This window comes from Rattus norvegicus, chromosome 4, assembly GCF_021556685.1.
Source record: "Rattus norvegicus strain SHRSP/BbbUtx chromosome 4, alternate assembly SHRSP_T2T, whole genome shotgun sequence".
Lineage (NCBI taxonomy): Eukaryota > Metazoa > Chordata > Mammalia > Rodentia > Muridae > Rattus > Rattus norvegicus.
The window spans coordinates 101,571,192-101,643,280 of NC_141537.1; the positions used below are offsets into that span (position 1 = coordinate 101,571,192).

At 38.5% G+C, this 72,089-nt stretch overlaps 1 gene segment (V, D, J or C); it reads right to left on the reverse strand.

The window, feature by feature from the left end:
• Positions 1 to 53,093: 53,093 nt before the first annotated feature.
• Positions 53,094 to 54,452, reverse strand: LOC134478837 (immunoglobulin kappa chain variable 12-41-like). The segment is given in 2 exon segments: positions 53,094 to 54,252; positions 54,376 to 54,452. Coding segments are annotated over 2 exon segments (372 nt in total).
• Positions 54,453 to 72,089: the final 17,637 nt, after the last annotated feature.

A 72,089-nucleotide genomic window follows, 5' to 3' on the forward strand; every position in this document is an offset into this window, starting at 1 on the left:
GTAAATTAAGACAAGTTAAAAATATTAACATTAATATGACTGGTTTAGCACCTTTCTGTTCATGCTAATGCCCTAACCACAACTTTTTTATCCTAGACAACATGTGACTTGGAGGTTTTTCTGAGAGTAAAAAGTTAATATAGCTTACTTTTATATGACTTTATGTGTGCATTCTGCTTTCCGGTGCCATACCTAACATGAGATTTTTAGGAAAAATAATGGGCTTGAGGAAAATAATGAAAAAGCATTTGATTACATATTATTGTATAGCAGGAAGTATGTGACAAATAAAAGACAAAGGTGAACAGCAATCCAACTCCATAGTTGAGACCCTCGAAACATCTCATGAAGGTTCTCAGCAGTCAGATTTCTCAATGTTAGTGACTCTGAACTGTGAGAATCCCTAAATCCAATCTCCAAGTCTCAAATAATTAAAGAGGAAATGGTTCAACTTCTGCTGATAATTGTGGTCTGTTTGTTCTTTCTGTAAATTTTATCTGCTTTTTCTTCAGGTGTTTTGACGTTGTTCTATAAATACCTTCTTGATCCCATAGTTTTTTCTCTATGCAAATATATTTTTAGTATCTTCATTATAGTGTTTTTATTCTATTATTTTTAAGACAGAGATTTATTTAACATGTGGTAGTTTATTCAACATTATAAAGTAAAGAATGACTTTGAACTTTCAATGAGTTGCTAAGAAGTTAATTTTTGGTGTATGGCTGAAATAGCCTGCTAAAATCTCCTTGGTTCATTTCCTATATCACATTATTTAATTCCTCATTTATCTATGAATGATGACTTGTGTATTGACAAATATGAAACACTGAAGCCACCCATTATCATTAAGTGAAAGGTAATATGTGATTTTAGCTCTAGCAGTAATTCATTTATGAAAGTTAGTGTTTTTATGTGTATTACATTAGTAAGAATCTAACATCACTTCCTGTCTCCATATGTGCCCAAAACTAAGGGTGCCCTACACTTCTCCACATCCAAACTCTACCCAGAAGTGCTCTCACTCCTAAGCCCACAGATGAGACCACAACTTTTGCTCCAATAACTGTTCAAAGAGGGATCCACCAGCAGCACACAGGAGACAGAAACCATGGAGCAGCTTGGGACAGGATGCTTCCGTTCTTAATCTGTGCTCAGAATTAAGGCTGTCCCACAACCGTCCATACCCAAATCCTGCCCAGAGAGAGAGAGAGAGATGTTCTCTTAGGAGTGCTCTCACTCCTTAGATCACAGGCTCATAGACAAAGATGAGGGACAAGCTCCAATCAGAAAAAGCAACACTGACTAACATCAGAGATAACCAGATGGCAAAAGGGAAGCAGAACAATCTAAGCAACAGAAATCAAGGCTACTTGGCCTCATCAGAACTCAGTTCTCCCCACGCAACAAGTCCTAGATATTGCACCCTAAAAGCAAGATTGGGATTTAAAATCACATCTCATGATGATGATAGAGGACTTTAGCTAAGATATTTATATCTTTATTAAGATATAAATAATTCCCTTAAAGAAATGTGGGACAGCACAGTTAAACAAGTAGAAGCCCTGAAAAGGGAAACACACACACACACACACACACACACACACACACACAATCTATTAAAGAATTCTAGAAAAACACAAACAAGTGAATGAATAGAACAAAAATCTCCAGAAGGTAAACAACGCTGAAGATAGAAAACCTAAGAAAGAGATCAGGAATCATATATGGAAGCATCCCTAAGAGAATACAAGAGAAGAGAGAATCCCTGCAGCAGAAGATAACATAGAAAACATTGACACAGTAGTCAACGAATATGTGAAACGCAAAAAGCTCCTAAGGCAAAACATCCAGGAAATCCAGGACACAATGTGAAGATTAAATGTGACATTAATAGAAATAGAAGACAGCAATTTTCAACTTAAATGGCCAGTAAATATCTTCAACATAATTATAAAAGAAAACATCTTAACCTAAAGGTAGAGATGCTCATAAACATAAAAGAAGCCTACAGAACTCCAAATAGTTTGGAACATGAAAGGAATTCGTCCCCTCACATGATAGTCAAAACACCAAATGCACAAAACAAAGAAAGAATATTAAAAGCAGTATGGGAAAAGGTCAAGTAACATATAAAGGCAGACCTATCCAAATTACTCCAGACTTCTCCACAGAGAATATGAAAGCTAGATGATCCTGGGCAGATGTCATACAGAACCTAGGGGAACAGAAATGCCAGCCAAAGGTACTATACCCATGAAAACTCTCCATTAACATAGATAGAGAAACCAAGATTTTCCATTACAAAAAAAATACTTTACATAGTAACTTTACACAAATCCAGCCCTACAAAGTATAATAGATGAAAAACTCCAACAAAGAAGGGAAACTACAACATAAAAACAGAAAGAAAGTAATAGTTTTTCAACAAACCCAAAATAAGGTAGCCACAGAAACACAATTCTACCTCCAATTACAAAAATGACAGGAATAAACAATAACTACTCCTTAATTACTCTTAATAGCAATGGGCTCAATTGCCCCAATAAACTACACATAGGCTAAAAGATTGGAAAGGTAAATAGGACCAAGGATTTTGCTGAATAAAAGAAACTCACCTTAGTGACAAAGACAGATACTACCTCAGAGTAAAAGAATGGAAACATTTTTCCATGCAAATGGTCACAAGAAACAACCCAGAATATCTGTTCTAATATTGAATAAAATTGACTTTCAACCAAATGTTGTGCAAATAAATGAAGAAGGACACTTCATACACATCAAAGAAAAATTCGACCAGCATGAACTCTCAATTGTGCATACCTATGCTCCAAATGCAAGGGCGCCCACATTTATAAAAGGAACCTTACTAAAGAACAAAGCCTACATTGTACTGTACACAATAATAATGCGTGATTTAATCACTCCGCTCTCATGAATAGACAGATCATAAAAAAAAAAACTAAACAGAGACACAATGAAACTAACAGAAGTTATGAAATAAATGGTTTTAACAGATATCTATAGAACATTTAATCTAAAAAAAAGAATATACCTTTCTCAGCACCTCAGCATACCTTCTACAAAAATGACCACATAATTGTTCAAAATAAAGCCCTCAACAGATACAAGAAGATTAAAATATTCTCATTAATCCTATCAGATCGTCATGGACTAAAGCTGGTCTTCAATGAGAACAGAAGTAACAGAAAGCCCACATACATATGGAAGATGAATAGTGCTCTTCCCAATGATAACACGGTAAAAGAAGAAATAAAGCAATTAAATATTTTTTTAGAATTTAATGAAAATAAAGGCACAACACACCCAAACTTATAGGATACAATGAATGCAGTGCTAAGAGGAAAACTCACATCTCTAGGTGCCTCAAAATATAAGTGGAGATTCCAAACACTAACAGCTTGAAAGCACACCCAAATTCTCGAGAACAAAAGGAAGTAAATTCACCTAAGAGGAGTAGACAGCAAGAAATAATTAAACTCAGAGCTCAAACCACCCAACCAGAAACAAACAAACAAACAAACAAACAAACAAAATTATACAAAGAATCAAGAAACCAGGAACTGGTTCTTTGAGAAAATGAACAAGTTAGATAGAATAAATAGATGGCACTGAGACCATATCCAATTTAACAAAATCAAAAATGAAAAGGCAGACATAACAAGAGAAATGGGGAAATCCCAAAAATCATCAAATCTAACTACCAGAACAATAGAAAAAAATTCAGTTGTATTATGTTTCAGGATTTTCTATGATTATTTCTTAGATATTTCTAAATATATTGTTACCTAGTTTAAAGAGTGCTTTTAAATTTTAATCAAAATTCTTCTGAATTTTAAAAATTCTGAATCTTTAGTTTTTAAAGTCATCATGCCTTTAAAGATAATCAATCTTCAAGAAAAGTTTAAGAAATAAGCCATCTAGTGGTGACACAACACTTGAATCCCAGCACTTGGAAGCAGAAGCAGGTCAATCTCTGACTTTGAGGAAAGCCTGTACTAGAGAGAGAGTTTTAGGACAACTATGCTTTCATAGTAAAACCCTGTCTCAAACAATGAAAAAAAAACTTATTTCATAGTGAACCCCTCTAGATTGTTTATACACCTGCATAGAGTTGCTTATAAAATATACATAAAAACATTGCCTTGTAGTGTACTTCTTCTTTTAATCACACATATTGGAGCCTAGGTGATAAAGCACTTATCTAGCCTTCATGAAGCACTAGATTCCATACTCAGTGCTACATAAAGCTAGATATGATATTGGAATCTCAGTGCTTGAGAAGTTGAAGCAGGAGGATCAAATCACAAAGTCATCTTTAGGTACATAGTTTTAGAGTCCATCCTGAGATACCTTAAGACCCTGCCTTACAGGAACAATAAATGTAATGGCCATCTTTCTGTTCTGATACCGTTCCTGAAAATATGGTGAAAGTTTCTAAGAGCTGCCAACCTTTCTGTGAGAAATAGGGTAAGCGCCAACACAATAAAGTAAAACAGTGCATGAATTGCAAGGACCTTCGCCCAGGATAAGTGACCTTCTGACAGGCAACAGAGTGGGTATGATGGCAGCCTAAGTCTATTTTTGTGAAAAGGCTAAAACTGCAGAGAAGACTATGCTCAAGCATGAGTGTGTCAAACACAACAAGAGAGCAAAGAGAATGCTGGGAAGCAATAAGCAGAAACAGAGCCAAATGATCAGTTCTAGGCTGATTGTGTTATGAAGACAATAAAATGAACACTAGTTCACCAGATGAAGAGAAGAAGGAGAAACCAGAGAATGGGCTAATGGAGAAGGAAAGAAAAAGGAAAGGAACACAATAAAATGAAGCTAGAGGCATAGCACAATAGTTTAGGTTAGCTGTTACTATTGTAGAAGACCCAGGTTTGCTTCCATGTACCCACATGGTGGCTCACATCTATTTGTATCTGCAATTCCAGAGGAAGATTCCAAATCTTAAATTAAAAGCCTTAAGTTTATATCTTAAAAAGTTACTGACCACTCTTTAATATGTTTTTGTTTGTTTTATCTTAATTGTTCATTACGCTTGTCCTTGGTCTGTTAAAGGACCAGAAATATCTGATAGTTTAAATCACACCGACATTGTGCCTTTAGCCAGAGGCTTCCCTAATTCCTGGCAACTTGGACTAGGTGGCTGATAGCACAAATGACATTCATTCACATTATTGATATGAATAAGAACGTGCCAATCCCTTCCTTTAGTTCATAAGATAGTACAGGTAGCCCTTCTCTAAAACTCATGTCCTTGGAAGAAATGACATGTACCCTAGAATGAGTTTCTATGTTATTAAACTTCTGTATGTACCAGAGATTGTATTACACCAGGAAATGTGTTTCTAAACTGTGTAATGTTTACATGGGTTGAGAATACAATAACTGGCATCAGACTCTCCAAGATTGAGTTTTCTTTCTCACTTATTCACAGTTTGCTTACCTGTCTGTACACTAGCATTATTCATCTTGCTCAGAGGACAAAAGAATGTTTAAAAATACTTGAACTGAAGGCACCAAAATCTAGGAATTATGTGCATGTTGTGACTCAATCCTAGATGTTCTCAAAGAACAACCAGTACTCCCAATCATCTCTTCAGACTCCTTTCTCAGGTATAAATCCTATAAATAGATAAAAATTTTCCTGCCTAAATAGCTCCACTTTAGTGTGTGTACATGTGTGCATGTGTACATGGGGGGGGTTAAAACTTGCAGAATAAATCTCAGTTGATCCTATAACTTGCTTCTCAGGAACAGTTTCGTTTTTGTTTGTTAATTGTTTATTTTGTTTTGATTTCTGAGATATGAGAAGCATTCCCTTATTTTGATACTAGGACTTGGGGGAAAGACAGAGCTTTGGGACTTAGAAAAGTTTCTCTGATCCCTGTATAGAAATATCACCTTGACATTTAGACCCCAGCAGAGAAAAACACTCTCAGCAACTGAGCAGCTGGAGACATCAGAAGGAACATTTGGAGCAGTCTTTGTTCTCACTTCTGTTTCCCTGTGTGTTGTATGTCATGGTTTGAATCACTGTGTGAGGGGTACTTAATCCATTTTGACAGTAATAGGTTGCAGTATCTTCAGGCTGTAAACTGTTAATCTTAAGAGGAAACTGTGTGTCAGATCCACTGCCACTCAACCTCGATGGGACCCCATCTTCTAAGTTGGTGGCATCATAGATCAGGTGCTGAGGAGATTTCCCTGGTTTCTGCTGATACTTATGTATATCACTGTAAATGTCCTCACTTGCTTGACATGTAATGGGGACACTTTCTCCCACAGACACTGCCAGGGAGGTCGGAGACTGAGTCATCTGGGTATCACATCTGGCATCTAAGATTGGAAAATTGAAAACCAATTCACACATGATTAATTCTCTCACAAGAAGATTTTCTCTGAGAACAAGGAGCACTGACAATACACAGCTGAAGAAATTTTCAATGTTGTCTTCCTTACCTGTAAGCCACAGCAGCAGCAACCCCAGGAGCTCAGTAGGCACACTCATGTCTGTGCTGTGACCTGTGTGAGGCTGAATCCAGCATGTAGTGTGACCTTATAGTGAAGAAGTCCTCATATCAGTGGGCTGTGATCTAGGAACATGCAAATCAGCAAAGGGTAGACACAGCTGCAGGACTCATCAGATCAGTACAGACGTGTTTTTCTCCTTTATCTCCACAGAGACACAGTATCCATCTATTTGTAGGGAATTTGCTTCTTAAACAACAGAGAACAGCAAATGTCTGTGAGTTGCATCTTATTTTGACTTCTATCACATTCTGCATATAATTTCCTTCTTACCTTTTGTCCCATGGCAAGGTGTTTCAGATATGCTACGTTTCTAGACAGAATATAAAGAGTCCCATATTCCTTTTATTATTGTCTGTATTTTTTCAGGACTGATGTGTTCACAGTGAACATTCAATTGGTGTGGTCTACCCTGTGAAGGAACACATCTTCTGCTGCCAGTGTTATCCAATTCTCTATAGTACTTTTTGTAGAGGTAAAGCTTCATGGGCTTCAGCCCAAACTGTTGTACATGATCATTGATGTTTTCCTTATTCAATTAATATTTGAAAATAATGTTGTTGAGATTAAACAGGTATGACTTCTGTTGTTACTAGAAGACACAAGCCCATAGCAAACTCCCTAATCCTCTGGCTCTATTAATCTTTTCACTACCTATTTCTAAATGTTCGCCAAGCCTTGGGTATGGGAACCTTTTGTAGATATATCCGTTTGGACTGAGCTCCACAATTAGCCTTGCACCTTATTGCTCACAGGGATACACAGAAGAGTAATAGAATGTACTGGAAGGTGTGGCTTGTAAATATATGATCTCACATAAATACTCATCTTTTAAAGTAAACAGTCTCATTTTACTTATTTATTACACCTCAGCTAACCGAGAACTACTTTCATCAAGGTGAGACTAAGTCAGTGGTTTTCCTCTCTTCTTTCTACACATATGAGCTCTTTCAAATACATCTGGGATTATATCTATATCCAAAGTGCCTGTGATACCTAAAAGTATGCACCTGACTTTTTCACCCTCTTAGGATACTATATATAATGAATATGAGTATTCCCTCCAGAAATAATTATTCCTGCCCTTAAATGTAAAATAGATCCCAAAATTGCATAGACTATATGTACTATATCTTTTCTAAATATTAAGATGGTATCATAGTCTATGATAGGACAGAGGGACACAAGCTGTTTAGTGAGAAAAGCATGTAAGTAGTGAAGATAGATGTGTACATGGGAAATTATAGTCATACTAATGTCCAGACTTCGTGTGAGACTCCATGAACGGTTGAATGGGAAAAGATTTACATGTGCACAGCAGCATTGTATGGAGATAGAGAATTTTCAAGATAAAATTGACATCCATTCATGGCCTGAATATGAAGATGGATACAGGAGAGATGTCAGAAAAAAGAGGTAAGTGGATTGGTTATGCAACTGACTTACCTGAAAAGATAATGACCAGGTCACTCTGAAATACGTGGTCAGTGTTTCCATTCAGGGATATATCAGAGACTTTTTTATGCTCAATAGGAATGAAAATATTTCATCATGTGTGATTTCTTTCCATTAATAAGGGTGTATTTCATGTACTGACACCATACATGCGTGATTTGATAAGCCAAAAACCATGCCAATAAACGTAGTCAGTAAAAATGCCAGTTTATTTCACAGTGTCATTAAAGTGTGGCACAGAACACTCACACACATGCTAATTATATGAGATGGATTTGATCTCTACATAAATGCAGAAGTGATTCATTTTTACCAATGTCCCAAGTCAGGAATACTGCTGGTTGATGACAGTCTCTGTGTATTCTACACCTGCCCCACACCTGAGGCACTGAATAGAGAAAACAGTCTCCTGTCTTATTATCTGGAATGTTTGACGTTACTTGCAAAACAACTGCTTTATGGATGGAATGACACCATCCCTAGGTTATTTCAGGTGCCTACTTTACCTAAACCACCTTAAAAAACCTTAGTTCTCAGAACACTCTACAGTCATTATTGGATACAAGACAAGTTAAAATTAATAGAACTTGTTATTTCTCTCGCTACTCTAAATCAGCCATCTACACACTCTTCCGGAAGCACATTTTGTAGCACACTTCATTGTCTTTTAGCAAGTAATACTGCAGTCTGTCTACAATCTACCACTTAGAATTTTGGTTAAACTTTCATGTCGTGCAAAATTTCCTGTCCATAAAATACGTAAAATGATGAGATGACTCAGTGGAAAAATGTATCACCTGTAAGAATGCTTACATAATTAGAATGCCATGGATCTGTCCCTGGACTGACGACTGAAAATCACTGGGGAAAAAAATAACAGTGAATGACTTGCTGCTTATTTAGTGTGGAGAAAGAAAAGACCTCAGATTTTCCCTCAATATCGACAAGAGACTTTGGGGATCTGAAATTCACATGCACAAGTTTCATAACCAATTTCTTCGTGACCCTCAACATAGAAATATACTATTTCAGTTATAAGAAGCTGCAGAGCGTCTCCCATAGAAGAAAATATAAATGAAGAAAAAATTAATTTGAGTGCATCCATACAATGGATGGTATTGTGCCTAAGCTCCACAACCACAGCTACCTGGGAAGAGCCAGATGTGCTCTGCCCCACACTTGCCTGTTAACAGCCAGCTGTGACTGACTATAAAAAGAGCTGTTTGCCCCCTCCTCTCCTTCTTGCTCCTCTTTTTGCTCTTCTCTGCTCTTCCCTGTCCCTTCTCCCCCCACCCACACCTTCCACGGCCAGACTCCTTTACTTCACCCCCTTTCTACTCTTCTTCTCCCATTAAACCTCTCAACATGGAACCATGTTAGCTTGGTATTCTCTGTCTGGTTGGGAGTCGAGATTTAAACAACAACATTGATACAGGGAGATTGATCTCCCTATGCCTACATGGCCTGATCATAGGCCTTTCCCTCTGCATTCCTCTGCTGCCCCATGTGCCTCAGCAGTGGGGAGGGATGGAACCTAGCTAGCACTCCTGCCTCAGCACCCCACAGACCCACACCACATTGCTTGTCATCGCTTCGTGCTCACACTGACTCTGGCAAGGAGGACTAGAGATGCACACCACTGAAGATCGCTGCCTTCTCTCTGCTGGGCCCTGTTACCTCCACTGCAGCTTCTGCTCATACCACCGGAATTCAATCACAGTTGCTGCCTCCTCTAAGCCATCTATGCAATTCATGCAGTCCAACCACCACCAAGACCACCTGTTGGCTACCGTGAGACTCAGCACTTCCAACAGTCCAGCAGACCTCCCCTGCTGATGCCATGCTTATAGCAGCCAACCAAGGAGAGCACCCTCTTCAAGCACATGATGGTGAGCAGTACCTACTCAACCTCTGTGTGCTTTCTTTATCTCAGAACTTGACTTTCCTCGGTGTACATATGATCTAAGGTGAGTGTTCCTCTGCCAGGGCCCAGCCTCAACACAGGATTGGGGTTCTCAACTGGAAGCAGGGATATCTGGAAGGCACATAATAAATATACACAGACTACTCTTTGCATACAAACTGACAGGCAATTTCAAGGCTTAAAGTCTCTCTCTCTCTCTCTCTCTCTCTCAGCTTGAGGCTGCACAAACTCTGCATTCTCTTGTGCATTTTGATTATTTATTGCAGTCTTCTTTTCTCAAACTCCCACACTCATGCACACCTTTGTTCATTACCATTTCATTCTCATACACACTCTTCATACATACTTCACACATATCTCACACACACCACATGCACTCTCCTTTCACACACACAGTCTTCATACACACCTCACATTCTCTCATTCACTCTTCACATTCTCTCTTCACTCCCGTGTCACATGCTCTTCTCATGCTTTCTCACTCACTCTCACATTTGTTCTCAGACTTGCTCTCTCATTCGCTCCTTCATGTGCTCCCATTCACTCTTCACATCCTCTGTTTCATGCTCTCTTCATATGCTCTCACTCATTCATTCTTAACATGTTCTCTCTCATTCTCTCCAGCCTTTCTTTTGCCCCAGTCTTCTATTGATAGTTCAAAAGTAGGTAGAAAAAGGAAATTGTTTAATCGTTGCCAAATCAAATTCAAAAGAATAACCACATCCCACAAAGAATTAAGAATTATAATTGTTCCCCAACATTTCAAGATTCCCTATTTCCAGGCCTGTGACCAAAATAATAATAATTATAAACTTATCATTATTTAAAATTTAACTTTTGACTTATTTCACTTCAGATCTCAAAACCCAGAGTTCAGCTACTTACATTTTTCCTGTGAAGCTCTAATGATAAATGACAGAGGCAAAACTGCCAGGCAGTGGCCGGAAAGAATCAAATTAACCCTTAAATCAGTGGTTCTGCTACCTTTCTGTTCCTTGCACACAATGACACTCGGAAGAGTCCCAGTATTTTGACTTAGATTACTAGTATAGAATCTTATATATTCTATACTTCCTTATTCAGGAACTACTCTCAAATATTATATAAAACTTAATTCTTAGCTTCAATAACTTTTTTTTCCTTTCATAGGGTCCCAATGTTAGCTCAAATTCACTTTCTAATAATTTCTTTAAAGTTTCTTTGCAAGTCAAGCATTAATCTGGAACTATTATTTTGCAGTTATTACATTGTTTCTAAGATGAGAACTCACAGCATGCATCTGGGCCGTTAGGGCTGTGCTGTGCAGTGCCCCTATGCCTCAATTTCCAATTGTTTAAGAATCATAACATCAAAGAACATCCAGTTCCTTAAATTCGCCAGAGCAGAAGGAGAAAGAAGTAGGAAAGTCAGATATAATATTATAATTATGCACACCAAAGCCAACTAAAGGCAGTCATGCACAAATGAAATCCATACAGCTGTTGTCCAGGGCTAAGTTTAGGAGAAATGGGAACAACCAGTTTTTACTAAGAGCTGCTATGGGCTACTGAGATTTCTCCATCCTGGCCTAGTGCAGGCAGCCTCTTATTTCAGATGGTGGGTCCCCTGGAGGGATGTCTCTCCTCTTTCTCAGGGTCACAGACTCCACCCTACTTTACAAGGAGCTGCCTCTGGTTTCTAAGATGTCTCCATCCCAGACTACTGTTGGCAGTCCCTGTCATGGATGCTGTCCCCAGCATTTCTCATCTTGGAGCTACCTGTGGGTCCCCTGGGGATGGATCCATTCACTGACACTTGTTCTAGGACCTTTCCCCTTGGGTGAGATTTTTCCTCTCTTTTCTTTGAGACAGTTTAAAATGCCAGGCCAGTTCTGGATGAACTGCTCTCTGGCTCAGGGGCACTGGCTCTATTTGTAGCCCCAACACTGGTAGAAACAATTAATAATCCCTATTCCAATCCACGTGTCTATCGGGCTTTGCCTTCTGTTCCCATTTCCTGAGAGGTTTTGGTCTAATTTACACTAAGCAGAAAACAACATCTCTGTCTGGCACCATCCCCAGGCCTCCCTCTCCTCCCTTCCTCATTGCTGTAGCTCCTGATTCAAGCCTGTGAAAAGCAAGTCTGGCCCAGCCCTTGTATCCTGCTAGGTATTAAGACCCATGTGCAAGTTAACTCTCTCTTTCTGTCCAGGATTTGCTCCTGTGCTCAGCCTGCCAGAGCCTCAACAAAAACAGCTTTCACACTATCTTTTCCAGTGTGCTCATACCAACACCCCTGCACACTGCTTCAGCACTTGCACAGAACACAGTGCATGTGCTCGTGCCACTCCTTTGCTTTGCAGATCTCAAAGAATGTTGTTAACTGATGTGATCTCTTTTGAAAACTCAAAGCTACTGGAAACTCACTCAAACACAGCTCTCATTGACCAAATAGAGTCCAGGCAGATAAGTAGATCTTCTTAAGGTTCCCAATTACTACCTATTCTAAAGAATGGGGTTCCTATGGGTTTAAATGTACATCTAAGAGAAAAAAAAATCTGTTCTCCCAAATGCACTTAATATAATTCACTATCTATAATAAATATATATGTGTGTTTCAGCATCTTGTCAAGTCCAGGAGCACTGTTTAAGATAGAAAAAATGTTGTAAAGAAACTTCTTAATAGTTGATGAAATGCCACACTTTGATGTTCTTTTTACTTTCTACCATGATCCTTTGAGATCTACCTAGAGATAGTGAGCGTCAGCTGCATTATTTCAAGTTTTTTTTCTTTCTTTATACTTATTTGTTATATTTATTCTTATGTTCTTTAGTGTTCTCAACTTTGAAAAGACTTAAGGGTGCTAACAAACAACCTCCACTGAGGTAAAAAGGATCTGCAATCCAGCAGCTGCATGTTAGCATTGTACTTGACTACAGTAGACAAAATAAAGAAGAAAAAAGGTATAAAACTGATCCTAGCAGACAGAAAGATGATTTTTTTTAGGGCCAGAGTCCTAGGACCAGTGTTTCTATATCTGCAAAATAATGCATTGTCAGGGTCTCTACTCTCCACTGACTAACAGTAGGTGTGAAATGTACACAGATTACTCTCACAGAAGTGGGCAGGATCTATAAGAAAACAGTGGATGCCCAGTGATTTAGAAACTAGAAATTTCTCTTATGCCTAGTGTCACAGGGACCTTCAACAGATGGATATACATTTATTGTTGCCTCATCCTGCTGGAGAGATTGTTAAAATGAGGATATGGTTAGGTCTTGAGGATGCTAGCAAGCACCATCATACAGGTGATAAAGATATGTAATACAATAGCTGCACATCAGCTGGTCTGCAATGTGTGAATGGAAAACAAAGAAAAAAGGTATAAGTTGATGCTACTAACCAAGAAAGTGATTTTATAAGGTTAGAGTCATGGAACCAGCATTCCTCCATCTGCACCAAAAGACATCCAGACTTCCAGTCTCCACTTTCTGACACTGGGTATGAAATGTGTACTCCACTCTCCCAGAACTGGGCAGGGTCTACAAGAAAACACTGGATGTCCAGTGATTTAGAGATTATATACTTCTCTTATGCCTAGAGTTACAGTAATCTTGAGCAGATAGACAGGTTTTGTTGCTCTCTTCTCGCTGGAGAGATTACTGAAATGAGGACAGTGTTAGGCTTTCATCCAAGTAGAACCCTGATAATGTGGACAGTATTTATAAATTCTCAGCTAATCTAGGGAGGTATAACTGGGCTGTTTCTTCCTGTGAATAATCAGCAACTTTAAGAATCATAGAGTATCACACATAAACATAAATAGTATCAGATGCATATGCACTCCAATTTTATTAAGAGGTAAGAAAATATTGTGTTGGGATGTAGCTTAATTGATGTTAACTATTAATTTAACAATATTTTCTGTATTTAACTTTATTTAAACACCATTTCCTCTTACAGCCCATGCATATTTTCAAGCATATTGTATTTGCTCAGAGATATTTGACTAGGTTTGATATTTTGAGTTGCTGTCAGCATTCCCAGGGAAGACTCATTTACACAGGAGATTGGTAATCTATGTTAGTTCTCATGGACTGTCATTAGTTCTCCCATGGAAGCTCCAATTCTCAAAGAGACAGGCTGGGTACTCAGAGTATCTTGATACCCTACCCCATAGCAGGTAGCAAGTTCCTAAATCATATTATTTTAAACTACACCATTTTCTGTCAATTTATCTAGTTGAATACAAAAATAACACATCACATTTAGACTTTAATTCGTATTAATCATGTTTTTTAAATTTAAAACAGTATCACATCTATGACGTGTATATTTATTTGTTTTAACTATCTTCTCTTTGAGAGGAAGCATTTGTATTCTGCATTACCAAACTGATAATTAACAGCAAATACTGTTAATAAGCATAAAAATACTATTTTTATTCTCTTGTCTGCAGGTCTCTGGATTCCTTAGTTGGGTGTTTTGCTTCCCCTGGAAAGATAAAAGCAAACAATGCTACACTAACCCTAATTCTGGCTCCTTACATTGACAAGCAAAATATATCTTTCCTGGGATAAAAGATTTTTTTTGTAAAACAAAAAGCATTATCTTTAATACTGAAATTACCAACAAACTTTATATGGATAAGTATTCCTATGTTCCCTTTTCTTTTCATACAAATTTGATGTTGATGTTTGAAAGCATTAAAGAAATTTCTGTTTACTATTAAGCAAAATGTACATAAGTACCCTTAAGGAAAAAAATGCCATTTGGGATTTTAGACTGATGCTTGCAAGTGGCTTTATCTTATCAGTAGTGCGTCATGACCTCATTTCATATTGTAAAGTTTACAGGGATCTGCCTTTCTGTGTTTCCTGTGTGCTGGGAATAAAAATGCACACTACCAAGAACTGCTGAAAATGTCACCTCAACTCCACACCACTGTCACTCATTAATTTAGAAAATACTTCTTTTGTTTTGAATGTCTTTCAGGTTTGGTCTATTAAGTATTAACTGTAACCCCTCATCAATCAATTGGCCTTTTGATGAAGGCTAAGGTATGACCAAAACACAGCTAAAGCAGACCAGGCTCATACTTCTGTTTTCCTGGTGATTTTTGCTATGGTCTACATTACTGTGCAGGCAAGCTGTTACTCTGTTCACAGTAATAAATTGAAAACTCTTCAGGCTCTACTCTGTTGATACTGAGTGTGAAATCTCTCCCTGTACCACTGCTACTGAACCTTGAGGGGATTCCAGAGATGGACTAAGAGGCATATTTGATGAGAAGCCTTGGAACTCATTTGATTTTTGCTGCTACCAGTGTATGCTAGTGCCAATACTCTGGCTGGCCATGCAGGAGAGACTGACACTCTCTCTTGGAGTCACAGACAGAATGGCTGGAGACTGAGTCAGCACAATGTCCCCTCTGAAGGCTGGAAATATAAAAGATATATTAGTCGAACAAAACATTGAACATGAAAGTCTCTTCTAAACTATTCGGAAAAATAAAAGGCTTTATTGCATCAATTTCTTTAAACAGAAATTCAAATCCCATGTTATGCTCTCTTCCAAATAAAACAATTGTTTTTATATGCATCTCTCTTTTTATCCCATGTCAAAACAGTCATATCTGATATCCAGAAAAGCAAAATTACATAGAACTGAGGTATGAGCACCATCCTTGAGATTTCCCTGAGTTTATGTAGATAATAACACAACTCTAAGAAACCTTCTTATAATCCTCTAAGACACAGGAATATTAGAATGAAGAAATACGTATGCAAATCATACTGACTTCATATTGCTTAGCAAAAGAGCAAGCTGCTACTGACTTAGAATATATATCTCTCCTTCTGATTACCTGATGAGATGTGGAGATTTAAAGGAGAATTGGCTCCTACATACATTGTTACAAAACTAGCACAGTCTAAGGGAGTCTCTGGAATACATTCAGTATTTGAAATGAAGAGAATCTCAAATCCTTAGTTTATTCAGGGATTATGTGGTTTCCTGGATGTTTCTTACAATGTGGGTTGAAGCACCTTTAGCTGTCTGAACCTTCCACGAATCATCCCATCATATAATATTAAAGTGATGTCATACTAATCAGTTTTTATAAACAAGAAGTAAGAAAGTCTGGATGTCTTAGGAAAACATATGTCTCCAGAGGAGAGAATGAAATACTATTAATGTTTACAATCTGCAACAGTAGAGACAAATTTCAGAAGTTGAGAAATCAAAATTCTTTTTAGCGCTTCCAATAAAAGCCAAATATTAAATCTTGCATGTATTACCAACAAGAATGCTCTATGTCTAGAAAATTGAAACAAATTCTTTCCCTTGTACATGATTTTTCCATGCTACCTAAATTACCAGCATTCTCAGACAGTCAGAATCAGGAGAAAAATTTCCATCAGGTTCATTTAAAGAAACAACTGTTCCTGTCACTTGGGCCATATAACCAAGGAGGATCATATTTGTTAAATAGAAACTATGTCTGTGCTTTTGAAAAGCCTCACTAGCCTCAACATAGACTACCAAGACTCTACAGCAATAAGGATTGGAATAAAGAAGAGCCTCAATTCACTGATGGTGCAAATGCAATAACTATAAAATCATGTGCAATTTTCTCAAACAGCTACAGATATCATTACTACTTACCATAGCTATACCATTTCTTTTTCTATACCTAGAGAACTCTATAGCCTACAAGAGACATAAATGCACATGCATGCATTCTGAATTTATTCAATTGTAAAGAAAAAATTGTGGAATTTTCAGAAAATTGGATAGATGTAACATCTATAATAAAAAGAGATTACACTAAATCAGACAATAATACACTTCATCCTCATATACAGATGAATCCTATAAATTATGTATCCAGGCATTCACACACACACCCAGAGAGAAAGAGAGAGAGAGAGAGAGAGAGAGAGAGAGAGATCATAAAACACATTTTTAAAAGTTATATATTTTTAAAGTATTAATTATAAGAACCTGGATAGTTTACTTTCAGGAAAAATTTTCAGGTTTAATTATAAAATTTTATTAGTTCTTTGATAATTTCATTCCATTTATTGCACCACTATTCAACCCTCTCAACCAACACCATTCAATTACACACATCTCTACCCCACCCTCAATGTACAAGGTCAAACAATTAATTTTTTTCAGTTATGAACTAACTTTAACTGTCTTTATATGTACAATATCTGATTCAGATTCTTTTACTAGGATACATTTGTTCTTCATTTGAAACTCTAAATTATTCCTAGACCTGGATGTATTTGGTTTAGAACTTTTTTCTTATCCCAGCTATACAATGTCCCTGAGGATTGCAGCATTCTTGCTTTTACCACTCACTACTCAGATTGTTTTAAATCACCCACCAAGGGTAGTTTTCTTAAAAGCAGTAAATTAATAACAGCCGTCATTTTATTCTCTTGCTCTGTCAAGCTTTGATAAGGAGAAAAATAACTCCAGGAAACTACTAAATAACAAAATATTCAAATGCCCTACTTTATTCATAATCTTAGAAGAGTTTTAATTTATTATAACAATTTAATATAAACAGTACAAAGTACAAAAAACAAGAAAGAAATAAAATGGACAAAACACAGGCATTAAGTTGCCTAGATTATAAAGATGAGAATAAAACAGTCTGGACCCACATTTTTACAGGGCTCTCAAGAGAAATCTCTTACGGTTATACCACTCTGTCTTCAGATATAGTTCTAACAATACCTTGAACCTCTACCACTGAACTTGATAGACATTCCATTTAGGGTTGGGTACTTCAAAGCCTTTCATACTCTTCATATCACATTTTTTAAATGAGCAGAGCAACAGCCTGGAAACATTAAAGGATCTTCCACAAAGTTTCATTAGCTTCTCCGAAGTAATTTATAGACAGGAAGAACATGCTAACAAGTACAAAAGTGCTTGAGAAGAGATGTTGACAAACAACCAGTCAATAAGCTCATATCTTCAGTATAATACATACTCTGACACTTCCCAAACTTTAAACTGAGTTAGTTTCAGCTGATGAATACATATAATCATAAGTTGTGAGTTCTTGTTTTTCTAACCTTTGTATACCAGCATGATGGTTTTCATCTGTATCTGAGGATGCAGTAGCAGTTTTCATGGTTTCATTCCTATGCAGTAATTCTTTCTATGCATTTGCTTAAAGGGCAGACATGTCCCTCTGCTCCCCCTCTTTGTCTCCCTCTGTGTGTGTGTTTGTGTGTATGTGTGTGTTTGTGTGTGTGTGTGTGTGTGTTTGAGAGAGAGAGAGAGAGAGAGAGAGAGAGAGAGAGAGAGAGAGAGTTTGTGACTCTACTTTGGATTTGTAATTAATTATATATGAGGGTGATGGTATATTTTGTTCTTTGTAAGTCTGCATGTTCTGAGTGGAAGAGGAGTATCACAGGTTTGTAGATATAGTGTCATGTTGCCAGTTTGTTTACTACATTGTATTTTCAAGCACAATGCATGAACATTTTTCTCTGTTCCCTATGCTCTATGTCATGCTGTGCAACCCTCATATTTTGATTATTTTTTCTAAATGCTTGTTTTGTGATTGTATTTGTTGTGATGAAACACATGACCAAAAGCAAATTGGAAAGAAAGGGGTTTATTTCACTTATACTTCACTTCAATGTAACAAACAATTCATCACTGAAGAAAGTCGGAGCAGGAAATTTGAGGCAGAAGAAAATCAGAGGCACTGGATGGGTGAAACTAACTGACTTGTTCCCGTGGCTTGGTCAGACTTATTTCTAATAGAGTTCAGGACCACCATAATAGTTACCAAAATGCTTTACATTATTGCCTACAGCCAGTTTTTGTGGAGGCATTTTCTCAATTGAGATGCTATCCTTTCAAGTGACTCTAGTTTCTGCCAAATTCACATAAAACTAGCCAGCAGAATATTGCAAGTAATTTGTTATGACTTGCCCTCTCTTTTATATCATAAATTGCCATTTTTTCGATACAGTCAGCAAAACATGGTTTGTGGTAAAGAGGATGGGTCCATGTAGATCCTGCAAAGTCACCATTACACCTTCTGTCTCTTCCTTTTCTCTGTTGACTGCACTCATCCCAGCATCATGCTCCTGCCTTTTTCTGCAACTCCTCACTCTGTTACTTCTTCATGTTTGTTATAGTCACATCATATCTTTCATATTCCTTGATAAAATAATTAAATTTCATCGATTTACAGAAAGCATTTTCAAATATTAAAACTTTTGTAACTGAGTGTGATGTGGCATTCTGGTTCCTAGAGTATTTTAATTCAATTAAATAATACTATACATATAGCAGTTTGTAAATATGGCAACATATTCCATGAATTTATTCTAAATATTTGACAATTTATTTAAATATATGGGTTTGGGCTAGAGAGGTGGCTCAGGCTTTAAGATTAGGACCACAAGCAAAACTGTACATGCATAGAATTTTTGCTGTCAGGTTTTTGTTGAATAAAAAAAAACTAAGGTCATCTGAGAAGAGGAAAGTTTGACTGAAAAAATAGTTCCACAAGATGAGCTAGTAGACAAGGGACATTCTCGTGATTGACGATTGATGTGTAACATCTACTACCCTAATGTGGATGGTGCCACCCTGGAAAAGTGGTCCATGGATGTGTAAGAAAGCTGGATAAATAACACACCTGATTTAAGAGGAATGTCTGTGTGGTTTCATACTTTAGAATAAAGCACATGAGGTTATGAGTAGTTGCTCCACTGCTGAATTGTTCTAAGTCTAAGAAGCTTCTCAAGTGTTAATTGCACATTTGATTTCTTCATTCCATAGTTTTGCATTTTAACTCCTTTGCCTTTCCCCATTTTCTAAATATATAATAGAATAACTTTACTAAGGCCACTCCAAATTCCAAGAAAATCTTCATATCTTGAAGAAGTGTTTAATACACACATTGACAATTTCATTTCAATGGTGCAGATATATTCTTACATCCAAATAAAACAAAGCTAATGTAAGGACTGTGCAACAATAATAAACTGAAACTCATTTTAGCTTTTCATATCCATACTACTGAAAATAACAATGCTTTAAGATTATTGTGTATTTTATATAACACATTAACATATACATTTCCATATATAGATTAAATATATTTCATCCTGTATTGTATTTGTTTCTAAGAATAATTACACACCCAAAAACACAAGAAATTAATCATCTTACAAAAAAATCCAAAAGAAGAGATTGACACTTATATAACACCCCATATAACAACAAAATGACAGGAACTAATATCTCTTTAATATCTCTCAACATCAATGGACTAAATTCCCCAGTAAAGAGAGACAGGCTGAAGACTGGGCATGTCAATAAGATCTACCATTCTGCCGCATACCAGAAACATACCTAAGCAACAATGCTAGACATTAACTCAGAGAAAAGGTCTAGAAAAAAGGTTGTACATGAAAACAGTCTCAAGGATCAAGCTGAAGGGTAACCTTAGCCAAATGTCCAACAGTGGAGAGACGGAACCTAAACAGTTCCCCTCCAGGAGATAGATAGACTCGGCCCCAGTGGACGTATGTGGACAGAAAACCATTTTCAAATTATTTGTCCCAGTACTGATCCTGTCTAAAAGAAATGCAGGAACAAAAAAGGCAGCAGATACAGAAGGAATGGCCAAGAGGTAGCAGACCAACTTGAGATCCATCCCATGTATACACACAAACAGGGAAATTCTTATTGATGCTATGTTGAACTTTCAGACATGTACCTAGGATAGGTTTTCTCTGAGAGGCTCTACACACAGCTGACTGAGACACATGAAGATACTCCCAGTCAGCCATGAAACTTGGTCAGGGACCCCTATATATGATTTATGGGAAAGATTGAAGGAACTGAAGAGGATGGCAATCCCATAGTAAGACCAAAAGTGTCAACTAACCTGCACTGCTGGCACTTGCAATAGATTAAGCCACCAACCAAAGAGCATACAAAGGCTGCTCTAAGAACACCTAAACATAGGTATCAGATGACTTCCTTCACTTGCTTCAGTGGAAAAGGATGTGACTAAACCTGTAGAGACTTGATGTCTCAGGAAGTGTGGGGATGAGAGTTGGACACTCTCATAAGCAAAGGGGAGGAGAGAGGACTGGGATTGGGGCAATATCTGGGATGTAATTAAATAAAATAGTTAATGACAAAAAATATTAACATGTGGTCCAGTATAATAACTTAAACTGTATAAGTGTTTGTTGATATTGAGAATTGGGTTCCAATTTAAGACACTGCCATGATAAGAGAAAACCAATTTTCTACATGATGACCTTTGGCTATAACATGAGTGCAATGGTACATTCTTCACTGAAATTATTCAAAATGAGATAAAATTGTAATAAAGTAAAATAATGACCTGGCCTAGGGCAATGCCAAAATGATTTTGATGATATTGAAAGTAGTCCTTGTAAAGGACCACTTTTTATGAAGTAAAAAGTGTCAAAATGACAGAGTGTTTTGTTGCCAAGCCATAGGATTAACAAGGTCAAGAAGATGCCATGGCCGCTTCTATTAAAATCTCAAAATGTTTTTCAAAGCTAGAATTAATATGAAAAACTATTAACAGATGGAGATACAGAAAAGGATGTCTGGGCATACTACCCAAAAATTTCACATCCTTTGAAGATTTTTTGTAATGACTTGTAAGATTGTGGGAGGAAACTCACCAGACTGGTGAGAGTAATAGTTTGCAAAATCTTCATACAAGACATTGTTGATGTTGACTGTGAATTCTCACATTCGGTCAGTTCCTTACACAATGCCAGTGAACCTTGATGTGACCACATCCTTGTTTGATGCATCACAGTATAGGAGCTTAGATGAGTGCCCTGATTTCTGCTGGGGCCAAGATATATTATTTCTGAGGTGCTGGGTGGTGAAACCTTGGATGACAACACTTTCCTCCAGTGATACAGACAGAGATGATGGGAATTGAGTCAGCACAATTGCAACTTAGGCACCTGAGTTTGGAAACACAACAAATATGTTCTGTAAATTATGTTACTGGGACATTTTTATAGAGCAGCTGCTGCAATCCCAACCTATGCTCTGCAGCTATACAATATGCCACACTCAGTTTAGGCTTTCTTTAACAATGGATAGGCAAAGTAAGGATTTCTTCTACTTCCATGTGAGAAGATTGAATCTCTTTCCCACCTCTGCTTAAAATCACAGTATTTCTAGATGGTATAGTGTCGCGCCCAACCTCAACCAGCAAGGAAGACACGACTACAGGAGATCTTCTTCAAGCAATTTTACTCAGGAACCTTGATACCATCTTCTGACCTCTATCTCTTCTGACTCTCTCTCTTCTGACTCTCTCTCTTCTCTTTTCTGACTCTCTCTCTTGTGACTCTCTCTCTCTTTTCCGACTCTCTCTTTCCGGGGAACGCCCTGCACCACACTTAAATAGCTAGCACTGGCCAGTCCTAGCAAGCCACGTGGGTCATGTAGATAGGCTGTCACTATGCGGAAGCTAGCAGGACAGGCAGACATAGCCAAATAAGGACTTGTTTACTGTAAGGAGCGCTCACTGTTGGGAGGGTGGAAGGCGGAAACCAGCACCATCTTTGAGGCACGGCACGTCGCAGCTCTCTACAGTATAGTTTATTACAGATCTTCCTCGATGAGTAAAGCAATCCATTTTCTACAGATGTTGAAGACCTCTTGTTAACGTTTTCATTCATACCTTTGAATCTGCTATGCACTCAATACCTGTATAGGTTTATCACAATTGCAGTGTTTATTTATCCTAGAAAACATACTTCTCAATGTATCTGTTTAGGACAGTGAAGCATAATGAGTGTGAATAAATAAACATTCAAGAATAATGCAGAATATCTTTGCAGAGAGTTATAACCACAGTAGAGTTCATATTGATACCTTCCTCAATAAAAGTTTTGTTACTATGGGCTGAGATGGCCAAAGCAAAAAAAGTGGAAAGCGCTCTGCACCCAAATCCCATGGGAGGGAGAGCTAAACCTTCAGAGAGGCAGACAAGCCTGGGAAACCAGAAGAGACTGCTCCCTGCACACACATCTCGGACGCCAGAGGAAAAAGCCAAAGACCATCTGGAACGCTGGTGCACTGAAGCTCCCGGAAGGGGCGGCACAGGTCTCCCTGGTTGCTGCCGCTGCAGAGAGCCCCTGGGCAGCACCCCACGAGCGAACCTGAGCCTCGGGACCACAGGTAAGACCAAATTTTCTGCTGCAAGAAAGCTGCCTGGTGAGCTTGGGACACACGGAAGCAGAATTTCTCTAGGACCGGGCACGTTCTGTGTTTACCGGAAGTCCCACACCCGCGGATCCCGGCCCGCAGCAGCTCTCTGCTCCCAGACCCGGTGAGAGAGAGACCCAACCGCCTGCTCAGGTGGGCACTCCTGAGGCTGCAGAGCGGAAGAGACCACCAACACTGCTCACCCCGCCCACATCCCTGGCCCAAGAGGAAACTGTATAAGGCCTCTGGGCTCCCGTGGGGGAGGGCCCAGGAGCGGCAGGACTTCTGCGCCTGAGACACCGCCGGAACCTGAAAGAAACAGACCGGATAAACAGTTCTCTGCACCCAAATCCCGTGGGAGGGAGAGCTAAACCTTCAGAGAGGCAGACAAGCCTGGGAAACCAGAAGAGACTGCTCCCTGCACACACATCTCGGACGCCAGAGGAAAAAGCCAAAGACCATCTGGAACCCTGGTGCACTGAAGCTCCCGGAAGGGGCGGCACAGGTCTTCCTGGTTGCTGCCGCTGCAGAGAGCCCCTGGGCAGCACCCCACGAGCGAACCTGAGCCTCGGGACCACAGGTAAGACCAAATTTTCTGCTGCAAGAAAGCTGCCTGGTGAACTCAAGACACAGGCCCACAGGAACAGCTGAAGACCTGTAGAGAGGAAAAACTACACGCCCGAAAGCAGAACACACTGTCCCCATAACTGACTGAAAGAGAGGAAAACAGGTCTACAGCACTCCTGACACACAGGCTTATAGGTCAGTCTAGCCACTGTCAGAAATAGCAGAACAAAGTAACACTAGAGATAATCTGATGGCGAGAGGCAAGCGCAGGAACCCAAGCAACAGAAACCAAGACTGCATGCCATCATCGGAGCCCAATTCTCCCACCAAAACAAACATGGAATATCCAAACACACCAGAAAAGCAAGATCTAGTTTCAAAATCGTATTTGATCATGATGCTGGAGGACTTCAAGAAAGACATGAACACACTTAGGGAAACACAGGAAATCATTAATAAACAAGTAGAGGCCTACAGAGAGGAATGGCAAAAATCCCTGAAAGAATTCCAGGAAAACACAATCAAACAGATGAAGGAATTAAAAATGGAAATAGAAGCAATCAAGAAAGAACACATGGAAACAACCCTGGATATAGAAAACCAAAAGAAGAGACAAGGAGCTGTAGATACAAGCTTCACCAACAGAATACAAGAGATGGAAGAGAGAATCTCAGGAGCAGAAGATTCCATAGAAATCATTGACTCAACTGTCAAAGATAATGTAAAGCGGAAAAAGCTACTGGTCCAAAACATACAGGAAATCCAGGACTCAATGAGAAGATCAAACCTAAGGATAATAGGTATAGAAGAGAGTGAAGACTCCCAGCTCAAAGGACCAGTAAATATCTTCAACAAAATCATAGAAGAAAACTTCCCTAACCTAAAAAAAGAGATACCCATAGGCATACAAGAAGCCTACAGAACTCCAAATAGATTGGACCAGAAAAGAAACACCTCCCGTCACATAATTGTCAAAACACCAAACGCACAAAATAAAGAAAGAATATTAAAAGCAGTAAGGGAAAAAGGTCAAGTAACATATAAAGGGAGACCCATCAGAATCACACCAGACTTCTCGCCAGAAACTATGAAGGCCAGAAGATCCTGGACTGATGTCATACAGACCCTAAGAGAACACAAATGCCAGCCCAGGTTACTGTATCCAGCAAAACTCTCAATTAACATTGATGGAGAAACCAAGATGTTCCATGACAAAACCAAATTTACACAATATCTTTCTACAAATCCAGCACTACAAAGGATAATAAATGGTAAAGCCCAACATAAGGAGGCAAGCTATACCCTAGAAGAAGCAAGAAACTAATCGTCTTGGCAACAAAACAAAGAGAATGAAAGCACACAAACATAACCTCACATCCAAATATGAATATAAAGGGAAACAATAATCACTATTCCTTAATATCTCTCAATATCAATGGCCTCAACTCCCCAATAAAAAGACATAGATTAACAAACTGGATACGCAACGAGGACCCTGCATTCTGCTGCCTACAGGAAACACACCTCAGAGACAAAGACAGACACTACCTCAGAGTGAAAGGCTGGAAAACAACTTTCCAAGCAAATGGTCAGAAGAAGCAAGCTGGAGTAGCCATTCTAATATCAAATAAAATCAATTTCCAACTAAAAGTCATCAAAAAAGATAAGGAAGGACACTTCATATTCATCAAAGGAAAAAACCACCAAGATGAACTCTCAATCCTAAATATCTATGCCCCAAATACAAGGGCACCTACATACGTAAAAGAAACCTTACTAAAGCTCAAAACACACATTGCACCTCACACAATAATAGTGGGAGATTTCAACACCCCACTCTCATCAATGGACAGATCATGGAAACAGAAATTAAACAGTGATGTCGACAGACTAAGAGAAGTCATGAGCCAAATGGACTTAACGGATATTTATAGAACATTCTATCCTAAAGCAAAAGGATATACCTTCTTCTCAGCTCCTCATGGTACTTTCTCCAAAATTGACCATATAATTGGTCAAAAAACGGGACTCAACAGGTACAGAAAGATAGAAATAATCCCATGCGTGCTATCGGACCACCACGGCCTAAAACTGGTCTTCAATAACAATAAGGGAAGAATGCCCACATATACGTGGAAATTGAACAATGCTCTACTCAATGATAACCTGGTCAAGGAAGAAATAAAGAAAGAAATTAAAAACTTTTTAGAATTTAATGAAAATGAAGATACAACATACTCAAACTTATGGGACACAATGAAAGCTGTGCTAAGAGGAAAACTCATAGCGCTGAGTGCCTGCAGAAAGAAACAGGAAAGAGCATATGTCAGCAGCTTGACAGCACACCTAAAAGCTCTAGAACAAAAAGAAGCAAATACACCCAGGAGGAGTAGAAGGCAGGAAATAATCAAACTCAGAGCTGAACTCAACCAAGTAGAAACAAAAAGGACCATAGAAAGAATCAACAGGACCAAAAGTTGGTTCTTTGAGAAAATCAACAAGATAGATAAACCCTTAGCCAGACTAACGAGAGGACACAGAGAGTGCGTCCAAATTAACAAAATCAGAAATGAAAAGGGAGACATAACTACAGATTCAGAGGAAATTCAAAAAATCATCAGATCTTACTATAAAAACCTATATTCAACAAAATTTGAAAATCTTCAGGAAATGGACAATTTCCTAGACAGATACCAGGTATCAAAGTTAAATCAGGAACAGATAAACCAGTTAAACAACCCCATAACTCCTAAGGAAATAGAAGCAGTCGTTAAAGGTCTCCCAACCAAAAAGAGCCCAGGTCCAGATGGGTTTAGTGCAGAATTCTATCAAACCTTCATAGAAGACCTCATACCAATATTATCCAAACTATTCCACAAAATTGAAACAGATGGAGCCCTACCGAATTCCTTCTACGAATCTACAATTACTCTTATACCTAAACCACACAAAGACACAACAAAGAAAGAGAACTTCAGACCAATTTCCCTTATGAATATCGATGCAAAAATACTCAATAAAATTCTGGCAAACCGAATTCAAGAGCACATCAAAACAATCATCCACCATGATCAAGTAGGCTTCATCCCAGGCATGCAGGGATGGTTTAATATACGGAAAACCATCAACGTGATCCATTATATAAACAAACTGAAAGAACAGAACCACATGATCATTTCATTAGATGCTGAGAAAGCATTTGACAAAATTCAACACCCCTTCATGATAAAAGTCCTGGAAAGAATAGGAATTCAAGGCCCATACCTAAACATAGTAAAAGCCATATACAGCAAACCAGTTGCTAACATTAAACTAAATGGAGAGAAACTTGAAGCAATCCCACTAAAATCAGGGACTAGACAAGGCTGCCCACTCTCTCCCTACTTATTCAATATAGTTCTTGAAGTTCTAGCCAGAGCAATCAGACAACAAAAGGAGATCAAAGGGATACAGATCGGAAAAGAAGAGGTCAAAATATCACTATTTGCAGATGATATGATAGTATATTTAAGTGATCCCAAAAGTTCCACCAGAGAACTACTAAAGCTGATAAACAACTTCAGCAAAGTGGCTGTGTATAAAATTAACTCAAATAAATCAGTAGCCTTCCTCTATACAAAAGAGAAACAAGCCGAGAAAGAAATTAGGGAAACGACACCCTTCATAATAGACCCAAATAATATAAAGTACCTCGGTGTGACTTTAACCAAGCAAGTAAAAGATATGTACAATAAGAACTTCAAGACACTGAAGAAAGAAATTGAAGAAGACCTCAGAAGATGGAAAGATCTCCCATGCTCATGGATTGGCAGGATTAATATAGTAAAAATGGCCATTTTACCAAAAGCAATCTACAGATTCAATGCAATCCCCATCAAAATACCAATCCAATTCTTCAAAGAGTTAGACAGAACAATTTACAAATTCATCTGGAATAACAAAAAGCCCAGGATAGCTAAAGCTATCCTCAACAATAAAAGGACTTCAGGGGGAATCACTATCCCTGAACTCAAGCAGTATTACAGAGCAATAGTGATAAAAACTGCATGGTATTGGTACAGAGACAGACAGATAGACCAATGGAATAGAATTGAAGACCCAGAAATGAACCCACACACCTATGGTCACTTGATTTTTGACAAAGGAGCCAAAACCATCCAATGGAAAAAAGATAGCATTTTCACCAAATGGTGCTGGTTCAACTGGAGGGCAACATGTAGAAGAATGCAGATCGATCCATGCTTATCACCCTGTACAAAGCTTAAGTCGAAGTGGATCAAGGACCTCCACATCAAACCAGACACACTCAAACTAATAGAAGAAAAACTAGGGAAGCATCTGGAACACATGGGCACTGGAAAAAATTTCCTGAACAAAACACCAATGGCTTATGCTCTAAGATCAAGAATTGACAAATGGGATCTCATAAAACTGCAAAGCTTCTGTAAGGCAAAGGACACTGTGGTTAGGACAAAACGGCAACCAACAGATTGGGAAAAGATCTTTACCAACCCTACAACAGATAGAGGCCTTATATCCAAAATATACAAAGAACTCAAGAAGTTAGACCGCAGGGAAACAAATAACCCTATTAAAAAATGGGGTTCAGAGCTAAACAAAGAATTCACAGCTGAGGAATGCCGAATGGCTGAGAAACACCTAAAGAAATGTTCAACATCTTTAGTCATAAGGGAAATGCAAATCAAAACAACCCTGAGATTTCACCTCACACCAGTGCGATTGGCTAAGATCAAAAACTCAGGTGACAGCAGATGCTGGCGAGGTTGTGGAGAAAGAGGAACACTCCTCCATTGTTGGTGGGATTGCAGACTGGTAAAACCATTCTGGAAATCAGTCTGGAGGTTCCTCAGAAAATTGGACATTGAACTGCCTGAGGATCCAGCTATACCTCTCTTGGGCATATACCCAAAAGATGCCTCAACATATAAAAGAGACACGTGCTCCACTATGTTCATCGCAGCCTTATTTATAATAGCCAGAAAATGGAAAGAACCCAGATGCCCTTCAACAGAGGAATGGATACAGAAAATGTGGTACATCTACACAATGGAATACTACTCAGCTATCAAAAACAACGAGTTTATGAAATTCGTAGGCAAATGGTTGGAACTGGAAAATATCATCCTGAGTGAACTAACCCAATCACAGAAAGACATACATGGTATGCACTCATTGATAAGTGGCTATTAGCCCAAATGCTTGAATTACCCTAGATCCCTAGAACAAACGAAACTCAAGACGGATGATCAAAATGTGAATGCTTCACTCCTTCTTTAAATGAGGAAAAAGAATACCCTTGGCAGGGAAGGGAGAGGCAAAGATTAAAACAGAGACTGAAGGAACACCCATTCAGAGCCTGTCCCACATTTGGCCCATACATATACAGCCACCCAATTGGACTAGATGGATGAAGCAAAGAAGTGCAGACCGACAGGAGCCGGATGTAGATCGCTCCTGAGAGACACAGCCAGAATACAGCAAATACAGAGGCGAATGCCAGCAGCAAACCACTGAACTGAGAATAGGTCCCCTATTGAAGGAATCAGAGAAAGAACTGGAAGAGCTTGAAGGGGCTCGAGACCCCAAAAGTACAACAATGCCAAGCAACCAGAGCTTCCAGGGACTAAGCCACTACCTAAAGACTATACATGGACTGACCCTGGACTCTGACCCCATAGGTAGCAATGAATATCCTAGTAAGAGCACCAGTGGAAGGGGAAGCCCTGGGTCCTGCTAAGACTGAACCCCCAGTGAACTAGTCTATGGGGGGAGGGCGGCAATGGTGGGAGGGTTGGGAGGGGAACACCCATAAGGAAGGGGAGGGGGGAGGGGGATGTTTGCCCGGAAACCGGGAAAGGGAATAACACTCGAAATGTATATAAGAAATACTCAAGTTAATAAAAAAAAAAAAATTGGAAAGCGTAAGATCAATATAGGTCATTTCCCACTATGTCTGAGTTACTCTAAAGCTGTGTGAAGCATTCCACAAAGCAGAACATATGGAGGATCTGTATGTGTACATACAAAGATGTGTAGGATATAATAATAAATTGTTATAGATTTGAACATATACTGATTCAGTAAATGAATGAGAATGAATGAATGAATGAATGAATGAATGAATGAATGAATGAATGAAAATAAGAGCCTTGGTATATGAGGGAAGCCAGTTGAAAGAATATATATAAATAAAAAGGAGGATTTTTTAAAATAGCTTTAGAAGTATTTAAAAATGTGTCAACGAGGGGGACAGAGGGTTCCTGGAAGAGAATGGGGGGCAAGAGATGTGAAGAAGGATGCCAAGAAAATAGTCTGATCAAGGCGACAATTTATTTTTTCCCAAGGCTGAATTTATACCATAACATGAGTAACAGAAGGAGGGGGTAAGTGGGAAACATTTACACAGGCCAAGGACACAGTATTCGTGTGGTCAGGGAATAGGCTGATGTTGACAGGATGACAGAAAGGTCACAGGTTTGTCATATCTATTAGTCAGCAGGATGTTGGTGTTTCAGAAAGGTTACAAGTCATCACATTGGGTATTTTAATGTCAGATGTTATCATATAATCATATTCATCTTGACCACTACATTTGTATCAGAATTCTGCAGCTGGCAGAGGATTTTCCATGAACCCAGTCATACTTAACTCTAACTATAATAATAACATCAATAATGGAGGGCTTTAAGGGCATCACTCACAACAACATTTAAAGTCTGGCCTTTTTTACTAGAATATGAACATGAACCTCTTTGTGGATATATGTGCCTAAAATACCATAGCTGAAAATTTTCCCTTATCATAAATAGAGACATTTTCCTCTTATCCAAAAATTCTAAATTCCACATATTGAAGAGAAATCTCTCATCTTTAGGAGGAATATCAATTTCTGAGTCTAGAATTGTCAATTAAGAAATTCAAGGATGAGGGATAAGAGAATCACAAATAAAATCTGATTTGGAGAAGACGTATTTTGGTCATACTTGAATGTTTAAATAACAAAATAATTATCATTGCATACTTAATATAGGCATCCTTGAATTAGACTAATATTATAAACAATAATGAAAATATAATAGGGTATGAAAGACTTATATAAATCTTTGTCATATAAAGGGAGAAAGTAACTGCTCACCACAAAATGTTGGCAGATAGTTTCATTTTTTATTAATAATTTTATTTTTGGATATTTTATGTATTTACATTTCAAATGTTATCCTCTTTCTCCCCCTGTCCCATACCCCCTTCCCCTGCTTCTATGATATTGCTCCCACTCCCTCTGACACACCACAACTTCAACGCCCTGGCATTATACTACATTGGGAAAACAAGCTTTCATAGGACCAAGTGCTTTTGTCCCATTCATGCTAGACAACGCCATCCTCTGCCACATATGTGTCTGGACTCATGGGTCCCTTCATGTGTACTCATTGGTTGATGATTTATCCCCTGGAAGCTCTGATGGGGTTTGTTTGTTGACATTGTTTTCTTATTATGGAGTTGCAAAACTCTTCAGCTCCTTCTGTCTTTTATCAAACTCCTTCACTGGGATCCCCTTGTTCAGTTCAAAGTTTAGCTACAATGGTCCTCATCTGTATCACTATGACTCTGGTAGAACCTCTCAGGAGTCACCCATATCTGACTCCAGACAATAAGCACTTCTTGCCATCAGCAACAGTGACTGGGTTTGTTGACAGCATATGAAATAGATCCCCAGTAGGGCAGTCTCTGAATGATCTTTTTTTTCAATACCTACTCTACTGTTTTTCCCTGTATTGCCTCCCATGAGTATTTTGTTCTCCCTTATATGGCTGAGAAGCACCTAAAGAGATGTTCAACATCCTTAGTCATCAGAGAAATGCAAAGCAGTACAACCCTGAGAAACCACATAACACCAGTCAGAATGGATAAGATCAAAATCTCAGGTAACAATAGATTCTGGTGAGGATGTAGAGAAATACAAACACTCCTCCATTGTTGGTGGGTTGCAAGCTGGTACAACCATTCTTGAAATTAGTCTAGTGATTCCTCAGAAAATTAGATATAGTACTACTTGTAGACCCACCTATATGATTCCTGGGCATACACCCAAAAGATGCTCCAACCTAAAACATGGCAGACAATTTCTTAACCATTGTCCAAAGTGAACATTTCAAAGAGATTGCATCAAATCTCACCAGCTGCTCCACATACCAGTGGACTTGCTTGACATGATGGACTGTATCATCACAATGTGAGACAAAAAAATGCTTATGCTGCTTTTGTTATTATGTTTTCATAACAATGGTAAAAGCAGGACATATAAACATCTTTAAATATATATTTGTCCCTTAAAGTTTGTTCTGCAAAATAAAAATCCAGTGTTTTTCTTATTAAGAAACAGGGATTGCATCAACTGATATCATGTGCCTTAAATGATATGACTGTCATTTTTGAGAACTCTTTGGTTCAAAATCCATTTCAACTAATGTCTAAATAGGCATCATGTATCATGCTAGGGCTGTGTGGTAGAACTCTAACTTTTAGCCACTATATTTTTTCTGGTGTCTTACAATTTGCAGTTTTTTGCCCAAAGTAAGAGAGATAGCAATAGTAAATTGTATGTAATCTTCAAAAGCAGTATTATCTGGAAGGTATGCAGAATATTTTAGATAAAGGGAGACTGAGTTGAATTGGGCTAATGATTTTTTTTTGTTCTGGCACACTCTGTATCTGCAGATATGAAGTTTGAAACAGAGGTGTGGGGAAAAAAAAACATATATATTGGGAACAATCAACCCAAAGTTCATGAGGTACAGTTTTTGTCTCACAGCTCTGTTCTTAGAAATAATAACTCTGGAAATGAAATATATTTATGAAGACTTAGGCCATAAGCTTTGCTAATATCCAACTATGTCATAATTTAATATTCCATTTAATTTTATCTATGTTCTGTCACATGGTTGCTAACTTCTGCTAAGCTTTTGTGTATTTGTTCTTCCTCATGCCCCAGGGAGATGTCTCCCAAGTCCTATGCCTGGTTTAATACCAGAATCTTCTCTACCTACCAAATATCCTAACTTCATTTCTATTCTTTCCTAAGGCAATATTTTTACGGAGAGTTGATATACACCTGTCAATAATAATATATTATACAAAATATAATTTTCTAAAAACATATGGTATAGGCAGATAGATCAGTGGAACAGAATTGAAGACCCAGCAATGAACCCACACACCTATGGTCACTTGACCTTTGAAATGGAGGTAATACCATCCAATGGAAGAAAAATAACATTTTCAACAGATGGTGCTTGTTCAACTGGAGGCAAACATGTGAAATAATGCAAATTGAACCATTCTTATCACCATGTACAAAGTTTAAATCCAAGTGGATCAAGGACCTCCACATCAAAGCAGATACACTCAAACTAATAGAAGAAAATGTGGGAAGAGTCTTGAACACAGGGACACTGGGGAAAATTTCCTGAAGAAAACACCAATGGCTTATGCTCTAAGATCAAGAATTGACAAATGGGAGCTCATAAAACTGCAAAGCTTCTGTAAGGCAAAAGAGACTGTCATTAGGCCAAAATGGCAACCAAAAGATTGAGAAAAGATCTTTACCAACCCTACGTCTGATAGAGGACTAACATCCCTAATATGCAAAGAACTCAAAAAGCTAGATACCAGAAAGCCAAATAACCCTATTAAAATGGGGTACAGAGCTAAACAAAACATTCTCAGCAGAGGATTATTGAACGGCCAAAAAGCACCTAAAAAATGTTCAACATCCTTAGTCACCAGGGAAATGCAAATCAAAATAATCCTGAGATTCTACCTCACACCAGTCAGAATGGCTAAGATAAAAAACTCTGGTGAGAGCAGATGTTGGTGAGGATGTGAAGAAAGATGAACAATCCTCCATTGTTGGTGGGATTGCAAACTGGTACAACCACTCTGGAAATTGGTCTGGAGGTTCATCAAAAATTTGACATTCCACTACCTGAGGACTCAGCTATACCTCTCTTGGGCATATACCTTAATGATGCGTCAACATATAACAACGACACATTATCCACTATGTTCATAGCAGCCTTATTTATAATAGCCAGAAGCTGGAAAGAACCCAGATGCCCTTCAACAGAGGAATGGATGCAAAAATTGTGGTACATCTACAAATTGGAGTACTACTCAGCTATCAAAAACAATGACTTCATGAAATTCATAGGCAAATGGAATGAACTAGAAAATATCATCCTAAGTGAGTTAACTCAATCACAGAAAAACACACATGGTATGCACTCATTGATAAGTGGATATTAGCCAAAAAGCTCGAATTACCCAAGATGCAATCCACAGACCACAGGAAGCTCAAGAGCAAGGATGACCAAAATGCAGATGATCCCCCTTCTTCTTAAAAGGAAAAAATATCCATAGGAGGGGATATGGACACAAAGTTTAGAGCAGGGACTCAAGGAATGGCCATCCAGAGCCTGTCGCACATGTAAACCATATGCATACAGCCACCAAAACTAGATGGGATTGATGAGGCTAGAAAAATTCATGCTGAAGGGAACTCCATGTGGATCTCTCTTGAGAGACACATCCAGAACACATCCAGTGTAGAGTTCGATGCTGCCAACAGGCCACAGAACTGAGAGCAGGACCCACTCAATGCCAGCCAACTGGGGCTTCCAGGGACTAGACCACTGTACAAGGACTGTACATGGACTGACCCATGGCTCAAACAGCATGTGTAGAGGAGAGTAGCCTTGTTGGGGCACCAGTGGAAGGGGGTCCCTTGGTCCTGCCAGGGTTGGACCCCAAGTGCAGGGGAGTGTTTGGGGCGGTGGGGAGGGGATGTATGGGGGGAACCCGTATTGGAGAGCAGGAAGGGAAGGGATGGGTGCTTGTGTACCTGAGGCCAGGAAAGGGAATGACATATGAGGTATGAGTAAAGAAATATATCTAATAAAAAACATTTTAAAAAGACATAAAAAACAGAAGGTACAAAATAATACAGTACACAAGAGAATCTTTCTACACAATGTGGAACCTTGTGAAACCTATAGCAAATAATGTATAATGCTGATTATCTATTGTGTGTTTTCATTGGTGTCCCATAGGAAGAAGCAACTAGTGGGAAATACACAATAAAATGTGAAAGTTTGAATTGAGACTTGAACGATTGACCCCAATGAGAAATATACTGTTATATTATTTTGTTCCTGACAATATGATTTTCCCATTTTTTGAAAGAGTAAGTATCAGATTTTAAAAGTGTGTCTTATCTTGATAGTGCAGATGATTGAGGATATTAGATTCTTTTCTGGTTTCCATTGTCAGATACAAAGTCTTCAAATTTAGTGAATTCTGGAATAATCAAGCTATGTGGAAAGTAGATTCCTCAAATTACTGGTTATGAGGGAACCTGAAAGTAGTATTATCAACAAACTAGTTTCTTCATAAAGTCACACAGTAAACAAAAAAGGAAAAATGGCATGAATATGTATAAATCTTTAAAGCTGTCCTATTATCTTAATATAGGAATACCTCATTGGTCAAGAAAGAAAGATTCCTAACTGAAATTTCTAGTGAGCTTCACAGTTTGCAAATGCTGTTGTAGATTTCTGGAAAAACGTTGATCAATTATCTGTCATTTTCTTACATGTTTTTCTATAGAACTGCTCAATGACAGAAGTTCATGAGTGTCAATAGACTAATACAGTGCTGACAATTAAGGGCAGGCATATTACTTTGTCTAGGCAAACGGAAGCTCAACAGCCCAAATCTCAATTACTAGGAAAGGTCTCAGAACAAAGGACCTGCCAGTAGATGTGGTCATTAACAGGAATTCTCCCATTTTTTTTCTCATATGACTTTTTTGGCATGTTTGTCTTACTGGTCTTTTGCCTGTTTATTATGTTTTTATATTCTAGTGTTTCTATGCTTTGTGTGTGTGTGTGTGTGTGTGTGTGTGTGTGTGTGTCCGTGTTCATTGTTTCTTTTTTCATTTTTTTTGTTTATTTTTTGTTTGCTTTTGAAAGAGAAAGAGACAGAAAAAACAGGACATAGAGGTGAGAGATGACAGATCGGAGAGGGACGTGAAAAGAAGTTTTTGAAGAAAAAACCCATGATCAGACTATATTGTATAGAAATATTTTTTCAATTAAAACTTAGAAGATATTATTAACATGTTGTCATGTGACAGATTATTAACTTGTTTAACTTGTTTAACTACCGTGTCAATAAATGCTTTCAAGGCTAATGTTCTTTCTAGATAACCAACAATATTTTTAGGTATTTGGTCTTACTGATCTTTTACCTGTATATTATGGTCTCTGTTCTTGTGGTTTGGGGTTTTGTATGTATGCATATTACTTGTATTTCTCTCACATTTTCTTACTTGTCTCTTTGTTTTCCAAAGAGAAAGCAAATGAAAATTAGTCAGAGCTGAGAGAATGTAGAAGTAAGAAGGATCTGGAAGACTAGAAAAATAAAAATTGTTGTCACAATATATTTAAAATAAATTTCTCAATTAAAAATTGAAAAAAAGAGGTAAAAAATCACTTGTCCTATGAACATTTTGGTGCATACTTTCAAGGCTAGAACATGGCTAGTTGAGAATAATGCCACCCTAGGATTTCAAAATTCAAAATTTCAAAACAGTTACTCAGCTAACTTCATTGGATCATACAAAAACTTAATCACACTTTTTGTTTGAAATAGAGTACAATCCAAGGAACAGTAGGACAGTAACTCATGATTTACAACACACACATATACACACATACACACACACACACAGACACACACACACGAACATATTTGCCTGATCCCAACCACCTGTTTCATAGATACACTTTGTCAAACTTCAAATGTCCCCATAGTCTCAAGACTGTTAAAAGTTCAAAGTTCAAAATTTCTTCTGAGATTCCTCCAATCACTTAAATGTAATCCCACATGCACTATGACATACATTCACATATACTAACATATATACAAGCATATATACTCACATAAAACATTTATACATACATATATATATATATACAAATATATATACACACATATATACACACACACACACACATATATATGTGTGTGTGTGTGTGTGTGTGTGTGTGTGTGTGTGTGTGTGTGTGTGTATTTGATTGATAGAGCAGAGCCACAACAGGCACTTTTATTTTTTTCTTAGCTTTTTTATATCTTCCTAGACAAAAGTCTTTTATAAAATTCTCTTAAAGATAAGATGTTACACAAAAAGGGAGTTACAGAAGGCTGTTGATAGTAAGTTGAAAGCCATGTATTATAAGGTCAGTATAAGTTCAAAGCAACTGCTTCATATGAACTTGCTTTATCTTAGTGCCCACCTATGGCCTCATCCTTGGATGTGACTTAGAATGAATATACTTTTCTTGATCACAAATCTGTCCCAAACCTATTTCTCTTCTTAGTGCAAGTCACAAAAGCTCAGTATATTCTTTATTATGCAGCCTTAACCTACAATATATAGTAGGGAGTACATTTGCCTTACTTAGGGTTTTACTGCTGTGAAGCAACAAAAAACCAAGGCAAGTCTTATAATTAACACCATTTATTCAGTTGTCTTACAGATTCAGAGGTTCAGTTCAGTATAATCAAAGCAGGAACATGGCTGCATCTAGGCAAGCATGGTAAAGGAGGAGCTAAGAGTTCTACATTTTCATCTGAAGGTTGCTGGAAGAATATTCACTTTCAGACAGCTCAGAGGAAGGTCGTAAAGCCCATACAACAGTGACACACCTACTCTAAGGCCACACCTACTTCAACAAGTCCACACCTCAAAATAGTATCATGTCCTTGGCCAAGAATGTACAAACCATCAGATTCCACACCCTGGACCCCATAGGCTTATTCAAACGTAAGTCTATGGTGTCGGAATTGGACATACCAAATGCAAAGATATACTTTGTCAAACTTCAAATGTCCCCATAGTCTCAACACTGTTAAAAGTTCAAAGTTCAAAATTTTTTCTGAGATTCCTCCAATCACTTAAATGTAATCCCAACAGGAAGACAGGAAACCAGCTGGGCAAACTCCAAACTCTGAATCTTCCTATCTGATATCAATGCAGTCTTCAGATCTATAAGAAATTCTTCCTCCTTGGCTGTTTCCATTCCCTGTTAACAGCTTTCCTGAGGAGATAGACTAGGGCTCTGGCATCATGAACATATGTATTTTCCAAGGCAGTGTCAATGTTATAGCTTCATTTTTTAATGTCTAGGAACCAAACATAATCTTCTGGGATCCTCTAAACGACTTGGGTCACTTTTTCGAGCTCTGCCATCTGTAGCACTGTAAGGTCAGGCTGTTCCATTCCACTGCTGCAGCTGTTCTTGGTGATCATCCCATGGTACTGGCATCTCCAATGCTCTAGGGTCTTCCACAGCACTTAGATTTCACCTAGACTCTCACAGGCTCTCTTAATGGTGCCAAGCCTCAACTCCTTTTCCTGACCCCTTCAAGCCTTTAAAACCAGTACAACCTAGGTTACTCTTACACATTACCAAGTAAAGCCGCAGTACAAGGAGCAACCTTGGCTACTTCTAGAACACAGGTTCATCGTGCTCTCAGAAAACACTTCCCAGAAGTATTCATCTGAGGGATGCTTATCTCTTCTTAATTACCACTAATTTCTTAGCTCCAGTTAACCACCCTTAATTTTTCCAGTAGTTTCTTCTATTCTGAACACTAAAGAAAGTGCCACAAGGCCAAAGCTGTTGAGTTCTGCTGCATGCTGGGGTTGTAACATGGCACCCTTGTTGTATTACATTATCACCAGGTTTCTGTTTTCCATTCCCTTCACTACTTGAGCTTGGATGCTCTGGAACTTGCTCTGTAGACTGATTATGAACTCAGAGATTTGCATGCTTGCTTGTCTTCTAAGCTATGGAATTAAAGGTGTGGTCTGTCCATCAAGCCTGGATTTAAGATTTTGTTTGTTTGTTTTGGGTTTTTTGTTTTTTTCTATGGGAAATTCTTACACTTATTTATTAGTTTAAGTTTTAATGGGGCATTCTCTTTTAGGAACTGATGTCACTTGCTGTTGGAGAACACCACAGTAGCACTGAGACCCAATGTCCAGGAAGAGAAATTTCTAAGTTTTTATAACACAAACAAATTTGGCCCATCTATTTATATGACGCCATGTAGGTTTGTTTGTTTGTTTGATTATATATAATGTATTTATTTTTAAACTTCAGATGTTATTCCGCTCCAAGTCCACCCTGTGCCCCAACAGTTCCACATCTCATACCTCCATTCACCCCAGTGTCTCCACAAGTATGTCCCCATCCCACCCAACCCACCAGACCTCTAAACTTCCTCAGGCCTCCAGTTGCTTGAGGGTGCATCTTCTCTGATTGAACCCACACCCAAGAGGCCTCTACTATACATATTTTGGAGGCCTCATCTCAGCTGGTGTATGCTGCCTGGTTTGTAATCCAGTGTCTGAGAGATCTTGGGGGTCCAGGTTAATTGAGAGTGCTGGTCCTCCTACAGGGTTGCCCTCCTCCTCAGCTTCCTCCAGCTTTACCCTAATTCAACCCGAGAGGTTAATGGGGTTCATTGGTGGAGTGCATATATCTGCATCCAACACTTTCAGCTGCTTATTATGTCTTTCCAGGGAGAGTCATGATAGCTCCCTTTTTGTCAGCACCCCATAGCCACAGTAATGGTGTAGGGCTTGGTTTCTCCCCTTGAGCTGGATCCCACTTTGGACCTGTCACTGTTCCTTGATGTCCTCAGGATTTTCTCCATTTCCATCCCTCAGTTCTTTCAGACAGGAAGGATTACGGTACAGAGTTTTGACTGTGTGATAGCAACCCCATCCCTCACTTGATGCCCTGTATTTATGCTGGAGGTAGGTTCAATAAGTTCCCTCTCCCCAATGTAGGGTGTTTCACCTAAGGTGCCCCCTTTGAGATCTGAGAGTCCCTAACTTCTCAGGTCTCTGGTAAATACTAGAAGGACTTCCTAATAGCCTTACAGTGGAGGTTGCCTCTTAGAATTCTTTCTGCTTGCTTTAGGGTTTCAGTCTTTTTTTACACCCAATACCAGATCATGCTCCCCTCTTAGGCCATCCCCATCCCCTTTCTGTCCCCTGTCCCTCCCTCCCATACTCCTTGTAGTTGCTTTCTTCTCCCTTCCAAGTGGGACTGAAGTGCCCTCACTTGGACCTTTCAGCTTGCTGACCCTTTTGATTTCTATGGACTGTATCTTGGGTATTTTGTACTTTTTTTTTTTTTGGCCTAATAACCACTTATAAGTGAGAACATACCATGCATGTCCTTTTTGTTCTGAGATACTGCGCTCAGGATATTTTCTAGTTCCCCATTTCCTTAAGAGGTTATCAACCTGTTTGGAAAGTTTAACTGCTCCGGATTTAAATTTGGTATGTGGTATCTGCTGAGAAAACCATCCATTTCATCTAGATTTTCCAGTTTTGTTGAGTATATGCATTGTAGTAAGATCTGATAATTTTTTTGAATTTCCACCGTTTCTGTTGTTATGTCTTCCTTTCCATTTCTGATTTTCTTAATATGGATACTGCCTCTGGTCCCTTTTATTAGTTTGGCTAGTGATTTATCTATCTTCTTGACTCGTTCAAAGAACAAGTATTAGGTTTTGTTGATTCTTTGTTTTGTTCTCTTTGTTTCTATTTGGTTGATTTCATCCCTGATTTTGACTATTTCCTGTCTTCTACTCCTCTTGAGTGAGTTTGCTTCTTTTTGCTCTAGAACTCTCAGGTGTGTTGTTAAGCTGTTAGTATAAGATGTCTCGACACACATCTCGGACGCCAGAGGAAATAGCCAAAGACCACCTGGAACCCTGGTGCACTGAAGCTCCCGGAAGGGGCGGCACAGGTCTTCCTGGTTGCTGCCGCTGCAGAGAGCCCCTGGGCAGCACCCCACGAGCGAACCTGAGCCTCGGGACCACAGGTAAGACCAAATTTTCTGCTGCAAGAAAGCTGCCTGGTGAGCTTGGGACACACGGAAGCAGAATTCCTCTAGGACCGGGCACGGTCTGTGTTTACCTGAAGTCCCACACCCGCGGATCCCGGCCCGCAGCCTCTCTCTGCTCCCAGACCAGGTGAGAGAGAGACCCAACCGCCTGGTCAGGTGGGCACTCCTGAGGCTGCAGAGCAGAAGAGACCACCAACACTGCTCACCCCTGCCCACATCCCTGGCCCAAGAGGAAATTGTATAAGGCCTCTGGGCTCCTGTGGGGGAGCAGCAGGACCCCTGCCAGAGACACCGCCAGACCCTGAAGGAAACAGACCGGATAAACAGTTCTCTGCACCCAAATCCCGTGGGAGGGAGAACTAAACCTTCAGAGAGGCAGACAAGCCTGGGAAACCAGAAGAGACTGCTCCCTGCACACACATCTCGGACGCCAGAGGAAAAAGCCAAAGACCATCTGGAACCCTGGTGCACTGAAGCTCCCGGAAGGGGCGGCAAAGGTCTTCCTGGTTGCTGCCGCTGCAGAGAGCCCCTGGGCAGCACCCCACGAGCAAACCTGAGCCTCGGGACCACAGGTAAGACCAAATTTTCTGCTGCAAGAAAGCTGCCTGGTGAACTCAAGACACAGGCCCACAGGAACAGCTGAAGACCTGTAGAGAGGAAAAACTACACGCCCGAAAGCAGAACACTCTGTCCCCATAACTGACTGAAAGAGAGGAAAACAGGTCTACAGCACTCCTGACACACAGGCTTATAGGACAGTCTAGCCACTGTCAGAAATAGCAGAACAAAGTAACACTAGAGATAATCTGATGGCGAGAGGCAAGCGCAGGAACCCAAGCAACAGAAACCAAGACTACATGCCATCATCGGAGCCCAATTCTCCCACCAAAACAAACATGGAATATCCAAACACACCAGAAAAGCAAGATCTAGTTTCAAAATCATATTTGATCATGATGCTGGAGGACTTCAAGAAAGACATGAACACACTTAGGGAAGCACAGCAAAACATTAATAAACAAGTAAAAGCCTACAGAGAGGAATCGCAAAAATCCCTGAAAGAATTCCAGGAAAACACAATCAAACAGTTGAAGGAATTAAAAATGGAAATAGAAGCAATCAAGAAAGAACACATGGAAACAACCCTGGATATAGAAAACCAAAAGAAGAGACAAGGAGCTGTAGATACAAGCTTCACCAACAGAATACAAGAGATGGAAGAGAGAATCTCAGGAGCAGAAGATTCCATAGAAATCATTGATTCAACTGTCAAAGATAATGTAAAGCGGAAAAAGCTACTGGTCCAAAACATACAGGAAATCCAGGACTCAATGAGAAGATCAAACCTAAGGATAATAGGTATAGAAGAGAGTGAAGACTCCCAGCTCAAAGGACCAGTAAATATCTTCAACAAAATCATAGAAGAAAACTTCCCTAACCTAAAAAAAGAGATACCCATAGACATACAAGAAGCCTACAGAACTCCAAATAGATTGGACCAGAAAAGAAACACCTCCCGTCACATAATTGTCAAAACACCAAACGCACAAAATAAAGAAAGAATATTAAAAGCAGTAAGGGAAAAAGGTCAAGTAACATATAAAGGTAGACCTATCAGAATCACACCAGACTTCTCGCCAGAAACTATGAAGGCCAGAAGATCCTGGACTGATGTTATACAGACCCTAAGAGAACACAAATGCCAGCCCAGGTTACTGTATCCAGCAAAACTCTCAATTAACATTGATGGAGAAACCAAGATATTCCATGACAAAACCAAATTTACACAATATCTTTCTACAAATCCAGCACTACAAAGGATAATAAAGGGTAAAGCCCAACATAAGGAGGCAAGCTATACCCTAGAAGAAGCAAGAAACTAATCGTCTTGGCAACAAAACAAAGAGAATGAAAGCACACAAACATAACCTCACATCCAAATATGAATATAACGGGAAGCAATAATCACTATTCCTTAATATCTCTCAATATCAATGGCCTCAACTCCCCAATAAAAAGACATAGATTAACAAACTGGATACGCAACGAGGACCCTGCATTCTGCTGCCTACAGGAAACACACCTCAGAGACAAAGACAGACACTACCTCAGAGTGAAAGGCTGGAAAACAACTTTCCAAGCAAATGGTCAGAAGAAGCAAGCTGGAGTAGCCATTCTAATATCAAATAAAATCAATTTCCAACTAAAAGTCATCAAAAAAGATAAGGAAGGACACTTCATATTCATCAAAGGAAAAATCCACCAAGATGAACTCTCAATCCTAAATATCTATGCCCCAAATACAAGGGCACCTACATACGTAAAAGAAACCTTACTAAAGCTCAAAACACACATTGCACCTCACACAATAATAGTGGGAGATTTCAACACCCCACTCTCATCAATGGACAGATCATGGAAACAGAAATTAAACAGTGATGTCGACAGACTAAGAGAAGTCATGAGCCAAATGGACTTAACAGATATTTATAGAACATTCTATCCTAAAGCAAAAGGATATACCTTCTTCTCAGCTCCTCATGGTACTTTCTCCAAAATTGACCATATAATTGGTCAAAAAACGGGCCTCAACAGGTACAGAAAGATAGAAATAATCCCATGCATGCTATCGGACCACCACGGCCTAAAACTGGTCTTCAATAACAATAAGGGAAGAATGCCCACATATACGTGGAAATTGAACAATGCTCTACTCAATGATAACCTGGTCAAGGAAGAAATAAAGAAAGAAATTAAAAACTTTTTAGAATTTAATGAAAATGAAGATACAACATACTCAAACTTATGGGACACAATGAAAGCTGTGCTAAGAGGAAAACTCATAGCGCTGAGTGCCTGCAGAAAGAAACAGGAAAGAGCATATGTCAGCAGCTTGACAGCACACCTAAAAGCTCTAGAACAAAAAGAAGCAAATACACCCAGGAGGAGTAGAAGGCAGGAAATAATCAAACTCAGAGCTGAAATCAACCAAGTAGAAACAAAAAGGACCATAGAAAGAATCAACAGAACCAAAAGTTGGTTCTTTGAGAAAATCAACAAGATAGATAAACCCTTAGCCAGACTAACGAGAGGACACAGAGAGTGTGTCCAAATTAACAAAATCAGAAATGAAAAGGGAGACATAACTACAGATTCGGAGGAAATTCAAAAAATCATCAGATCTTACTATAAAAACCTATATTCAACAAAATTTGAAAATCTTCAGGAAATGGACAATTTCCTAGACAGATACCAGGTATCGAAGTTAAATCAGGAACAGATAAACCAGTTAAACAACCCCATAACTCCTAAGGAAATAGAAGCAGTCATTAAAGGTCTCCCAACCGAAAAGAGCCCAGGTCCAGATGGGTTTAGTGCAGAATTCTATCAAACCTTCATAGAAGACCTCATACCAATATTATCCAAACTATTCCACAAAATTGAAACAGATGGATCACTACCGAATACCTTCTACGAAGCCACAATTACTCTTATACCTAATCCACACAAAGACACAACAAAGAAAGAGAACTTCAGACCAATTTCCCTTATGAATATCGACGCAAAAATACTCAACAAAATTCTGGCAAACCGAATCCAAGAGCACATCAAAACAATCATCCACCATGACCAGGTAGGCTTCATCCCAGGCATGCAGGGATGGTTTAATATACGGAAAACCATCAACGTGATCCATTATATAAACAAACTGAAAGAAGAGAACCACATGATCATTTCATTAGATGCTGAGAAAGCATTTGACAAAATTCAACACCCCTTCATGATAAAAGTCCTGGAAAGAATAGGAATTCAAGGCCCATACCTAAACATAGTAAAAGCCATATACAGCAAACCAGTTGCTAACATTAAACTAAATGGAGAGAAACCTGAAGCAATCCCACTAAAATCAGGGACTAGACAAGGCTGCCCACTCTCTCCCTACTTATTCAATATAGTTCTTGAAGTTCTAGCCAGAGCAATCAGACAACAAAAGGAGATCAAAGGGATACAGATTGGAAAAGAAGAAGTCAAAATATCACTATTTGCAGATGACATGATAGTATATTTAAGTGATCCCAAAAGTTCCACCAGAGAACTACTAAAGCTGATAAACAACTTCAGCAAAGTGGCTGGGTATAAAATTAACTCAAATAAATCAGTTGCCTTCCTCTATACAAAAGAGAAACAAGCCGAGAAAGAAATTAGGGAAACGACACCCTTCATAATAGACCCAAATAATATAAAGTACCTCGGTGTGACTTTAACCAAGCAAGTAAAAGATCTGTACAATAAGAACTTCAAGACACTGAAGAAAGAAATTGAAGAAGACCTCAGAAGATGGAAAGATCTCCCATGCTCATGGATTGGCAGGATTAATATAGTAAAAATGGCCATTTTACCAAAAGCAATCTACAGATTCAATGCAATCCCCATCAAAATACCAATCCAATTCTTCAAAGAGTTAGACAGAACAATTTGCAAATTCATCTGGAATAAGAAAAAACCCAGGATAACTAAAGCTATCCTCAACAATAAAAGGACTTCAGGGGGAATCACTATCCCTGAACTCAAGCAGTATTACAGAGCAATAGTGATAAAAACTGCATGGTATTGGTACAGAGACAGACAGATAGACCAATGGAATAGAATTGAAGACCCAGAAATGAACCCACACACCTATGGTCACTTGATTTTTGACAAAGGAGCCAAAACCATCCAATGGAAAAAAGATAGCATTTTCAGCAAATGGTGCTGGTTCAACTGGAGGGCAACATGTAGAAGAATGCAGATCGATCCATGCTAATCACCCTGTACAAAGCTTAAGTCCAAGTGGATCAAGGACCTCCACATCAAACCAGACACACTCAAACTAATAGAAGAAAAACTAGGGAAGCATCTGGAACACATGGGCACTGGAAAAAATTTCCTGAACAAAACACCAATGGCTTATGCTCTAAGATCAAGAATCGACAAATGGGATCTCATAAAACTGCAAAGCTTCTGTAAGGCAAAGGACACTGTGGTTAGGACAAAACGGCAACCAACAGATTGGGAAAAGATCTTTACCAATCCTACAACAGATAGAGGCCTTATATCCAAAATATACAAAGAACTCAAGAAGTTAGACCGCAGGGAAACAAATAACCCTATTAAAAAATGGGGTTCAGAGCTAAACAAAGAATTCACAGCTGAGGAATGCCGAATGGCTGAGAAACACCTAAAGAAATGTTCAACATCTTTAGTCATAAGGGAAATGCAAATCAAAACAACCCTGAGATTTCACCTCACACCAGTGCGATTGGCTAAGATCAAAAACTAAGGTGACAGCAGATGCTGGCGAGGATGTGGAGAAAGAGGAACACTCCTCCATTGTTGGTGGGATTGCAGACTGGTAAAACCATTCTGGAAATCAGTCTGGAGGTTCCTCAGAAAATTGGACATTGAACTGCCTGAGGATCCAGCTATACCTCTCTTGGGCATATACCCAAAAGATGCCTCAACATATAAAAGAGACACGTGCTCCACTATGTTCATCGCAGCCTTATTTATAATAGCCAGAAAATGGAAAGAACCCAGATGCCCTTCAACAGAGGAATGGATACAGAAAATGTGGTACATCTACACAATGGAATATTACTCAGCTATCAAAAACAATGAGTTTATGAAATTCGTAGGCAAATGGTTGGAACTGGAAAATACCATCCTGAGTGAGCTAACCCAATCACAGAAAGACATACATGGTATGCACTCATTGATAAGTGGCTATTAGCCCAAATGCTTGAATTACCCTAGATCCCTAGAACAAACGAAACTCAAGACGGATGATCAAAATGTGAATGCTTCACTCCTTCTTTAAATGAGGAAAAAGAATACCCTTGGCAGGGAAGGGAGAGGCAAAGATTAAAACAGAGACTGAAGGAACACCCATTCAGAGCCTGCCCCACATGTGGCCCATACATATACAGCCACCCAATTAGACAAGATGGATGAAGCAAAGAAGTGCAGACCGACAGGAGCTGGATGTAGATCGCTCCTGAGAGACACAGCCAGAATACAGCAAATATAGAGGTGAATGCCAGCAGCAAGCCACTGAACTGAGAATAGGTCCCCTATTGAAGGAATCAGAGAAAGAACTGGAAGAGCTTGAAGGGGCTCGAGACCCCAAAAGTACAACAATGCCAAGCAACCAGAGCTTCCAGGGACTAAGCCACTACCTAAAGACTATACATGGACTGACCCTGGACTCTGACCCCATAGGTAGCAATGAATATCCTAGTAAGAGCACCAGTGGAAGGGGAAGCCCTGGGTCCTGCTAAGACTGAACCCCCAGTGAACTAGTCTATGGGGGGAGGGCGGCAATGGGGGGAGGGTTGGGAGGGGAACACCCATAAGGAAGGGGAGGGGGGAGGGGGATGTTTGCCCGGAAACCGGGAAAGGGAATAACACTCGAAATGTATATAAGAAATACTCAAGTTAATAAAAAAAAAAAGAAGGAAAAAAAAAAAGATGTCTCCATATTTGCCAAGGCATTTAGTGCTATGAATTTTCCACTTAGCACTACTTTCATTGAGTCTCATAAGGTATGATGTGTCATCATTTTGATTAAATTCCAGAAAGTCTATAATTTCTTTCTTTATTTCATCCAAATTATCAATTAACCAAATTAACATTGAGTTGAGCATTGTTCATCTTCCACGGGTATGTGTACTTTCTGTCATTTATGTTGTTATTAAAGACCAGCCTTAGTCTGTGGTGATCTGATACAATGTGTGATATTAATTAAATCTTATTATATTGGTTGAGGGTTGTTTTGTGACCAATTTTAATGTTGTTTCTGAGAAAGTACCATGAGATGCTGAAAAGAATGTGTTCTCTTTTGTTTTAGGTGGAAATGTTCTGTATAAATTTGTTAAATAGATTTGGTTAATAATGTAATAGTTTCACTGTGTCTCTGTTTAATTTCTCTTTCAATGGCCTGTCCATTGGAGAAAGTGAGCTGCAGAAGTCTGCCACTATTTTTGTGCTGTGCTCAATGTGTGTTTTGAGCTTTATTAAAGTTTCTTTCATTAATGTGGATGCATTTTACTTTGGGGCAGAGATGTTTTGAATTGAGACTCTCTCTTGGTGGATTTTTCCTTCGATGAATATGAAGTGTCCTTCCTCATCACACTTGATAATTTTTGTTTGAAAATCTATTTTCTTGGATAATAGGATTGTCACTCCAGATTGTTTCTACAGACATTTGGTTTGTAGACCGTTTTCCATCCTTTTACTGAAATAGTGTCTGCCTCTGTATTGTGGTGTGTTTTTTGTATGCAGCAAAATGCTGGATCTTGTTTGCATATCCATTCTATTAGGTTATGTCTTTATATAGGTGAATGAGTCCATGAATATTGAGATAGTAAAGACAAATGACTGTTGGTTCCTGTTATATTTGTTTTTCTAGGTAACTTTATGTGCTTGTGGTTTTCTCCTTTTGGCTTTGTTGAGAGATACCTAATATTAATTCTTTGGTATAGGTATCTTCCTTGTATTGTAGTTTTCCTTCTAGGATCCTCTGTAGGTCTGGATTGGTGGATAGATACAGTATGAACTTATTTTTTTCCTGGAATATTTTGGTTTCTCCATCAATGTTGATGGAAAGTTTTGCTGGATATATTATCCTAAGCTGGCATTTGTGTTCTCTTATAATGCATGACCTCTGACTAGGCCCTGCCGGCTTTCAGAGTCTCCGTTGAGAATTCTAGTGTAATTTTGATGGGTCTACATTTGTATGTTTCTTGGCTCTTTTCCCTTGCAGCTTTTAATAGTTCTTCTGTCCATTTACTTTTTTGACTATTAAGAAATGAGAGAGTTTTGTTCTCTGGTCCCATTCATTGGTGTTCTGTAGGCTCCTGTACATTTATGGTCATCTCTTTCCTTAGGTTGGAGAAGTTTTCTTCTGTGATTTTTTGAAGACATTCTCAGTTCCTTTGAGCTGGGAATCACCATTCTCCTCTATCTCAATTTTTCTTAGTTTTGGTCTCTTCATTGTGTGTCAACAACAGGTGCTGAGGGTACCTGGAAAAGAATAGGGGACAAGAGAGGCCAAGAAGGACTCCAAGACAAGAGCCTGTTCAAGGCAACAATTTTATTTTTTCCCAAGGCTGAATTTATACCATGACAGGGTAACAGAAGGAGTGGGGAAGTGTGAAACATTTACACAGGCCAAGGACACAATATTCATGTGATCAGCTGATATTAACAGGATGTTGCTTTTTCAGAAAGGTTACAGGTCATCACACTGGGTACCTTGACATCAGATGTATTTCTCAGGAAGGTCACAACTTTATCATATCATTCATCCTGACCACCAGATTTGTATTAGTCTTCTGCAGCTGGCTGGGGATTTTACAGTCATACTTAGTTCTAACCGTAATAATAACATCAATAATGGAGGGCATCAAGGGCATCGCTCCCAACAATTGTGTCCTGAGTTTCCTGGATGTTTTGGGTTAAGACTTTATTATGTTTTGAATTTTCCTTAACAGTTGTGTCAATCACTTCTAAGTCATCATCTGCACCTGAGATTCTTGCTTCCATCTCTTTCATTCGGTTGGTGGTTCTTACAACTGTAATTCCTAAACCTTTTCCTAGATTTTCAATTTCCAACTTTACCTCCATTTGTGTTTTATTTATTGTTTTCACTTCCATTTTTAGGTCTTGGGCTATTTTATTTAATTGATTCACCTGTTTGATTGTGTTATCCTGTATTTCTTTAAAGGATTTATTTGTTTCCTTTTTAAGGACTTTTACCTGTCTACCTGTGTTTTCTTGTATTTCTTCAGTGAGTTATTTATATCCTCCTTAACGGACTCGATTATCGTCATGAGATAGGATTATAGGTCAGCTTCATGACTTTCAGGTGTGTTGTTGTATCCAGGATTTGCTGTGGTGGGAGAACTGGGTTCTAATGATGTCCTTGTATATTGACTTCTGTTGCTTATAGTCCTGGGTTTGCCTCTCTACATCTGTTTATCCCAGGTGTTTGCTGGTCTGGTTGACTCCAGAGTCTGCTTCTTTTGTCAGAGTTGCAACAGCTCTCCTGGTAGGCTTGTGGCCCTGGCTGTAGCAGACCTCCTGTGGGTTCTTCCATCTGGAGGGTACTCAGAGGGACAGAGAAGCTGCTGATTTGATGCTCTGGCTGCAGCAGATCTCCTGGGAGGACTTCAGATATTTGGGTCTTCACAGGAGCAAGCACAGTGTTTTTCTGTGTGAAGCTGTTCTCTGGGGATAGGAGGGGGTGTTAATGGACTGCAGTTTCTGTTCTTGTGCACAGCCACTCTCCAGGGAGACTTTCAGTCTTTTGGGTCAGTTGCCCTACATACCAGAGGAGCCCTGGGAGGTCTTCAGACTGTGATGTGAACTGCCCAGTTGCCCTGTATAATATTGAAGGAAAATTTATAAAATCCTTGAAAACTGGATCCAAAATCATGTCAAAAACAATATTCACTAGGATCAAGTAGGCTTCATCCCACGGATGCAAGGTTGTTTCAATATACGAAAATCCATTAACTTAATCCACCATATAAACAAACTCAAAGAAAAATAATCACATGATCATATCCTTACGTGCAGAAAAAGCATTTAACAAAAAAAATACACCCTTTCAAATGTATTGGAGTACCAGGAATTAAAGGTCCATACATAAATATAATAAAAGCTATTTACTACAAACCAACAGACAATATCAAATTAAATGAAGAGATATTTGGAGCAATCCCACTAAAATTGGAGACAATACAAGGATACCCACTCTCCCATATCTATTCAATATCAGAAGAGAGGAACATGATCTGGTATTGGGTGGGAGAAAAGGATTGAAGGCCTGTGGGCCAGCAGAAAGAATGGAAACAGGCAACCTCTGGAGGTAAGTGGTTGGCGTTACCCTTTAGAAAGTACCAAAGACCAGAAGGATGAGAAAATCTGAGGACTCAAAGTTGAAGGGGGGACTAGAAGAAATTTCTACAGTGGGGAGAAGGAACTTTTAGAGTCCATCTCTAGCAGAAAGACAGGGTATCAAGTGATTAATGTGGTTGCTATACTACAATCAAATTTTCTACCCCTAATTATTTTTCTGAAAGAACTGCAGAGATGTAAATTGAGAAATCTGAGGAAAAGAAGGTCCAGCAACAGGCCCAACGCAGAATCCAGCTCATAAGGTGGCCTAAAAGTCTGACTCTATTACTGAGGAAATGGAGAGCTCACAAAAAGGAACTATCATGACTGCTCTCCAAAAGATTCCTGAACGAGCAGCTGAAAGAGTCAGATACAGATATTAGCACCCAAGAAATGGATAGAAGGTGCTGACCACTGTGGTTGAATTAGGAAAAAGCTGAAAGGTGATGGCCACCCTGTAAAAGGAGTGGCAGCATAATTAACTTGGGCCCCCAAGATCTCTGACACTGGTCCACCATCCATGTAGCATACACCAGCTGATATGAGGCTCCCAACACATATACAGATCATTACTCCTTGGTCTGTGGTCAATCAGAGAAGATTCACCTAATCCTCAAGGCCCCAGTGAGTTTAGAGGTCTGGTAGGGTGCAGAATTCGGGACTGATGGAAAAGAGAGTAGAATGGGAGGGGAATAAAATCTGGGATTTAAAAAAAATAAATAAATAAAATTTAAAAATATGTAAGTAAATAAATATAATAGATATAAATAAAGAAAAGAAAAGAAGGGAAAACTGTGGATTATGTAAACAGTGGAGGAGTAGCTTCACCTCAAAAACTCAACCTGTCTCAGCATCTGCAACTCTCCCATAACAGAATAGGGATACACTCCTTTATCTACTAAATTAAATGTGCAGTGTGGAGACTTAGAGTTGTATTGTGTTTTGTATAACTCCAGGTTCAGGCTCAGTGTGTGCTTTCCTTGATACTCTCCCATTTAGGACAGAGTCATCTAACACAGCACAGACTCAGAAATGCAATGAAGATCACAAGTTATTTTCCGTGTTGACTATTATATTATTTGCACTCCCCCTGAAATTTTTTGTATGAAATTGAACTTCAGGAAAAAAAAACTAAGGAGAAATTTTTCATCATTTCATTGGAAAATGATCAGAGGTTCCCTAAATTGTATCTCTCCTGCTTTCCCATATTCTTGTGTTTTAGACCACTGTCTTGCCATCACCATTCTAGAATGATAACCTTCCCTCAGCTGTTGTTCTGGCTCCCTATCCAGTCAGAAGGAATCAAATATACTATACTGCCCAGTCCTGGATTTATGTTTAGTTCACCCGCGGATTTTTGGTAAAATTTTTCTATTCTCTACAGTCATTGCCTCATTCCATTCTTGCTTAGCTTTTTTTAGCTTACCTAATTACCCATACAACATCAACTGTTCTGCAGTATTACTGGCCCTGACAGTCCTGGTCATTACCTAAACATCTATCACAAAATGATTCAATGACTTATGCAATTCTGTGAGCTTTACTGACATAACATTTAATATATATTTGATTTATGCTTTTACTCCTGAGGGCAGAAAACATATCTCAATGATATAGATTGAGCATGTAGTAATGCATTTTATGCCCAATGAAAACAATTTAATCAATATTCTATGAACCAATCTCCATTGGGTATACTATGACATTTCAGAAAATCCCTGAAACCAAGGTTTAAAATTACATTCTACCTGTGAGGAATAGAAAATCCAATCTTTAATGTAATCACTTGGAAGTACTCTGAGAGACAAAGAATGTTTGTTCTTCATTTTATTTTGCTTATCAAAAATCGTAAGTAAATATATCCATCTCATGTCTGTCACTCCCAGTTATCTCTATGGCTCTCCTATTTGTAGGAGAAGATTTAAGTTATTAACTACTTCATAAGGTCCATTCCTGACTGTCTGCTACCATGATTCCCACAATGTTAGTCCTGGACTAATCATCTGGAAGTAAGAACTCCCCAGATAAATTCTGTTTAGATACATTGCCTTGGCTATGATGTCTTATCACAGAAATTGAAACATAATTCATTAAGTATCAAATAACTAATGTATGATCCCTAGGCACAGAGAAGCAAGTTATAGAGGAAGAAACTAAATTGGGTAACATAGATCTCCCAGGGAGGGAAACATCGGATAGAAATTATATGTGATCATTAAACTATCTCCCCTGAGCCCTAACACCCGGGTGGCTAATAGCACAAGTGACATCTATACTATCTGACTATAAATATGCCAGACACTTCCTACACATCTTAACATAGTACAAGTAATGTATCTCTAAAACTGAGCTTAATATAAGAAATAGCATGTACCCTGGGTTGAGTTTCTATGCAATAACAGTTCTTTGTAGTGCTCGATCAGGGTGTAGTATTACATCAGGAAACATTTTTTCATAACTATACTAAGTCAAATTTGTTTGGAATATAGTTAATGAGATCAAATTACCTAAATCTGGTCCAAGTTTAAGAAATCAATTTAGATGTGTTTTCCTCCTTGCCTATATGCATTTGCTTACCTGCCTCAACACTGGCACAAATTCCTTCATTCAAAGGAAGGAAGAGTAGCTTAAAAAGAATCCTTGAATTGGAGTTATCAAAACCTAGAAATCAAGTGAATGTTGGGACTTGAACCCAGATCCCATGTAAGAACAGTTAATGTTCATAATCATTAATCTATTTTCCCAGACTTCTTCCTTAGTATATTAATCCTATAGATTTTTCCTTCCAAAATAGCTCAAGGTCTCTCCCTCCCTCCCCTTCTTCCCTCCCCTCCCCTCCCCTCCCCTCCCCTCCTCTTCTCTTCTCTTCTCTTTTCTCTCTCTCTCTCTCTCTCTCTCTCTCTCTCTCTCTCTCTCTCTCTCTCTCTCTCTCTCTCTCTGTTGCGTATGTACAACATTCTTAAATGAAGCCACTACTGTGAATATTCTGCTACACATAAACAGGTATTTTAGTGTTTTTATTTTCCTTTTTTAAATAAGTAATGTAAACCATTCCTTTCTTTTCATAATAGACATGGGGACGAAACAAGGATTTAGGACACACAATAATTTCTTTGACTCCTATGTAAAAACAACCCCAGCAAAGGAAAAACTCACAGCAGTTGAGAAGCTCGAGACATCATGAGAATCATTAGGGGCACCCTGTACTCTCACTTCTGCTTCCCTGCATGGTTTATGTCATGGCTTGTATTACTGTGGGAGGATACTTTAAACCCTGTTGACAGAAATAAACCCCTTCATCTTCAGTTTGCATGCTGCTGATCTTGAGAGAATACTGTGTGCCAGATCCACTGCCACTGAATCGTGATGGGACGCCGTCTTGCAAGCTACTTGCACCATAGATCAGGAGCTGAGGAGATTTCCCTGGCTTCTGCTGATACCACGCTAAACCACTGTAAATGTCCTCACTTGCTCGACATTGGATGGTGACAGTTTCTCCCAGAGATGCAGGCAGGGAAGCTGGAGACTGTGTCATCTGGATGTCACATATGGCATCTAACATTGGAAAATTGAAAAGAAATCCACACATGATTAACTGTGTTGCAAGAGGATTTTCACAGAGATAAAGAAACATTGTTGACAGGAAGCAGAATAGATTTTCAATGCTGTTTTCCTTACCTGTAATCCACAGCAGCAACAACCCCAGGAGCTGAGTGGGCACACCCATGTCTGTGTGTGATCTGTGTGAGGCTGACTCAAACACAGGGTGTGACCTGATTATGAAGAAGTCCTCATGTCAGTGCTTTGGATATATGCAAATCAGCAAAGGATAGGCAGAGCTGCAGGGTTCATCAGGTCAGTACTCATTACAGACATGTGGTTCTCTTGATTCTCCAGTTTAGGCACAGTACAGGTTTATATGTAGAGAATGTGAAACTGTTTGAATAAAAAACAAGGGCTAGTCTATGAGTGAGACATTATTTTGATTTGTATCATGTTCTATTCAGAGTTACCATGTGTTTTCCTCCATATCCAGGTTTTTCAGATATTGTATTGTTCTAGGCAGTACATAACTGGTTCCATTTTCCTTTCAAAATGAGTTGTAGATGCAATTGTGGCCATACAGGTCCTTCTATTTTTTTTCCTTTCCTTATGTTTGTGAACCTGAATTTTAGTTAGAATATTGTTCTCTTCCCTTTCTTTACTACTAGTCTCTCACATACTTGTCACTGTTCTTTTTCAAATTCATGGTTTTTTATCCATTTTTCCTGTGAACTTATACTGCTATACATGCACACGCACACACACACACACACACACATACACACACACACAAATACACACACACATACACACACACACACATACACACACACACACACATACACACAGGCACATTCCTAAATATATCTTGTACACTCCACAGAACACTATTTCTGTGTATGTTTTTAGGACTGATCTTTTCATCCTGGATAATCCATTGGTATGCTGTTCCATAGGGAAGAGCACCACTTCTGCTCACAGCTTTATCCTCCATTCCATAGTGATTTTTTGTAGATGTGAAGCCTCCTGGGCCGTGGTCCATTCTGTTTGTCACAATCAATAGTGTCCTCCTTCCTCAACACTTTATGGGTAGCTTCTGTTGTTACTAGGGGACACAATGTCACAGAAAATTCCCTGATCCTCTGGCTCTATCAGTCTTTCCATTTTCTTTCCCTGAATGCTTCCTGGAATTTGGGTAAGTAAACCCTTTGCAGATATATCCCTTTGGACTGAGCACAACTTACAGTGCAACCTCTTGTTCACAGTGATCCCAGAAGAATAAGAGACTAATACTGGAAGGTGTGGTTTGTAAATAAAGACAGAATCTCACATAACATAACATCTATTCTGGCACACAATCTCACTTTATTTAATCCTGGTAACTCAGCTACTCAATAATTGTTCCATCCAGGCATAATGTCATGGGTTTTCTCTGCTCTTTACATATGAGCACCTTTTCTAGATTCATCTGGGATTATACCTTTATCCAATGTTCTTGTGAATCTTCAAATCATGTTATCTGCCTTCTGCCCAATTTTAACACAAATTATTTTGTTCTATGTTCATGAGTATTCTCTCAGAAACAATTATTCATGTCCTTAAATGTACAGTGGATACAAAACTTTCATATACTATGGGCACCATATATTTTCAAAATATTAAAAGGACATGTATGTCAGTCTAAGTTTTGGACAGAAAGAATCAAGCTGTGTGATGAAAGAAGCATATAAAGAAGAAAAAATAGAAGGTATACAAGGGAAGTTATAGTTGTGTCCTGACTTAGAGTGAGTTTCCATCAAAGGTTGAATGGAAAAAGTTTTACGTGTGCAGAGAAGCATTCTATTGGAGATAGAGATTTTACTGGATGAAATCACCCACTCATGGGCTGAAGATGATGGACAGAAGAGAGCTGTCACAAAGAAGTGGATAATGGATAGGTTAATAAATGATTGATTTGAAAAATTTATGAGGAGGGTGACTCTGAAATAGGTAGCCATAGAGTTTCCACTCAGGGATACATCAGAGATTAATTTATGTGAAATAGACATACCAAGCTTGCATATAGCACTAATAATATCTTTTAATATGAACATAATTTGTGTAGTGACACCATATATACATGCTTTGATAAAACAAAAAAAAATGCCAATAAGCATAGTTCATCGAAGTCCTAATTTATTATACAGTTTCATCAAAGTGTGGCACAGACACTTAAACAGAGGGTAAATAAATGGCCTGATTTGTTCTCTGCAGAAAGGAAGGATTAAGTTCATTGCTACCTGCTACCTAGGTCCAAGGTCAGGAATGCTGCTGGTTGACTACAATATCTCTTTGTGCTATATTGGTTCCACATGTGAGTAACTCAACAGAGAAGATTGTCTCCTTTCTTACTACCTGAAATGTTTGACTTCACTTACAACACTTCTGCATTGTGGATAGGTTGATATAGTGCCTAAGTTTTTCAGGTGACTACCTCTTCCTTCACTTCCTTCATTAGGTTACAGTCCCAGAACATTCTAATGTTATTATAAAATATGATACACGACAAAATGGATAGAACTTGGTGAGTCTATCACTTCTCTAAATCAGCCTTTTTTTATAATCCTCTGGAAGCATATTTTCCAGGACACTTCATTGTCTTAGAGCAAATAACACTAAAGCCCATTGATGACCAAACTCTTGGAGTTCTGGTTAACCATCGATGGCATTCAAAATTTCTTATTCATAAAAATATGTAAAACAATGGAATTACTCAGAGAAAAACATGCATCACCTATAAGAAGGCTGGATTAATTTTACTATCATTGGTCCAGTGCCTGGATTGTGATCTATGTCTTAATGACTGGAACACCGAAGTATAAGGTGATACTTATTTAGCATCAAGAAAGTCTAAGCCCTCAAATCTTTCTCACGAGACTGAGAAGAGACTTGCTAGATCTGAAGTTCACATTCCCATTGGTTAACAGCCAATTTCTTCATGGCTATAAATGTAGGAGAGCTGTAATATACTATCTCATTTATAATATTCTCATTTATAAGACTCTGCAGAGTCTTTGTAAACAGAAAAAAAACAGAAAGAAAAATGTATTGAATCAATTCATACCATACCAAATATGTCACATGTCATTGAATTTTAACTGCCTATCATGATCCTTTGAGATGAAGCTGGAGAAATAGTATGGAAGGTGCATTTTGTCTAGTCTTTTTTTTCATAGACTTACTGAGTATGTCTTCCTTTGGCCTTCAAGTTTCTCAACGTTGAAAACTCTTGATGATACCAACACGAACATTTTATTCAGATAATAAGGTCATGGAAGTTTTTCTTATAACTGCCTTGATTTGACACTATTTAAAGGAGTTTTTTCCTTCAACCTCATCATTTAGAAATCTCTTCTGTTTTGGAGCATCAATATTCTCAGATATGTAAACATTCTAAAAACTTCAGAAATTAAAAGAAAAATCAATCACTATACTCTGTGAAAAATTTATCCAGGCACCAGTAATTATATGATTCTCAATAAATAGAAATGGTTCAAATCAGAAGGAAAACATGGTTTATCATGAAAGCAGTAGACAACTTTACAGGGAGCTTTGATCAGAGAGTGCAGGTGGGGTACATCTCAGTGGATTTCAGAGAAGGAAAAATCTAACTACTTGTACTCTAATGTTACTTGTGTCCCCAATATTGGTTTGAAAGAGTGGCTTGATTAATAGGATGCAGAAAAGTTCCAGAGACTAGGCTATGACTCCAGTATAGACCTCATTTCTCTACAAAGATTTGGCTCTATTTTTCTTCCTCAGGCTGTGTACTTTGGTATAAAATTCTGAAAGAACAAGTCCTTAAATAAAACTTCACAATTTATATGATCATTCTTAGCCTGATATTATTGGCTACATGGACACATAGCAAGTAATTTATTATTTTGGGACAAGAAACGAAAATTGGGAAAGGGAATGATAGCTTTAACAACCAATTACCATGAGTATGAAGCTTTGTCATCAAAGTGACACTCTCTGGAAGATTTGAATGCACTTTAGATAAAAATAGTGTCTTTGAAGGTACAGACATGAAGCCTTACATCATTTTTTCCTTTCCTTTCCATGAACCTGACTCTGTTCCCTGTTTATGGATCCTATTCCCCTAACTGAGCTCAATTGTCTGACTTCAGTCAGAGAGGATATGTCTACTCATGGAGTGACTTGGCATCTGATTTCAAAAAAGAAATCTTATTTCTTATGGGACTAGTTCTGCAGTTGATGATTCAGTCCTCAATACAGAGACAACTGTCATGACTTGAAGTTTAATTAGAATACTTTATTAATTTAGAATTGTAAGATGTGGAAAAGACAATAGATATAGAGAATTTGTTCAACTTATATGAGTATTGCACCCTAAAATTTTCAAAAGAAATGGTTTTATTTTTAAGATCTGTTTTTTTATCAAAGACAAGTCTCTCAGGTTCATGCGTGGTAGTAATAACAGCCCTGAGGGGGGGGGGCAGTACAGGGGTTGGGGATTTGGCTCAGTGGTAGAGCGCTTGCCTCGGAAGCGCAAGGTCCTGGGTTCGTTCCCCAGCCCAGGAAAAAAAAAAACAGTCCTGAGATCATTCTGGAACCTTCCTTAAGAAGGAAAATCTGGGAATCATTTTGCCCATTCCTAATTTTCCCAGAGTTGAAGAACAACAGAAAGCACAGAGATGAGAATGAGACCTTCTGTTATTGTGAGAGCCCTAAGCCACGCCAATTAATTCATGTCTTCTCTGGGGAAGCTAATATTAGTGACTGACTAAAAATTTTTGATATATCTTTTAAAACATTCAAATAAAATTTCTATAGATCACAAAACTTGTGGAGTGTAAGAGTCAAAGGCGAGGAAGAAATATACCAAAACAGTGTTCTGGACCTAACAAGACTCCTGCTTTCATGAACTAACATCAGCTGTAGCTGTCTGCATCAGACATGCAAGAGATTAAGTCCATCAGCCCCAAAGCATGTAGTATGAGGAGCTCATGTCCTTGTACCACTAACTGATGACTTTTTGAAGGTTAATGGCTTCTAAGAGAGGGATAGACAATATTCTCTAAGAGTGTTGTCTCTGATAAATTTACCATGCTTGATCCAGTGGGTGTTCCTACATCTATTAATATACGATAAACCCATATTTGACTCATTGTTTTGGTTATATTGTACTCAGGGTTTATGTATATTTATATGGAGACCTGAAGTTAGGGGATGAGGAATGGGTTGTAGATTCAGGGAAGAAAGGGGAATAACAATGTCAAATACATTGTATCCATATATTAAATTCCCCTTTATAAAATATTACATTTTGAAACATTACTCAACTTAATCGTAGTGAACAGAATCAATTTTCCCCAAAGAAGATTTCAATTCTTCCATAGAGCTGCCATAGAATGATAAAGTTTTGTTATTCTTACTGCAGGGCATGGGAAAATGTCTTATCAGTTAAGATAAGACACTATCCTCACAGAGAAAATAAATTCCTTTGTAGGCATCCTCCTTATGTTTCACAAATGAATACAGCTCCAGCTGTCTTCTGGCCGGCTTCAGTACTTAACTTACATACATGCACTCATTCTCATTTTCCCATATGAACTTCCACTTGCATGTGAAATATATAAAAAGAGCATAGACTGCTGTTATAGAAAAACAGAATTATGCTTCAAACAGATATGTATAATTAAATATATTCTACAAAAATTAAAAATGTAATACTCATTTTTAAAAAGAAAAAATTGATATGAAAAGGAGGAATCATTTTATTCATAATGATCCACATAATGAAATGGAATGCAGACATAATCAATAAGGGGCCACATCAATGAAAGATCTGATTGGGTTTATGAAAGAGGAGACCATGAAAAAGGGATGGGAAGTGTCTTTGATTTGAGAAGATAGAAGACAAATAGTTTCCCCTGGGTCTCTGAAGAGCATAGCACTTTAGACTCTTGATTTTTTTCAAAGATTCATTAATATTTATTTTATGAGTATACATAATTTTCAATATGGATGTATGTGTACAGTAGGCATTCTTGGAATGGCTAAAAGATTTGGTGAGATTCTCTGAGGCTAGAGTTATGGATGGTTGTGAACTTACAATATGGAATCAAACTCAGGGCCTCTGGAAGAATAAACAGTGATCTTAACCACTAAGCCAACCTTCTAGTCCATTGCATACCTTGACTCTTCCTCAGTGTGTATTCAGACCTATATAATACTGAGATGATCAAGTTGTATTCTTGGAAGATACTCTGACTGTAATAATATGTTACAATAGGAAAAAAGTTCAAAGGGAGAATCTGAATATCTTCTTTTCCCTCAAATGACTCCACCTCTTTAGTATTGTGTGTTTGACAAGCAACGTGTTATACTTTACTGTAAAATAAATAGATAAATAAATAATAGATAGATAGATAGATAGATAGATAGATAGATAGATAGATAGATAGATAGATGTAGGTTCTTTTTGCAGGGGGTGTGGCCATGTTATAGTAAGCATTTCACTGTGGAGGCAGGGCTTTGAGGTCTTAAATACTTAAGCTACACCGAAGTGAAACACATTTCTCCACTCCTAGGCTGTCTTTGGATAAAGATGTAGAAATCCCACCTCTTCCAGCACCATATCTTCCTTCTTTCTGCTTGTCATAAAGATGATAATGGACTAAATTTCTAAAACTGTAAGCCACGGCTAATGAATTGTTTGCCTTTATAAGAGTTTCTTTGATTATAGTTTCTCTTCACAGCAGTGGAAATGCTAACTAAGACAGAACTGTATTCATGGAGATAAATAATGGGGATAATGAAAGCAGTTAAGACATTTATTTAAAAACTTCCCAATATCCTTAGTACTGAAGAGATATATTGGCATTTCTTTCATTAATAATGAAATTTATCTTTTTGCTAAAATCATGACTTCTTGAATTGTATGAAACTAATGGCATTGGTGAATAGAAAACAGAAACTGAATGAGTAGCACTATTTGTTAAATATTAGATTACTGGGGGGCAGCCTCAACAAGGTTAGGTGATGACATTGGACCCAGCACTGAAGAAAGAACAAATGGTGATGACCTCTATCCTTTAATTTTCATTTACTGTTTTTGGGACCAGAAGCAATAATATCTCTTTTGCTGCCCTGAGGCCAAAAGCTGGGGGCTTCTGGCAATTTATATCCTGAGGATAGTTGCTGCAAGGAACTTTTAAAATAACTAGTTACTTAGGCTCCTTAATTCTTGAATCAAAGGAAGAAAGGGCCTCTTGCTACTTTTGTTTGTTAATTCTTCATGATCCAGAGAAAAGGAAAAAAAAGAATAAAAGAGTCCGGCATACAGACACAGGACACTAGATGAAAAAGAAAAGGGGTATATCAAATTTTATGAAATTTATAAAATTTATGAAAGCTTTCAGCTTTTTATACCTTTTTAGGCAAAAAGTATTCTGGGTAAAAAAAACTACTTCACAGATAAAGTGTTACATAAAAGGGGAATTACTTAAGAACGCTGATAGCAAGTTCTAAGCAGTGTATGATTCTATAACTTCATTATAAGTTTAGGCTATATTTTCCCTTTTTTTTCCCCCTGGGGTCTGAGGATCAAACCCAGGGCCTTGCACTTACTAGGCACGTGCACTACCACTGAGCTAAATCCCCAACCCTCAGGCTATAATTTCTTACAGCTTTGTTTTTTCATAGTTCCCTTCTGTAGCTTCATTCATTGGGACCAAACCTAGAATGAACGTTTTATCTTTTTTTCATCAAAAATCTGTCTGAAACATATTTCTCATCTTAATGCAATTTAGGAAAGCTCATGGTATACCTAATTATGTAGGCTATACTTACTATTCAATGAGGAGGATTCATATTTTCCTCTTGATTCTAAGTTTTGTTACAATTTTCTAGTAAAACAACTAAAACCATCTCCTTAAACTTTCTTTCTAAAATTATTTTAATCAAATCAGGAATTCTATAGAGTCATTAATTCACCTAAACAGCATTACTTCATGAAGTTTATCTTCATGATGATCTGTAATAAATTTTCTCCATAACGAGGGATATATCCCAGGAAGTAATCACACCCAGCTACAGGAAGTGAGTGTCTCACAGTATCCCCTCACACCAAGCCACTTGAATGAGGAGTATGCAGTCACAAACTTGAGAAAGCAGAACAGTCTCAAGAAGCAAATCTGAAACAAAGTTTGTGGGGCTTTAAGAAGCTATCCTTGGAGGAAGTCTTTGTGGCCATGCCTCATCAGAGTGCACCCTTCACAGCTGAGCAAGACAACAGGGAGTCTTCTATGATCTCACTTGCTCTCTGAAGCTCTTTCTGAAGGATGACCACCATTACACATTTTGCATTAAAATTGCATTGAGTGTGTCACACTTCAGTGATTGGTCACAAGCATAACTGGCTTCAGGTCCATAATAATACAAATAATATAGCCATTATTTTCTTGTAGACATATTTCTCTTCTATACAATTTATGTTTATTCTTCCTAGTACATTCTCTTAGTGCGTTCTGCTCTTTCACTCTCTTTCTCCTCACATTCTTCCTTTCTTTCTGCCTGCCTGCATTCATCTTGTACTTCTTGAAAATTCTAAGCAATTGCCCAATAATTGATTCCCATCACCATGCTGAATATGCACAGCGACTGTATATACATCGAATGTATATGCACTAGTGTTGCTTGTGACCATGAACAAAACCCTGGGGATGATGTCAGAATGAAAAGCTGAAGGGTCAACAACACAGACTCCAGGAGTAAGGTAATGGGCAAAAAGAGACTCTTATTGCAGGAAATGGGCAAACCATTATATTCTCCACCAAGGCCCCACTGGTACATGAGCATGAAGTTCAAACCATCTGTTTGATTATTCTGATCCTGCACTATGTCATGTTTTGTGCCCAAGTGTCAGGCTGGTTATAGGTGTAGCAGGCACAGAAGTTACTGTTGCATACAAGTGGACCACTGAAAGCAGCAAACGACTGTTTGCTGACCCATTCCTCCTACATACTTGTGTACATATAAGCATGAATACTCGATTTTGAGGTGGTTTTAAATCACATGAAATATTTTTAGTTTTTCAAATATTATTCTTACTGTATTCTAAATATTTAAGAATATTTTCTAGTGCCATAGAAATGTATGTTACATCAGTGCTATGGATTCCCCTCATACTGTAAATAGAAGTCACGGTTTCTTGCTTAAAATAGCTGAGACATATGTCAAACCTAGACTAGACTGTCTGAAAATTAAATGATACAATAAATAATTCATGAAAAAACAGAAATATTATTCAGCATTTTTTCATGCTCAGGAAATTGGAAACATTTACTCAGTATATTTATCACTGAAAATTAAAAATAATATTTTATTGTATTCTGCATACTTATTCATGTTTATGAAAGTAGTCCCAAAATTTTAAAGTCACTAGATTGTAGGTGGAGAGAAAACTCAATGCTTATAAATGACTTGCCACACCATTTTGAAGACTAGAATTTGGATTCCTAACAGTCATACCTATGTTTTGTGGGCTGGCATACATGTAGTTCCAGCATCAAAAAAGCTAAGAAATAACATTCAACCCAAACTTTCCACAAAGCAACCATGATACCTCGTTGTGTCTTTGATTGAGACACTTGATGCAAAGAAGAATGGATAAGAATGATGAAGGACAACTCCTAATATCAACTTTGGGCCTTCAAATACACAGGTATATAATGCAAAACAATCATGTAGATACACACAAATTATAAAAAAAAACATACAAACGATACTGAAAACAATAATCTTTTCCTGTTTAATGTGTGATTTCTTTGGGACACATAAGAGTCAAAGTCACTAGCTATACTTTCTTAGGGACTCCTTTCCTTACCCCACTTACCTAACTGCATTTTAATGGGAATTTCCTTTTTAATGCACAACCCCCCCCCCTTTAGTTGCCTTTACCTTTAAAATGTATACAATGTCTTTGACGATCTCGTATATTTATATAATAAATTCTGATTATTCTCTTCCCGAATCTTCTCCCATGTCTATACTCTTGCACTCTTCCATTCAAGTCCCTTCCCCAGAATTGGGACTCTCTTTTTTTTTTTTTTTTTTTTTTTTGGTTTTATACCCTATCTAGTTTATCTAAAGCCAGGTGTTGGAACAGTGATTCTCTAAGTTTTTAATGGTTAACATTTTAATATAGGTTCTCAAGTTCTGGTGACTCTCAAGTACCAAATTACTTAAAACCACTATTTCATAACTGTAATTTTGCTATTCTTATGAATTATAATTCACATATCTGATATTTCTAATGATTGTTAACGATCTCTGTGAAAGGGTCATTTGACACTCAAAGTGGTCTCAACCCACAGGCTGAGAGTCTGTTTGATGGATGGGACATTGGATTTGAACTACCATTTGGAGATGTTAGGGTTATCAGTATGTACATAGTTGAAAAGATTAGCTTCCCCTCTCCAATTCTATCAGTAGCAAGTTGCTCAGCAGTGGGTAGTTAGATATATTTTGGAGAACTTATTTTCAATGTCTAAAATTGAAAGTTTTCATATGATCAAAAATGTAAAACAATTTAAAGGATTATACAGTTATTCAGACTCTTGGCGCCATCTATGGAAATATAGTACAATGAAAAATTTCTAACTTCAGAAAGATGATGACAAACATTGATTTTGTACATCAGACTAAAAATCTTTGGTTTAAGACCTTTTCTTTATTAACTATATACACTCTGATACTTTGTTATAGAAACAGGAAACATCAGTGACAAATGAGTACATGTACAGAAAATGACTTGGTGCTTTCTCAAAATATGGATTAATCAGATATATATCTCTATATTTCAAAAGTAATTATACACATATCATAAATTTTATACTGCCCTCATTCCCAGCTTCATATGTACTGATTCTTATCATATATCATCTCTTTGGGCATCATACTTTAGAGGATATGAGGATAAAAGCTGTGACTTAGTCTTGTGAGGCTCAGTTATATATATATACATATATATGTATATATATATATATATATGTATATATATATATATATATATATTCTTTCTGTCTCCAAGGAGACTTCCTTTGAATAGAATTCAAGGGCATGAAGTACATGCGAATCCCTGACTAATTTTTGTTTAGGTCACTTGCAGTTAATTGTCTACACATGGCCTGAACCACAGCATCTGTCTAAATTGCAAAATGTCATTTGTTTTGTGAGACCAAGAGGTAGTCAAAGGAGACCACCTATCATAGTAGTATAACAAAAACATGGTATCTGCAAGCTACTGTAAATTCTTCATATGGATGTCATAGGTCAACCTAGTGAGAACATGGGCCTCTGAACAATATCCTAAACCAACTGTTTCAATTATGACTCACAGGCATTTTATAGTTCAGGAAACTCCCATCCTCCTTCTCTCACCTTCTGATAGGTGCCTGATGCCCATTACTTCTGTAGTATAGTATCTAAAATAGTGTGTTAACATGGAGAGGTGGCAATGTAATTCACAAAGATAGTACAGGAGTTGATATCAATAAAAGTGACTGGATAATTTTCTTTCAACTTGACACAAACTAAAGTCATCAGAGAGGAGGGAATGTCAATGAAGAAAGTGCATCCATAAGACTGGACTTCTAGGCAAACCTAGGAGCAGCTTTAAATTAGTTATGGATGGGAGAGGGACTACCTCATTATGTAACTTTGTCATTGGAATTCTATAAGAAAGGAGGTTGAGCAAGAGTCCTTAGCTTTTGCTTATGCCTTCAAGGCTATTCCCTGTTTGTGTTGCTGTCCTTATTTCCTTCAATGATGCACTATAATTCTGAAGTATAAGATAAATTAATTATTTCCACAAAAACATACTTTTAGTTCTGGTGTTTTATTACACCAATAGTAACAATACAGCAATAATAAAAGAAATAATTATTATTATTCTCTACTGAAAGATAATACTGGTTGATCTATGTATGAAATATATAGAGATATTAGAAAACAAATTAAGGGACTCTTCACACAGTTGAGAAAATTCACAATTACAGATTCTTCTCAGGACAATGGTTCTGGGACCATGAAAGATACCCTGGGTCCTGGTTGAGCAAAGGCTAGAAAACCCAATGACCCTAAGGAATTGTCTGCATTTTGCCTGGCACCTGGGAAACCAGGCCTTGTCACTAGCACCTGTCCTCTATAGATTTTGTCCATCAGTCAGGTAAGGGCAAAGCTCGAAACCCCTCCACAGGTTGAAGTTGTAACTAGAAGTCACAAAGTCTCAAGACAAATCTGCATTATAATGAGGTACCTAAAGGCCTGGAGGCTTAGCCAAATGAACTTTCCTTCCCAGATACTCCTCCCTGCAAAAGGTATTAAATCTCAGGCCCAATTAGAGAAGTGGTTTACAGTTTTACTCACCTACTTCCCACCATGAAAATAAATGTCTAAAACCACAAACTTTCTCTTTTCAACCGGATACGCCATTGGGAGCCATATAGAAGGCCTTTGCATACAGAACTGCCATCTAATCTTCCCTAGAAGGTCACTCTACCCTTCCAGCCATGGTTGCCACCACCACCAGCAAGCCCTCAGCCTGCAGCTGTCAAGCCAATGACTCTCTCACAGGACCAGCCAGAGCCCCCACCCTACCCCCCACCCCAGATTCGCCCTCAATCACAGGCTAGATCCAGTTTGAAAGTCCCCACTCTGTTCTCTGTTTTATACAGCATCTGCCTGGATGCCCAAGAGTCTGAGAACCAGCCTTGATGCCTTGAGCCATCTCCTGTTTTCCCCTTCCTGGAGTGGTGTTTCAGGGCTGCCCTATGGCCCAACACCTGCCCTGCATCAGCATGAGGTAAACACAGTAGAACTTCCCACAACCTGCCTCCCTGAGCCCTGTGGCAGAACATCAGATGCGCAACCCACCACAACACAAGAAATGGTAGAGGTCTTGGAAACCTGCAGTTGAGTGTCAGTTTTCTTCAAAGTTTGTGACTATGCTCCAGTTTTAATGTGCTTGTGTTTTGTAATCTTATTCTTATTCTCACCTGAAGGGTACAACAGAAAGCACAAAAGTGGAGATAGTGATCCCATTCTTTGGGCTGAACACTGAGTACTCCAGCTGATTTCTCTGTTGTCTTGGAGGATCTACTAATACTAACTGAGAGATGGAAACTTTCTGACTGATAAGTATGCAAATCAGATTCAATTAAACATAAAATACTTCCCTTTAATCAGGGATATTTCATTTCCATTCTTCAACACTAACTGAATAATTTGAGGACATGAGACACATTTGAAGTACTAGCTACAATAAATGACATCACAGTACATTGTAGGGCATGTACTTAATCAAAAAATTTGACTGCTACTAATCTGCCACTTCTACAATAGTTAATTACAGCTAAGAGGATCAATTAAATCTACTCATGTCTGTGGTAGGAAAAAGGGCATTGTGATGTAAAGATACAGTAAAGAAAATTTACAGAAAAGAAATATTATAGTAAAGAAATATTTCCTCTGTTCATGCTTTGAATTTTTATTTATTTTTTAAATATATATTTAAAAAATTTAGACAATGTATTTTGCTCACAGTTTCTCTTCCTCAATGTATCTCACATCCTTCATAACTTCCCAGATACCCAAGTCCCAGATACCAAGAAAAAAGAAAACAAAAACCTGCCAATAACAATAACAACAACCAAAAAAAAACCCCAAAAGGATAATATTAAAAACATAACTGCAATAATAAAATTTTTCAAGAATAACAACAGGAACAAAAAAGGAATTTAAAAAAAAGAACAACCAAATGCCCTTTGAAACATGCCAACAAAAAAACAAACCAATAAACATTCCAAATCTTTATTCTAGGAAACGACCTGTAATATAACAATTTTTTAAGCAAAACAAGGCCCAAAGCATAAAAAAATACCACTGAGTTCATTTCGGCTTGGCATCAATGGGAATGATGCTATTCATTTTTTCCCCTTTTTTCTTTATTAACTTGAGTATTTCTTATTTACATTTCAAATGTTATTCCCTTTCTCGGTTTCTGGGCCAACATCCCCCTAACCCCTACTCCTCCCCTTCTATATGGCTGTTCCCCTACCCATCCTTAACTTTGCTTTATATACCCAGTGAGATTCCATTAGAGAAAAATAATTTTCCTTTGCAAGCTGATGTTCTTTGAAGATATTTTCTTGCTTAGGGACAGAAATTTCTGTCCACTTGCACTTTTTTTTGTTGCCTTCCCCTTATACAAGTCAGGATGTCAGAGTAACCAAGAACAGCAAAGGAAATGATAGCTCATGGTGATGAGGATGCTGGAAAAGGAAAACAGTTGGTGGAAGTACAAACTCTTACAGCACTATGGAAATCTGTGTGGAGGTTGGTCAGATAACTAGGCATATGATCTACCTTGAGACCCAACTATATTACTTTCGGGTTTATACCCAAAGACTCTGCAACCTATGAAGAGCCACTGGCTCATCCAGGTCACTGTTGCTCTATTCGTAATATCTAGAAATGAGAAAGGACTGTGTGTAGAAATTAAATGCATTGTAATTACATACTGGAATATTATTCATTTTTACTCTTGGATATTTGAGGTGAGAAGATTTAGCCAATAATTTTCTGGTTAATTTGGTTGTTTTTAATTTTAATTTTGATATGATTCAAAATCATGAAGAGCATTTAGGTGTTAGATTAATTCTTTTTAAGTTTACATGGTAAAGGATTAGAAGAATAAATATAAAAATATGTAAAATTAATGCGTTTAATAATCAGACTCAAACACAAAACCACAAAATATACGCTTGAATACCAGATAAAATGTATAATTATGGTATGCATTATCTCCAAATATAAACATGTAGCAAAATTTTTTGAAAGATAAGTTAGAGAGAATAAGTATTGTCATAAATAGAAGGTATTCACAATCCCTAGAATATAAGCAATCGGCGCCAGTCCTTCCGAGCTGACTGAGACGCCCGCAGGTACCTGTGTATCCAGACAATAAACCCTCTTGCTGATTTCATCTGGTGGTCTTGGCTTGGTCATTGGGCTTGGGGATCTCCTTCCTGAAGGAAGATTCTCTCTGAGGGTCTTTCATTTGGAGGCTCGTCTGGGATTCTGAGATCCTCCGCCCAGAGATCACTGACCATCCACCAGGAGGTAAGCTGGCAGGCGTTTGTCTTGTCTGTCGTGTCTTGTCCTGTGAACGATTGATCAATAGGCTCAGATCTGGGGACTATCTGGGCGGGCCAGAGAAGGAGCTGATGAGCTCGGACTTCTACCCCGCAGCCTTGGAAGACATTCCAAGGGTGGTTGGAGGAGAGGGAGATCCGGATCCATGGCGCCTCCGTCCGTTTTTGGAGGGATCCGGACCCTCGATGACTCCATCTGAATTTTATTGGAGTAGAGGATCCAAGACCCTCGGTGACTCCATCTGAATTTTTGGTTTCAGTTTGGTACCGAAGCCGCGCTGCGCGACTATCTGTTACTTGTTTGACTGTTGGAATCGTTTGTCTTCTTTGTGACCTGACTGTGGTTTTCTGGACGTGTTGGTGTCTGTTGTTTGTGTTCTGTTTCTGTGTTTGGTATCCCAGAAGCAGCTAAGGTTAAGCTGCAGTTTGGGCCAGGTACTGAAGGTACCAGGCATCTGTGGAAATTGGTTATAGGATGCTTTATCTTGGTCTTTTTTGTCTAGTTTGTTTTCTGTGATATTGTTGAGTGTCTTTTTGGCTTTTGTTTCATGCTTGAATTTGGACTGACGACTGTCTTTAAGATCTTGGACTGATGACTGTGTTTGAAATCATGAAACTGTTTGCTTTGTTTGTCAAAGTGTTTTACTTGGTCATCTTGGTGCTTAAGTTAAAAGTTGAAAATAATTTGCTTGAGAGAAATTGTTTTCTGCCAGGGAGTTTTGTCTCTCTCTCTTGAGCCTCCTCCCCAAGGAGAGATGCCCCAGGTTGGGGGGGGGGCAGAAAAGCCCCTAAAATAGTTTAAAAAATCTACAACAAATTGTGAAAGACTTTGTTTTGCCAGTCAAAATTTAGAATTCAGGCTTTGGCTGTGGCCAAGGTCAAGATTAATGTCTTCTTTTCCATGGGCCTTTAACCCAGTGAGACAGTTTAGTAAAGGGCTGCTACTGAGGTCCTGAAAGTCCCAGGTGAACCCATTAAAATTCTTTTGTCACCCACTTGGTATCTAGCACCCAGGTTCTAACCATCTCTCCATCCTTTTGTTATTAGTTGTTACTAAAAGCCTAGTGTCATTTGGAGGCTGGTTCTCTTGAGAGGCAAAGCCACCAAACCGACACTGAAGAGAGATACTCCTTGAGGGAAAATCTAAGTCTACGGAGATAATTGATAACAGATCGGCTGCCTCTCTGCTCGCCTTTCTGTTTCATAGACAAAGCTTGTGCTTATTTTTACAATGGCCTTTTTGTCTAAGAAAGGCCTCCTGGTTTAGCTGTGTGACTAAATGCTATTTGCCCTCTTCAGTGGACCTCTATTCTCAAGATTCTCTTGTTTTCCCACCATCCCATTTGAGATGCTTGTTAGTAACTGCTACAGATCTTCTTTACCACCGAGGGAAGACAAAATCCTATTAGAGGCCAGAAAGAATTTTCCAGACGTGGATGGAAGACCCTCACTCCTGATTGTTGACTTCGATACCCCTGAAGGTAGGGAGAGCTCCGGGTCTGCTGCCAGGCTCCAAGGGTGGGTCTCCAAGGGGCTAAAAAAATGCCCCACCAATCTGGCTAAGATAAGGAAAAGATATAAAAAAAAAGTTACAAAAATTTGAAGGGTTAAGCTAAGTTGCTGAGAGTTAGTATAAGTTACAGAGAAAATAAAGTTACAGGAAGCTAGAGAAGAAAAAAAAGTAAAAAGAACAAAAAGCTAGAGAGCTAAAGAGAGATAAAAGACAGGAGAGGAACACATACTGGCCACAGTAGTTAGAGAACCTAGGAAGACAGTACCTGGCAACAGAAGAAAATTCCTGGCTAAAGATCAGTGTGTCTAATGCAAAGAAAAAGGATACTGGGTCAGGGACTGCCTCAAAAAGAACAAGAGGGGCCACTGGAGAGCCTCTCGGTCCTAGAGTGCTGGCTATGCGCAGAGATAGAAGGGAAGGCCGCCCAGGTGTTTTGTGAATACGGGGGGCCTAATGCTCTGTGCTCCTGCGCCCAAATGGACTAGTGTCCAGCAAAAGACCTTGAGTACAGGGGGCTACTGACAACAAACAATACTTATGGACTACCCAAAGAACAGTGCACCTTGGCGTGGGCCGGGTAACCCACTAGTTCATGATCATCCCTGACTGCCCCTATCCCTTACTCATGAGAAATTTGCTCTCCAAAATGGCTTGTGTAGGCTGAAATGGCTGTGTGTGGCCATGTGTATGTATATCTGCAGACTGTGTATGTGAAGCTTAAGACCTGTCTCAGTGCACCAATACCTGATGCTGGGAGATGTATGGCTTAGTGCCGTTCTGCCTGGAACACACCGTTCCTTCCAGCCGGGCACTGACAATTATCACCCAATCCAGGACTTAAACTGTGGTAGAGTGACTGATGTTTTGCCTTTAAATAAAATGTCCCAGAGGATGGGACCACTGGTCAGCTGACATGGACTAGATTCTCCACTGGTTGGGGGCAATCTGGTCACCTTGCTGCCCAATCCTGACCTGGAGCCACCGCAGCATGAGTGTCAAGCACTGGCAGAAGCCCATGGGTGGAGGAAAGACCTCTGTGACTGGGTGATTGACCCCTGCTGAAAGCCAAGGCTACCTTGTCCACAGACAGGAACAGTTCTCTTCAGGAAGGTCAG